Below are 69,187 nucleotides of genomic sequence, written 5' to 3'. Positions count from 1 at the left end.
TTATGTTATGTGTTTAATCCAATGTGTACACAAACTGCAACCATCAATGCTATGCAGCAAAGCTAAATCAATTGAATTTTGTTTTGATATTTCAGGGCTCATTCTTGTTGATTACGTTCTACTCTTAGATCTTTCATGTCTCTTTCATTTTAAATATTTAGTGCACTGTTACTCGCTTGTCACTTGCCGACTTAAAGACACGATTATTAGGTCAGTTAAGAGCACTCTGACCACACCCGCCCGTTAAAAATGCTGCAGAGGGTACAAATGAAGTTTTATTATTGACTTGCCATCATGGAGAACAATAAGCGGGACCAACCCTCAGGGAAAAACCTGATAGGGCCGTTTCTACCCTGTTCAGAGTAGGCCTGTTTGATGGCCAGCTAAACTGCCCCAGGCCTGCCTTGGGGAAAACTGAGATTTTTTTGAAAGCCCAGTTTTCACCACACCCAGCCTTAAAGCAAGACCAGCGATGTGATGCCCACAGGGAGACCCAGGCACTCTGTCTGAGAAGTCTGCAAAACTACAGAGATCCAACTCAAAGACTGCTGCCGTGTTGCTCCTCTGAACAATGACTCCCTCTTGGATGACCCTGCCACTATGAGAGATTTGTTTGTCAAGGAAATTGGGGCGCATATCTGGAGCACTCAGAAACATTATGCTCACAAATATCCAAGGACAAGGCACAGGCAGAACATCATGGACAAGTCCCACCCTTCCCTCCGACAGACTGCCCTCTTCTAGTGGAATCGGATCTCTGGAGGTCTTCGCTGAGGTGACTTCATCAGACGAACAAGTGGACTGTTACACCCTGGACCCAGCTCTACACCTGACACACTTTCTTATTTCATCTCGCTGTAAAACTTAAGAAAATGATGCTGAGGCCACTGCATCACTTTCAGAAATGTGTCTCCTAGAACAGATCTGTGCAGAAAGTTTTCCACAATCTCACAATCATGCTGGATGCTTGAAGATTCTCTACGATATTCGGAGAATTAATATAGCAGCAAACAACTATTTGCTATGTAAAAATATAAGTGGAGTAATGTCTACCTGAGCAGAGAAGTCCCTCTCCCTCTCCCTCTCGCCCGGTCTTGCATGCTTTTTAGTGCATGTAAGTGTGCACCACTGGCTGGCGGTTACAGCTGTACCAGCCGTCCCAACCTAGCGCACCTACCACCCTCCGGTTCCCCCTCATGTAAACGCTGTTAGCTCTGTCAGAACTGTTGCCGTTGTTTGCACTGTTAGCTGCAGGCTGCTGGCTCAGTCATCACCATGTTGAGAGCTATGTAGATATGCTCTTAATTTCATATTGAGCACCTTTTGGAGGAATATTGTGACATTTTAAGTACCATGACAATAATTGGTAGCTACAGCCTGGCCCTGTCTAAAGATCACAAAATCTGCCCACCAGCAACTGTGAAGCAAACTAATTAACATTCTGTATTTAGTTTGTTTAATCCATTCAAAAACCAAAGTGTAAAGATGACAATTTGCGGTTTCCATGGGGGTTATGTGGGGGATCATTTCCTGGCCAGATTTAGTTAATTAGTAATATATGTTGGCAGATATTATAATCTTTGTACACAACCAGGCTTATTGTTAACCCTTGTTTCCAGCCTTTATCCCAAGCTAAGATAACTTAATACCTACAGACATGAGAGTGGTATCTGATCAGAATGGTATCAAAATGTATTTAGGCTTTAAATAACCCCCTCATTGTCTAAAGTTACAATGATCAAGGTAGAACAAGCCACTGCTGAAGCGATGTTTCGAGTCTGTCAGGCAAAGCGGACCCCATGGATCCTCCCATCTTCCCGGCCTGCTGCTGACCCCATCACCACCGCCACAGTCACCCCTCCTCTACGGCTTCAGCACAGCAGCAGCTTTCAGCCAATGGGCTCCCTTGATGCCTCGCTGATCTACATCCAGGTCAAGGATTCCACAGATGGGGTCAAAAGATCCCGTTGCTATGGTGACGGAGCCGGGGCAGGACAGTGGCAATGCAGTTGGCTGTGGACCAAACAACCAGGGGAAGTAATGGTGAGAGAGAAACCTATATGATTGAGACAAAATTGCAAATAATAAAACCGTATTGTTTTTTTTTAATGAATCGATCAGTTTCAACATGTGTTTTCACTTTCTATTACCAGCAAGCGAGTAACTTGGACTCAAATATATAAAGCGGCCCTTATTTTTTTCTTTTTTACACCAGAGGACACTGAACATTTGGTGACTGTTCGGTTTATTGCCTAAAACACTTCATAGAGACATCAGAGGTGGTCTTGTGTTCCATAGTGCAGATTGTATTGGGTGCAAAAAGCTAATGTAATGCTGGGGTTGTGCGGCTACTGGACACCGGCCGTCATCTTCCTGTAGACTTTATTCCACTGTCCGCAGGTGTTCTTCGCACCTCCTTGATTGGATGGAGACTCAAGTCATCTTGTGGTAACTCAGGCCTAAATCAGTCTCCTATCGAAACGTGTCATCTAAAGCTGATAGACACTACAGCCGTCTGCCGGCCCACTGGGGCTGCCTTTATTATATGTATACCCTGCAGCATATGGTACATCTCTCTGATGGGGGAAATTCTATGGCTTTTATTGAGGAGAGAAAATTAGATTAGGTGATCTTCTCGAAAGCCTTCTTCCTTGGTTTACCTCTGCACCGTGTGGGGTTGTAAAGCTAGAAGTCAGTCGCAACAGATTACAAAAGAGTTTAAAAAGACAACACATGAGCACATTTTCAAAATATAAAAAAATGAAATGGAATTAGTCAGACCAATTGCTTAATTTTGTATTATTAAGTAAAAAAAAAAAAAGTATATGTCAGTGGATGTATTCCTTATTGAGTTCTTCAATCATAGATGATTTTCCATTGTACAAAATCTGGTGGACCTGGCTTGGTTAAGTTAAGTCAGACCCGTTGCATTGGTAGCCAATTCACCATGCAATCCAAGGTTATTAGAGAGCCACTGTTAGTTTGTGAGCAGCAGAAGGTCGGCTGGTTTCTCGGCTCACGCTGAGCAGGAAGGACTGTGTTTTCTATGGCCTGCAGGTGGCAGCATATACAGGAATCACCAATTTGAGGAGGCCTCATATTCAAAACAGCAGAGCCCCTGCTGAATATCCACCGCGTCATATCAGGAACATCTGTCGTGTCATGAAGTTACAGAACTTGACAAAAAAAAGAAATCCTCCCATGACACAGAGGTTTGTTTGTGCACACTTAATGCCATTATTATGCAAGCAATCCAGGTCACACTGGGCCCTCTAAAACATCTTGCACTTACTAAGTCGAGCAATGAGCGCCATAAATATCACACTGGCAGACTGGGGACAACATAACATGAGGTTTGCGCAGTGATATTTAATCTTTCAAATGCCTCTGATTGCTAATTACCTCAGATGTGTCATGATTCACTCCGTGCACTTCAAACGACCGTCTCGCCTCGCTCCCTCCTTCCCTGTCTCATGCACGCGCCTCTTTCTCCTCAGCAGCAGTACCACAGCCACCAGGTCGCCATGGAAACCGCGGAGAGACACGCGTCGAGGGTGAGAGATGGAGAGAGAAAGAGGGACAACGATCGAGGGACAAGTAGAGAGAGAGGGAGAGAGAGAGAGAGAAAAGGGGGACATGAAAGGTTGGGGTGTTGCCATATCCCTCCAAACTCCCCCCACCCTCACCTCTAACCCCTCAACCCCTCAGTTTAATGCTGAGCCCCCGACACCAGATCAACCGCCCCACACACTGGCCCCTCTTACACACACCTCTGCCCCCCCTCCCGTACCCTCTCCCCCATCTTTTTGCTCTCCATCCCTCTCTTGTCCAGACAGGCTGCTCGCATGGCGGGGATGGAGACGTTCACCGATGGAAGCACTGGTAAATTTCCACATCCACAAAAACAAAACAAAACAAAACAAGAAAATGATTCTAGGGGCGCGCGTGAGGGGTGGCTCAGATATGCATCCTGCAGACTTAACTTCTTTTCCTCTATGTGTCTTTTCACCATTCCTCTCCTCAGCTGTATACACTCCCCCTTTACCCTTCTCAAATCACAATCTTTCTGTTCTGTGTCAATTCAAAAGGCGAAAGATTTGAGTCCACTTGCAGGGGAGTCCGACACTCCTCATGGCAGCGTCCTGGGGAAAGGCAGTGGAGAGAGGAGTGAGGGGCGAGAGAAATATCGGTCCTAATGATTTTTGTGTGCGGGGATGGTCTTTTTCTTTTGTATTGATTAGATAGAAATTAATTCACGGGGGCAACCCTCGTGTTCTGACTCTCCCACTCTCTCTCTCTCTACCCCTGCTCTCTCTATCCTATCCTCCCTTGCGCCTTTGCTCCGTGGACGAATAGCGTTGTGTCTTCTTGCCTGCTCTGCATGTTGTATCATCGCGGGAATATTTGATTTGCAATATGCTCTGTGTTATGCATATATACGGAAGTCATGCTGCAACCGTGCACCTGCAATGCTTTCTCCTATCAGCTGCTAATGTCATGCACGTTATTTGCCTCATATAAACGACGCGAGTGAGTGTGTGGTTGCTGGATGTAGTGGTTTTTTTTTTATTATTTCGCGCGTAATGCCGCTCACATTTGAATTCATGCAATTGTGGCAGAATGGAAGTTTGGCTTCAGGAGGGAAGTAATGTTGAAATAGAGACAGCTATTTACACTCTTTAGACTCTTTGTTCCGATGACTCCTCTTCAGTTCTTCAGTCCTCTTTTTTTGTGTGTGCTTGATTCCTAATTGTGAGAGGCCACGGCTGATTTGAGAGCTCTGCATGCGCAGGTGGGCGTGCAGGCCAGTGTGTTAATGGGCAACCTGCGTCTTAATTTGAGCATAATGTAGCCTGTAACACAGTTTACGGCCAGATTAACCCGCGCCGTGAGGGTTTTAATCAGAGTGGTCGATATTTGCTCGTCGGTATCCCCGATGTCCGCAGATAGCACAATAACACCTCGACGCGGTGAGGGCTGATACGCCGCCGAAGGGAAATCGATGGACAGACTGAGTTAATTATGAGAAAATCAATTAAAAGGAGGGGATATGTGGGCTTTATAAGGCCGAGCGGGGAGCTCACACCGGCAGAGGAGAGGAGAGCGCGCAGCGGACACCTCCCTGCCGGTGCTCGCCTCTCCGCCTGCTGGCCGCTGAGCTCCCCGCTGGCTGCTGGCTGCTCGCACGGTGCGCGGTTATCATTTAACAAGCAGCTCTTCAGCGACATTGTCAAAAAAAAACGCCCGAATAAAGTCCTTGAATTCTGCCATCTAGCACACAGGATGCTAGAATATTTGAGATGTGGTGTCGTCAATGTGATGGTTTCCACTGATAAGACACACGCCTGGTCCTGTTCCAATGCTGTGGCTTTGGTTCAGATGTTCCCAAACATATTTCTGTCCATTTGTCTGCTTGACCTTTGCTCTCCATTAAAATGATGCACACTGCGTGGTCATATTTGCATGTGGGCTGTATAGGGCCTCTGATAATCTCAACAGGCACACTGAGAACATTTCGGGAGGTGGAAACGTGTTGATGGGAATCATTTTGTTTCTTTTGATAACGCTGTCACACGGCCTGCGTGTCACAGGGTTGCATCTCTGGCAGGTACACACGTCATCTACAGGTAGATTATACTGCAGGTTTTAGTACAGCATTTTTTTTGCACATCGTCACGCGAGCTTGCCTAAATTCGAGGTGAAAGCTGAACACGTGCCATTGTCAAACGTGTATTTCGTCTCGTGGTTAAGCAGATTAATTGAATTGTGCACGTGTGTGAAGAATGCGCGAAGCTGCGAAATGCGGACGGTTTAGATTCCCAATATGACACAGCAGCCCAACATGATGAGTGAAGCCCAGTGCACGTTTGACTTTGAATCCCAAGAGACGAGAGGCAGCACGTGTTGGTCAGCAGACAGCTCTAAGGAAAAGAGAGCACTTTTGTCTTTTATTTAACAGTCATATATTCGGATAATTAATTTCGCCCCAATTTGCATCTATTGCGCCACTTTTATTTAGCAAAGGACGTCTCATTAAAAGTCACTACTGTGTTTCATGGATGCTGCATTGAGAAACACGTTAGGTTTGCTCTATATCTATGTGAGAGCCCTAAACTCACCTCGACCGCGTCTTGTAGCCTCTAATAATATATCTTTATTTGTGTGTGTGTGTGTGTGTGTGTGTGTGTGTGTGTGTGTGTGTGTGTGTGTGTGTGTGTGTGTGTGTGTGTGTGTGAGAGTGTGTGTAATGTTTTCTTAAAATGGGAAAGATGACAATATTTGAGTTGATGTTCTCTCTTCGCGGCTCTTGTCCTGCACTAATATGAATCATTGTAATAAGGCTCGTCAGTAGTTGGTGTTTTGAGTTGTAGCCCCGTCTTTACCTTATATTCCTAATTATTTCTCTTAGAACCACCGGTGTAATTTTAGTGTCAAAATGCCAATATGTGTGTGTGCGTGTGTCTGAATAGGCTATTCAAAATAATCTGCGTAATTTAACAGTAAATATAATTTACATGTTATTTGCAAATGGTTTAAAATGTGCTTTAAATAAAAAACAAAACAACAAACAAAACAGAATTTAAAGAGAATTGAATTTGAATTGTGCTGCAGTTGTGGTGAGAACTTTGAACACTGTTGCTTTGCATATACAGTCTAAATCAACGTCAAAGTTACTGGTCACGTCAAACATTTTTTAAATCTGTTTTTCGCGTTTTAAATCAACAGTCTACAGCGGTCACGTACGTTTTGTCAGAAAATATGTAAATATTCATGCAGATGTTTTTTGCATATTAATATTTTAACCAACACTACGATTCCGGTTTCTGATCGTTTTCACTATTGCTGCTTATCCTGTAGATTGTGTTACTCTAAAACGTTTTTATGTATGCATGCATGTATGCATGCATAATATTAAAATAAATAGTCGATACTTATTTTTTTTTTTCTGTATTTAAATCGGTATTCTGTCAAACTGAGAGTACAATCTACTCCCTTCAGTTTAGTGGTGTTCAGAAATTCGATTTTACTGATTACTGATTTTTTAAGTTAAAATCCTTTGCAAGAAACTTCAGGAATATTTCGAAACTCTGACTTTCATATTCAAACAGCGCCCTCGTATTTCACCTGTGTGTTGGTCATTTGTATTGTTCTAATCATGTCAATGTATTAGAAATTGTCAGGCTGGTGTTTACAGGAGTAATTGTTAAAAATGTCGTCCTTGTGCAATTCTAAAACATAAGTGGAAGAGCAGACAGCATTGGCACGGTTTGAGTTGTGCGAGTTTTTCGCATTAAAAGACAACAGAAACTCGTACTGACGCGTTCATATTCAAAGCATTAGACATCAGACAATCTGTAAAATATAGCCTGGATTATTTAGACAATATTCAGGTCCACGAAAAACGTTTCTAGTTCTTTAGAGGAAAAATTTGAAAAGGTGTGTGTGTGTATATATATGTATGTGTGTGTGCGTGTGTGTTTGTATAATATATAGAATTCAATTGAATTAAATGCAAATTGAATAGCTTGTAAATGCATCCGAAGGACGATAATTGTAATTTTTATAAAGTTTCCATAATAATCTATTGAGGGAGTGAAATCCACAGGATATTAAAGGTTATTAATCAAGTGATGACAACCACACATTTCGAAAGCTGAAATCCCGATATCTTCATAAAATTGTATTTCTATAATACTGCATGGATTTTAAAAGCAGCGTGTTCAGGGAGTGATTATTGATATTTTATAGATTATCTAAATAGGATTGAGAAGCATGTTGCAATGAAACGCCTGTGTATGAGCTGGGGCTGACTGGACACTCTGTCCTGCACCTTATCAACTTGAAACAGACCACACAACCGAAACATTCAATTTTATGGTTTATGTTAAAGTCTATGCTGTCCGAGAGCTCATTTCATAAACGGTTTATTGGCTCATGGTTTGGCGTCATGAAGCGAGCTCGTTCCTGTAGGCTTTGATCTATATGCTTTTCTATACAGTTTTGTTACCGGCCACTTCCAGTCGGTATCGAGCACCACAGGCCGTACAAAATTAATCCATTTTCTGCGCACGACTCCCCTCCCAAATGGTGTTGCTGCTCTCCGCAGCCCGGCGCACAATGCGGTAATGACCCCCAGGTCAAAGGTCGCTTGGCCAGTTCCTCAATTAAGGCGGAGAGATTGCAGTTGCACGATTCATCGTTTTTGTGACAAGAAGTGGCCAGAAGTGACCGCTATATACAGAACATATTAATGCAGATTTGCCTGAATAGACAATTTTCACCTCAAAATGATATACAAATGCCTTCCAACGTGCATATGTGTGGGTTTTTAAAAATAATGTCTCAAAGAATTTGTCTACTCATTGAAAATTATTTTGGAAAAATGGTGATGAATAATATTTAAAATATATATATTTCAGATTATGGTTGGTGTGAACTTACTAAATATTTCACATAGAACACATGAATGAAGGCATTGAGAAAACAAGGATGGCCAAAAAGTCTTATTGTCACTGTGGTGCTCAATGTCATTTCCACCTGGGCTAGTTTGCTATTTAAAGAATTGAAGAAAATTGTGAAAAATCCTATATTGAGGTGTTCATTCTTTGGTCTGTGTGTGCGTGCAGGCCACCCCGTCTGTCTATCCTGTAGAAGAACGTGTTGTTCTCCCACATAATCGAGTATCAATTGTGGTTATTGAATGTAATCAATGGGCAGTTGACGATCATCGCCGCATCGATTAGCTGATAAATGGTGGTTGGATTAATCATCTGAGAAGATCCTGTTGTCGATGGCGTTGTGTTCCTTAACCTGACCACTCAACCGGTGCAGCGGCCGCACAGAGCGAGACTTCACCGGCACAGACAGGACTTCAATAAGTGCCAAAAGAGAAGTGATAAATTGATCAAAAATGACCACAATGAAACGGGCCTCTTGTGAGGCCACACATGTCCATTATGTGAGTGTGTCTGCGGGTTTGTGGTTGGAATACATCAAGGGCTCGGGGCCAAAGTTCAGCTTCATCCCAGACTGATGACCCTGCAGACAGACTGACCTTTGGGGGTCTAACAGCTGGGGGAGAATGTGGCGTACTGGACCGGCCGGGGGAGAGGAGAGAGGATTGGGAGAAGGGGAACAAGATGAAATCAGAGGAGGTGAAATTTCGGACAGAAGGGAGGAAAGTTAGAGCGAAGGGGAATCTAAAGAGGAAAACGGCAGGGGGAGAGACAAAGGTGTTACCACAGTGGACCTTGAATATATCCTTGTGGTTTTTGTCGATCTATTCCACTGCGCTCTCCCCTGTTTTGGTGCTTGGCTCTGGTTTGAAGCAGTGAATTAACACCCGACCCCGGCTTCTGACCCTACCCCCTTCTTCCAGCTACCCCCTCCAGATTAGCAAATATGTGCTATCTGGCCTGGACGCACACACACACACACACACACACACGCACACACACACACACACACACACACACACACACACACACACACACACACACACACATATATGGCAACACAGAATCAAAGTCATACATGTACACACTTGGCTACTTAATGTATAGGGAGTAAAAATGGACAAAGCAGCGCATGTCCACACAACCTTTGCACATCCCATCGTCTGTCCACCATCTAATTCCCCCGAGTGAAGCCTCATTGTGTCACTGCTTGTCACCGTAACGGTCAGTCTGTAATGACTACCTCCCCCAACACAATGACCAGGGAGGAAAACTCCCCCCCCCCCCACACACACTGACCCTCATCCATTTTACCTGCAGGACGTAGCCCAGCGGCAGCCCCACTGCTACAGCTTTGGACCCCGTACTGCTCCCATCCTGGCATCCTGCCACACACGTAACCTCTAGCTTTTGTCCATGCTTTTGATTTCTTACACCTTAAACAGAAACCATACTTCAAGTGTGTTTATGCAGAGTGATGAGGCACAACAATTAAAGAACGTTTTCTCTTTTAGGGGAGTTTGGTTTGAAGGCCTGGAATCTAGAAAATATTTGGAATTAATATTATAGGAAACAAACCAAAAATCATTGAAACCCTTCAACCCTCTTGTGAAACCATTGGTTTATAGTTGCATGGCTGCGAGCAGCAATGGTGGCAGTTTGCCTTTCATATAGGTGCACGTTATGGATGTGATCTGTGTTGATTAAAAAAGTTGAACAGGTATGATATTGCAAAATATATATATACCAGCTCCATTGGCCGAAATCTATAGTTATTATATAACCTAAAAAAAACAACAACTGAAATTTTGTTTACTAATATACCAATTGACATTAAGTCATGTAACAGAATCTGTACCAGTTTTATTTATTTTTTGTGCAGAAGCAATTTCTCTACATTATTTGCACATTTGCAGCTAATGTTTCTTTCATTGTTCTCTTGTGATTTTATGTTATAATTCAATCTAGTTATCATTTATTTTATTTTATAATGAAAAAAATAATGACCAACCACAAGTTTCCAGACTCCAAAATGATATTACAATGTAGGTTATTTATTGTGATGTATTGTAAAAATAAAAAAATCACATTCACATTCTACTAAATATGAAACAGAACTGAGGTCAAATGTGTACATTTGTGAAGATGTAACCAGCAAATGTTTGGTAATTTTTCTTGTTAACTAAAAATGATAAAAAGGTGCACTTATTTTCATAACCAAAAGATTTTATTTTGATCAGAAAATGCATTAATCCACCAAGTGTTTCAGCGCTATTGTTATAAGAGGCTCTAAAAGTGATTATTATGGCTATTCATCACTTGAGCCCTTTTGTAAAAAACAACAATATTACCGTTGTCAGTTCTTTCCCTACATTGATGGTGACGGATACCAGGCACCCACATATTTTTCTCACATGCCCAGCAGGAATTAAACTCCTAATTCTTGACAGTGTAAGTGCTGTCCGTTACCCGTTGAGCATCACAGGACCACATCCCTTTTCCTCACATCCCATCTCCCACAGCCTCCCTAAGGCTATTGTGCCGGATTGATGGCCGCTCTGGCCGAAAGGTGAGGGGGGTCTCGGTCGGGCTGGTCAGCAGAATTTGTAGTGGCCACCCTCCGCCTGTGAGTGTCAGCAGAGAGCAGCCGGTGTGTCTGGCTCGATTAGGTTTCCTACCTATCTTCCCACTGTGTCAGACAGAGGAGGAAGGCAGCAGAGAGGGGGAGAGCAGCGGGAAGTTGCCCAGAGGAGAGGGAGGACAACAGAGGAAGCAGGAAAAATACATCTTTTCATCCCTGCTCTCTCCGTCAAAAGCCCTGTACAGTTTCTCTTTCTGTGTCTCTGGCTCTCCTGTTCTCTCCGCCTCTCACTTTGTCCCTCTCTCACCCAAACCCCTAATCCTTCTCCTTTTACCCCACACTCGTTCCTTAATCCTAAATCTCTTCTACCCTCTCCACTGGCCCTTTTTCAGTTGTTCTCCCTGTACCTCTCTGTTACCCACCTCCTCCCTCTTTTCCTTTCCGTCTATCGCATCTGAACATGCCACCTCTCAGCATAACCCTTTTACACACTCCAGATGACTGCAGCACCTTATTTTCTCTCCTTCATCTCTTGAACCTTGTTTTCTGTTTTTTTTTCTCCCTTGTTTTCCTTGTTATATCATCCACACATCCTCTTTGAGCCACTAAATAGCTGCCCAGCATCTCTTTTACTCTGTCCAATAGTGCCAGATTTCAAAGTCACTAATGTCACCATCAAAGTTATTTCCAGAATACATTCATTAGTGCTTTTTCTAAAAATAATTTTCCTATGTAGGAATGGTAGCCGTGCCGTTGTCACAATGCACCTGCTAGAGATTTTTTTTCTGTCCCGAGCAAGCTCAAGCACACACCAATTTTAGTCACTGCCGCCATTTTGTTGGATGTGATCAATTTTCCGTGATTTGGCTTCAGTGATTTCCAGCCTGTCAGTCTCTCTGTTGTGTTCGGGTTCAGCAGTGTTGCCATGTACAGCTCAACGTTTTCAGCCGTACCTGAGGGCTAAAAGAGGAATGGGAAGTTGTTTGTTGTGGTTATTGGAGCATAATCATGGACTGATTTTTCCATTATCAATGATATAACAAATTGACAGAATGTAAAGATTATTTTCCCCCTTGAAAGCTGATGAAGGAAAAAGAAGAAAACAAATTGATGTTACGACAAACAAAACACAGTGAAAAACTACTTTTGCTTCCACAATTTTGACTTTTTTGTTGTGAGAGTGGGTTGTAATTTCACCTCTGAGTTTAACCACACAATGTTTCACAAATAGTGTTTCTGTGCCACCTCAGCACTGCTCATATTATTCAGATAACAAGAAAGCCTCTGTCATGTTCAACAAAATAGGATATGTTTTCTTAATCTGTCAATGGCTCCGGCCTTGAAAGACTTCATTTTGGCTGAGCAATGAAAGGCTCAAAAACATCAATATGGCTGAGCAGGATAAGAAGAAAGAGCCATATTCCAAGTCTGTATCGCACTCCCTCCATATCCTCCTATTTGTATGGTGCAGATATTGGGTCTCAAGCGAGAAATCAGGATTGCGTTCTCTCAGAATGGCAGCATCCTTCTGTTGAAGTGGAATAGGAATGTTATATGGAACCAATGCATCCGGACTTGCCTGGACATCTCAACAATACCCCTTCACACTTTCTCTCTCTCCCGCTCTCTTCCTCCATGTCTCTCTCTCTCAATAACTTTTCGCTTTCCATCTCCATCATAACCCACAACAGTGTGGAGGACGAGGTGTGGATTAGGCCGAAATGCAGAGTCGTGTCGACCAAGCCATGACTGGCTCTCATGCCCGGTCCACCATGGTAATAAAGTCTGTGAAGAAAGGAAAATGGAAAAAAAAACAAAAATCCACTCCACTTCATACGCCCCTCACTTCCATTCTCTTTGTGCGTTTAACGTGTGAAAAAGGATTGCTGAAAGGATGTCAAGAAGGAAGAGATAGGAAAAGACAGACAGTTATCCTTGCTTTGCCTCGCTTGTCACACTACAATGTGCATGGTTGATAACTAATTCAAAAAACATGCATGGGCCGGGTGTAGCTTTTCAAATAGCTTGTACGTCTGAATGCGATTTAAAGGGTGTTTTTTTATGCAGCTGCCTGTGGCTGATCAATGCTGTTCCTCTTGTCATGCTGTAAGAATATCACATTGGGGTACAGTAATTCAACACTGGGCCTAGGCAGCGTTTAGCATTGCCTATGGAGAGGGTTTGGTTTGTGGAGTGTGATGTATATGGATGTGGTTGGGGGGCTGTATTGTGGTCCGTAACTGTCAGTGCAAAAAAAGAGAGCAGTCTCAGCACCGCAGACAGTGATTTCACCAATGTACAGTGGTGGCTTTTGCCTCCTGTCTTTTCCCCCTCACTCATCCTATTTTCAGCCTTTCATTTTTTTACACAAGGGGAAAATGAGGAAGAACAAAACCAACATATGAAAAACTAAAACATGACAGAGATGGGAGGAGAGGGGGGGAGGGAAGGGAGGAGGAACAGAGGAAGGAGAGGCAATCTCAGAAAACAAGAGGGCTTTCAAAAGTAAGGGATGAAAGCTAGTCAGGCTGTTATTTTTGAAAAATGATCCTTGTGTAGTGCTCCTCTTAAGAGCCAGGTACATATTATTTTATCTTCCTGAGGAGAATCAGTGAGGTGTTTTGGCACAAAGAAAAAAACTTGGCAGTCGTTTCTTTGAAGTTGCACAGTTTATTGTCCTTAATGTGATTTTTGACAGGCATATTTTAAATCATTTTTCAGCGAAATGTTCTTCAAATCATAAGTGTGGATCATATCAAAAGGTAACTCGTGGAATCCTGAAATGTCAGCATGCATCTGCTGTTTATTACCACAATATATTGACAACCAGTTATTCAAAAAAATCTTTTTTATATGTCAAATTAATATATGGGTGCGAACCGAGTGCCACCATGTTACAAGCAAACACTCCCTCTCCCTCTCTAACACAAACTCCCTCTTTCCTTAACGGAGGCTGCTGCTGGCTGGCCGGTGGCTGAAACCTGAATTAGAGTGAAGCTGGCGTCCGCACAGAGTCATTTTGAGTCCCCCCTTTGACCCTTAAAGCCAGGGATCCCACAGAAAAGATGAGGCACGCGATTTGATGTGATGTGATGTCGGAGAAGAAAGGAGATGGAGGCAGAAAAAAATCTAAATGGCTCAGAGGACATTGTTGAAGTCGATGGTCAGCCTAATAGTGAAACACCTTATCGCTGCTGCTCGGGGTGATGCTTTCTTAATCACATCCCCGGGCAAGACAGAGGTGGCCTTTGTTGTTCTGTGAATATATATAATGTTACATGAGATATTTTGTAAGATTTACAGTGAAGGTTTCTGCTATTCAAACGTGGCTTCAAAGAGCCTTTCAGTGTGTTTGTGTGCATCCAGATCTGAAGGAATGTCGCTCGCCGTTACAGCAGATGTTTGTATTGGAATGTGCCTCTGCGCGTGTGCGTTCAACACGTGTCTCCCGTATCAATAGGTTAATAGCTGAGATGTCAGTTTCAGTGACTGGCTGATTAGTTGTGTGTTCACTAATCCACACTGGGGCGGGGAACTATTGGCTTTCCCATTGATTTTAGCGTGGTGAGCAGGCAGAAGATAGAGAGAGGGGAGATCTATTGATTGACCCCAAATTAGCCCCCCCACTACCACCCACCAACTCGTTCTGCCGTTCCCGCACTCATCCCCAGCTTCCTCATTGGGTGCCCGTGCTGACAAACATTCGGTATGATTGGACACTTCAACGGGGAGAGAAATGTCTCCTTTTTGATGTCGTTGATTTGGCAGTGTCGGCTGTCAGTTGATTTGCTGTCTGGTGAGGATGAGTGCTACACTGGGCTGTGTCTGACCATAGGGAGCAGCTGGTTTGGATGCCTTTGATGAACCAAACTGCGCCGCTTCCAGAGGGAGGGTATTACTTTAGTGTTTCTGATCACAAACCATAACCTTATTTGTAAGAACCAGCTCCGTTACATGTTTCTTTTTGAGCAAAAGCCAGAATATTCATATAAAAAGTGTGAATGACAAATCCGGCTCCGTCCTTCCGCCCACATCCTTCAACTTCTCCTTTTCTCCTCTGTTGTCCTTCATGACTGTCACACCACTGCATCATATTCTTCCTTTTTACTGTTCTTTATCTCCATTCCTGTCCCTCGCTCCCTGCCTTTCTCCGCCCCTCCCTCCAATCCTGCTTTCCTTGGGTCTAAGCTTTGAGCTTTTTCTCCTGAGCCTTTCCTTCCCATATATCACTCCATCTCATCCCTCTCTGTCTGCCTCTGATATTCCTCTTTAGGCCTCCGTCACTCTCTCTCCTCTCTCCCCTGTGTCTATGTAAGCAAGAGAGAGGAGGTTGTTAAACATTTTTCTTCCCTCTTAATTGTTTTGACTGGGCCGATTGGCATCCCGATTAGGCCCATTGATTTCTTGGCGCTAAGTGCATTGATTTTTAAATTTCTTATTGATCCCCGCTCTAAATCTCCTGCACACTCACTCACACAGGCTCACCGTTCACAGGGGCAGAGACGGAGAAAAGGTTTGAAAGGAGAGGAGAAGAAGGGGAAAAAGGAAAGGGATTGGTGTTAGGTAAATACACTGACTGGTGACAGTATAGTGAATTAACAGAGTGAGAGGAGAAGAAGAGCAGGAGGTGATGAGGGAAAACAGAGTTATGAGCTGTGAGGGGAAGTTGGCTGAAAATGCTTCACCGCACAGCGTTGGTACATGCAGAGAAGAAAGAAAAGAGCAAATAGCACTGATAGATAAACTATTTCTATATCAATGCACCAAAGCATTGTCATGGTTTAAGCCTTTTCTTCTTTAACACATCTGGCTGTGTCTCCAGAGGAAAAGCTGTAAAAATGTAAAGAGAATCCATAATTTTGTAATCATAACAAGCATGAGGAAGGACTGGCAGCGAGTTGCTGGCCTAACCGCCCGGACGGAACATGTTCACATGTGAAGAATGAGTCACTTTATGGGTGAACAGAGGTTTATGAGGGATAGACAGATATTGGAAATGTCAGAGATGGAATGGAGTGTTTTGTCTTTGCCTTGCTATTTCACATGGTCTGCAGAGCCTACTGGAGACGTGTGTGTGTGTTATTTCTGGCTTATGACTGTGTTAGGCTTTAGAGGCCCGCTGGACTCCGAATCTTACATGCCCACTGGTGTTTCTCTGAAGGTGGTGGACCTAATTGGCTGTATCCGCGTCTCTCTGTGAGTGTATGTGTGTGTGCGCATTTGGTTTTGCACGCTTGAATGTGCATGCGTGAGAGTGCATGTGAGCTAGTCTTATGTGAACTGAACTATGTCTCCTCTTGTGTGTGCGCACAAGAACATAAATGTTTTTACATCTGTTTGTATATTTGTGTGTGTGTGTGTGTGTGTGTGCGTGTGTGTGTGTGTGTGTGTCTGTTTGTGCATTTGACCTTTTCTTGGCTTAAGTGTTGAAGCTCAAATTCAGACATTACGTTGATAGCATTTTCTTTTTAAAGCCTCTGTTCTTGAACAAATTGTGCTAACCTTTCCCAAGTCATTTGCTGCTTTTCTGTCTCAGCGTGTAGTTGAGTGCCTTGGACAATACACAATATATGGACCATATGTAGCATTACTGTGTTGCAATTACAATTTACTCTCTGTAGATCCACTTAAGATAAGTGCTTTCAAATGGCAAGCAAGGAAAGGCAACTTTTGTCAGCAACAACAAAAAACTTCAATATCACTACCGTTGTCAGGGATAATGTATTGCTGCGCTGCAGTGACGTTAAATGTACGATGTTACAAAGAGTGCTCTTTAATGGCTGCATTATCATGGAGATGGTGAAGCTGGCAATGACAGTGAAGATGAGGGCGGAGGAGATTGTTTTGCTTAAGTTCTCAGTGTTTACATTTCTGCAGTTTGTAGAAAATGTAAAATAACATATTATTTCACAGCAGAGTGTGTGTTGGCTAGACAATGAGAGATAAAGTGTTTAAAATGCATACACTGGGCCGAGCTGCTGTTTGCTTTGTAGCGATGGGGCCTGTGTTTGCTCTGGTGATAGGGATGGCCTTACCGCACGCGCTGCATGCACACACACTCACACACACACACACATGCTGGTTTGAAAACGCATGGATAAATCAAGAATATGTGTCTTTACCTGTGCAGATTGCACATGTACAAACACACACTCACTTGCGCACACACGCAGACAATAAGGCTCCAACTGCCCGATGGTCACTCTTTCTGACTGCTTTTTTAGATGAGAAGTAGGAACCTGCAGACTCAGCACACACACACACTCACACACACACACACACACACACACACACACACACACACACACACACACACACACACACACACACACACACACGGCCATGTCCCTCTTAGCTCATGCAGATATACACATATGATCAAGAGACAGACACACACACTCACAACAGCACCACTAAAATTCAATCGTACCATAAACTGTCCTTGGGCTCACAGACACCTCTCACATACTCACAGACACACACACACACACACACACACACACACACACACACACACACACACACACTCCGTCCAATACACACTCAAAACATAACCTTGACCTGTCGTACTCCCAGCCTGCTGTCTCATACATACTTCATCCGTTCACTCCGAGATGTCACACACACTACGATACACTTTACAAACACAAATTCATATCAATGTTCATGTTAAGAGTTTTGTCAAGACGTGTGAGATTTTAAAAAGATAATCTCCAGCTCTAAAATGTATTACTCAGGTAAAGTAGGTGTTGTCTAAAATCAAATAAATTAAGGATGGGATCATTTGAGCTTTTGAGTAAAGATCTTATGTATTTTGAGAGTATTTGATAATGAAGAATGAATTGGCCTGCAACTAAATTATTTTCATTTTCAAGAATAATTTGTTATGGTTTGATCCATAAAATGACAGAAAATGGTGGAGAATGAAATGAAGATGTGCAAGGTGACGTCTTCAAACTTGTCCTACCAACAGTCCAAAACTCAAAGAAATTCAGTTATCAAGGACATAAAACAGAGAAAATCAGGAAATATTCACATGTGAGAAGTTGGAACCAGGAAATTTGGGGGTTTTTTTCTTAGAAAAATATTCAAAACGATATTAAAGTTATTGCGGATTAATTCAGTTGACTAATCAATTAATCCACCAATTGTTGCGGCTCTAGTGATGAATTTGAAGTATACTTTTCTTACAAAATGGAACAATGGCTCCTCGTATTCATCCAAACATGTCCGTAGAATTAGGGCAGATACAGGCCTACTCAGTGATGAATTTCACTGTCAAAGACAAATTCGAAATAAATCTCTCGCCATGGACTTCCAGCGTGTGTCGCACTCTGATAATTTCCACAATATCCTCTGCAACCCCCGGGGGCACATTTTTTTTTTTCCTGTTATTTCTCTCTCCATCTTCTCCTGTTTGTTTCTATCCCTGTAAAATGCTGGTTGCTTTGCTGAAATACTGCAGTGCTTTATCTGCCCTCTTTTTCCTCCCTTTAGTCCCCCTCCTACTCTTTTTCCTCCCCTCTCTGTGTTTCTCTCCCCTGAATGGGTTGGGTGTACACCCCCCCACCTCCTCTTTTAGTTGTTGTTGTTGTTGTTGAAGATGGTGTGGGGGGGAGCGGACGGACGGACGGGTGAAGCGGAGAGGGGAGGCGGTGGTAGCAGCCGGGACCCAATGACGTGGGTGCGACATGTAACCGTGGCGCAGGAGAGGAAATCAATACATGAAAGGATGAGGAGCACTGGGGTGGATTACCGTCTGGGGCCCTGGCTACTGGAGGGATGGAGGGGGTGTAGATGAGGCCTGGGGGGGGTTAGAGAGTGTGTGTATGTGGAGGAGGGGTGTGGGTGTGGAGGGCGAGAGGCCAGATTGTCCAGTCCCCTCTCTCCTGCATCCCCTCCCCTGACCAAGCGCTGTTTGAATCTTGACCCCTCCCATCAAGCCTTCCTTGGCTTCTAAACACTGTTCAGTGCCAGTAGGCTGCCATAGGTGAACCTTCGGCTCCACACTTACACACACACACACACACACACACACACACACACACACACACACACACACACACACACACACACACAGAGGTGCAGTGGACTCTATAATGTTGAGTGAATACTGTTATGGCCACTGTGTGCTAACACTGCTGATAACCCTCAGCTATCTGTATGGGGAATAATCGCCTGATATTACCAGTGTAAATTAAAGAGCCCCAGAGAGATTGTGTGTATGTGTGCGTTCGCGTGTGGCTGTGCGGCGAGTTTGCCGGCCTGTAAGTCTTCAGCAGGGTGCGTCCGCAGCACTGCCACAAACCCAGATAATAAATATCTATAATAAATATCATTATTATTGGGCCAATCTCCCCCAATAACGGAGCCTCTGTGAAAGATGGCACGAGGGACTGAGCTGGATATTGGCAATATATCAGCATTGATTATTGAGAGTGCTGACAGAGAGAGGGAGGCAAAGTTAATAAAAACTAATAAAAAAGACAAGGAATACAGAAATAACAAGGGCTTTAGCTGGATCCGCTGCTTGTACGGAAAAGAAAGGGAGAGAAGGGAAGGTGGAGGGATAAAGGGAGTAAAAGGAAGGAGATAGTGGTGTACAGTCATGGTGGTCTGTCTAGTTGCATTTTCTGTCTCAACACGTGTATCTGTGTGTGTAAGTGTGTATCTGAATTTAAGTTTTATCACTCTCGGTGTCTACATGTGGGACTTTTTTTGTGTGACTGCGAATTGGCATTGATATCTACACACACACGCGCACACACGCACGCACGCACGCACACACACACACACACACACACACACACACACACACACACACACACACACACACACACACACACACACACACACACACAGCTCACTTTTCCCTCTCTTGCATGTGAGTCTTTTTGGATTGATTGAATCCTGGTTGGATCTGAACACTGTGGTTGGGATCCAAAGCCTGCACAACCTTGAATTGGGCACTAACCAAGATGCACAAACAATACTTATCCACTCACCCACACACACACACACACACACACACACACACACACACACACTGGCAAAGACACCCACAAACAAACATCATAAAAGGCCATGCATCATATCCATATTATCTTGACAAATCTATACATCATGTCAGAGCATGGCTTTATGTGAATATTGCATTTTGCTGTGTTATTGGTGTGTGTGTGTGTGTGTGTGTGTGTGTGTGTGTGTGTGTGTGTGTGTGTGTGTGTGTGTGTGTGTGCAGAGAGGATATGAGAAGAGCGCGTTGGCGCTCTGTGCTGCTGGGTTGAGACGGGACGGGGCGACAGTGAGAGAGCGTTGTCCATTCTAATGGGGCCTTGTTAGGCCGCTGACAGAGCCAGTAACGCAACTGTTGGCTGCTATTGATTCCCGACCAACGCCGTTATTGATGAGTGAGAATTTAATTCAACCAGCTCGTTTGTCAACATGACATCACCATTTAACTACAGCCATGACATGGATGCGAACACCCGCGGATGAGCTGGGTCACACACACATTAAAACACAGACACACCAGAGAAAGGTTCACAAGAAAAAAACTGCACACACAAACATTTTTCACACACACACATATGCAGTCTGACAGATTTGCACCGTTTCATGGAGGCAAACGAATCATTTCTCAGTTAGAACCTGCTGCTTCTTTTGCATCATTTACAATAAAAATAGTTTTGTTCAATATTCAAACACTGTGTTTTTAACCATTCAAATAAATCATTCAAAATGAATTACAGGCAATTACCAAGAGTGCAATAAAGTATATGACTAATGCATGGCCCATGCTATGACTAATGTATAGCCTAAGGATACTTCTGGCTCTTTCTGATTGGATAAATATTTCATGCCACATTCTGACCTACAGCACATGACATGGAAAACATGTTGTGGTGAGGAATTGAACAAATTGCTTTCTATGAATAAATTTGTAACTAGTGTAGGACAGGAAAAAAAAACAGTTAACCAAACCATCATTTGCAAATATTGTACTTTATAACAAACATGCTAACATGACTTTTGTTTTTAAATTAAAGCATTACATTAATATTGCATCTGATCATCACTGAATAACAATTGTCGGCATAGAATAAATATAAAGAATAATGAATAGTTTTTAATCACTGTGTCTGTTTGCCAACAATTCAAAGAAAAGCAAAGAAATGCTGTAACATTTTAACTTTTTTGTTTAATAGTTACATTCTACATATTATTTATCGGGTGGAAGAATTTGAATAAAATTCCTAAATAAACCGGGTTTCCATATATTAAATGGCCCATCGACGAAAAGGACATTTGCCATTATAAGCAAATTTGTATAGTTCCTACTCTGACAGTAGTTTAGCATTTTTCCAGCAGATAAATATAAAAATTGTGACATTATGAAAAATATAAAAATGCAAATGATTTTTAGTAAAAGTAGTAAATTGCAAAAGCACAATATAGACACAATGTAATGCAATGCTGTATATTCTAAGTACAACCGGTAATAATTTTGTAATTGATAGAAAAACAGTACCATCATTCTTGCTGGAGAGAAAATACAGATGGCGCTCCTGTAGAAATATTATATTTATTTATATTATATTTCTGTGATGATATACAGTATATATTTTACACCCAATATACAATAATCATCCATAATCACTGGACTTAACTGCCAGTATCCAGCATTCAATATTACATCCATTACAGTGTTTCTCTATCTGAAAAAATAGAGGTAAAGAGATAGAGAGAGAGACAATTTTGGAAGAGCATTTTTCAATACAGCAGGGGGAAGATACAGCAGAAAACAATGGAACCAGCTATATATCTCTCTGTATGGATTGGGAGGCTTGATAGGGAGGGAGGTGGGCAATCAGGACCCTGTGGGCCCCGATGAGAGCGGTCCAGCAGGGGTTATTGGCTGGAGCGGCCCCCCAGGGGAGCTCTCTCTCTCTCTCTCTCTCTCTCTCTCTCTCTCTCTCTCTCGCTCTCTCTCTTTGGGCCCATGGGTCTCTCTGGGTCCCCGGGGAGTAAAACTGTAGAGACCGAATCGCTGCAGGGTTCCTATAGGCACCAAGCATGAAACGCACACAGTCAGCTGAATTTAGGTGGTCGGTCGTAGACGCAGACAGACAGATGGACAGAATCAAAGATAAACGAGATAGAGGTCATCACCAGGTATCTTTGTGTGTTTGAATGTGTGTATTTTACTTGTCAACGTTTCTGCTTGTATGAGAGAGTGGGGGGGGGGGGGGGGGGGATGAAAAGCAAGTTTTTTTCTCCCTTAAAAGTTTTTAGATCTTCCATCTACTGCAGGTTGAGTCCGTGAGTTCATCCTGAATTCACGTGCAGGTGCTTCGTGGTGTCTTTTTACACGTGTGAATAGTTGATCGTTTTTCTGTTATATTGTCTTTGCGGTCGTGTCAGAAGGAAGAAAAAGAAGAGTTTGGTCTGAATAGTGCGTGGAGGACGAAGGGGTGGATGCTGTAGGTGTTAGCATCCCTCCTCCTCCTCCTCACCTCCCCATCCTCTTCTACCCCTCCAACACCATCTTATTTTCCCCTCTTTCAATCTCACACACCCTCCCTCCATCCCTCTCTTCCACAGACGCGCACAACCACACTACATTCTACAAGAAATAATTGCTTTTGTCTGGAAGGAGTGTAGGGAGGAGGGAAAGGGGGCGCGCATGGCTCCCTCTGTGGAGAGAAGGGGGTCTTTGAAGGACAACTAGTCACTTCTCCCTTCCCTCCTTCTTTCTCCTCTCTCCTCTTCTTGCCTCACCTCCCTTCCTCTCATTCTTTCTTATTTGCCTGGCCTTGCTCCTTTCTATCAGTTTTCCTCCTCTCCTTCCCCCCTTCCTTACTCTCCATCTCTCTCCTCCATCTCCCTTCCTTCTCTCCCCTCTTCCTCTCTCCTCTGTCCTCTTGCTCCATTCCCTTCCTCTCCCTCATTGGACCTGCGGATGTCATCTGTCATACGTGAAGCAGAGGGAGAAGGACAATAAAACCTGGTTGTCTGATACAGAGGATGACACATTTTTCATAATTAAGAATATGCCAGTTTAGTGTGCAGCGCACATTTCTTGACAACGTGGCTGTCTGTTGATGACAGAGACCATGACAAGTGTGGTGATGACAGAAAAATTATTTATTTTACGTGCAATGATCATTAAAACAGACCTAATCACCCGCAGCATTAAGTGAGCAGGTATAAACAGTCCTGTGGGATGGGGCTTTCAGGAGCAAGAGCTCGCTCTTTCTATTGATTTGCCCGTATTGACTGCGATGTTTAAAGTATAGATTTTTCTATTTAAAAATCTATATCGACAATAATCTGGTGTGTAAGCGCCCGGCGTTGACTGGTGCTGGCCTGTAATTGACAGCGTGTAACATGTCGGTGCCGGGGAGGGAGAGGGCAGGAGGCGAGGAGAGGCATGCTGGGGAGGCCGGCATGCGTAGCCGGGACGGGGGAAACAAGATCCGGGAGCAGGAGGGAGGAGAGGGAGGTGGTGATCACCTCAATCATGGAGGAGGTTATCCCCTGACATCTAGTTACTCTGATCTATTTTTTATTCTTGAAGTGTGTGCTTTTTAAATTAAAAAAACATTCCATGCATATGGTGCATTTATCTCACTTAGTTTACGCTGGTTAAAAATCCCCCAAAATGCATTTTCAGGCTGCAAACTATATATTATCCATGCTCGGAGCAGTAGAGGTCGTCCTTGTCTTCCTTTATCTGAATAATAATGATACATCGTCCGCTGAGGAGGGCTTATTAAAAGCAGCAGTGATGAGATAACTTAATTGTGTGCATGCTGGGTATCCTGGTAGGGATTAGCGTTAAGTACCTATAGGTATCCATGGATTCTCTTATCTGGTCCTCATCCCTTCCCGAGCAGGCCGGTAGTAATGCACTGATCACCACTGGCATCATTATAGCCGGTATTATTAAGAGGGGGGAAAAAAATCCAGAAATCAATACAGGATACCTTTTGCAGCGGTAGTGAAAACGAGGGAGATGGGGGTGGGTGGGAGGAGGGAGGGGATGGAGGGAGGGAGGTGCGGGGGTGGGGTGCTGATGTGTGAGTAGTAGCGGGTCCTCTCTCGCCTCAATGTTGCGGCCAGCCTAGTGGCAGATCGCTACAATCCTGGAGGGAGCCGGGTCGAATGAGCTATTGGGGTTCCCATATAATAACGGGGACAAACAGACAGACAAAAAAGACACACAGACGGACGGACGGAGATAGGCAAGTGTTCCGATAAAACGCGAGACCATAGCTGGAATCTATACGCTGTCTTATTGCCGTTTTTTGTGTTTTGGTAGTTTTAATTATTTATTTATTCGCTTTATTTATTTATTTATTTATCGATTGATTGCGTTTTAATTACTGCCTTGTGACAGAGAGCGAGGGAGGAGGAGCGTCAGGGCCAAGCGCGCGCGTAGTGTTTGAGTGTGCGTGCGTGTGTGTGTGTGTGTGTGCGTGCGTGCGTGTGTGTGTGTGTGTGTGTGTCCGTGCAGCCTCTGCCCCCACTTGTTTATTTATTTGTTGATGATAGCCTTTAATGAAGCTGTTTTAAATGTGCTCGCGACGCGATCCGCTGCTTGGCCCGAGCGGATGAATGTAGCCTTCATGCGAAGGAGAGAGGAGAAGGAGCGCGTGCAGCTAGAGACCAAATACAATAGATCAAACCAAATACTACAGAAATCCAAATAAGACTTTCTAACTCTGCTGGCCTTTTACACGGTCTTGTCCGTTTCTATGTATCATCATTTATCGTGCTGTTTTAAATTGCAAAGCGAATACCAAAGCTAAGCCCGGTCGGGGATGCTACAGGAGGAGGCTAGCGACTGTTCTCATGCCTTTTTCACACCTACAGGAAACATTACTGGTGAGGAGTGAGAGGATAAAATAAGCTCCCGGGCCTCTATGTTTACTCAAGGAGAACGCTTTAGCTGTGCAAAGGTAACAGAGAGACGCAGGTGCATCAACGACAGGCAGGTGACACACAGCCTTTGATTACAAAGCCACTACAATAGGCCTGTAATTGTATCACAACTTTTTCCCGTAGCCTGTAAGAAGTGAGGTCGGATCTCCCCTCTGTCCGTCTGTGTGTTAGTCTGGACTGTAAGATAACTGCTGCACTCGAGGGACCATCCTACATATATATATATATATATATATATATATATATATATATATGTATATATATATACATATATATATATATGTTCTATGCACATTTACACCAAAACTAATGCCGGCCACCAGTCGACATCCACAAATGTAAATAAAAAAGGCGCAGCTGGGCTACATGTGTACACACCCAACGGCGAATGTTGTGAGCCCTCCATACCAAATATTTTCCCAAAGCCGTCTACCAGAGAAACGGACGAAGACACGGAAGCTTCACAAGAGGACAGAGCTTATTACAGCACTTCTGTAAGATTATTTGCATCAAAACAAGAAGCCGGAGGAAGACCATGTTTGTTCCCTTGCCGGTGCCGTTCGTGTTTCAGAGAACTGCCCCTGACCTCAACGCCTGGCGTCTCAAGTCCCCTCTGGCTCTCCGCTCCAACTCCGGTAAGACATTTTTACTCTTCTCCCTGCTTGCTACACATCCTCCATGTCGGTCAGACTCCGCCGCGCAGACCCGCCCCGCCTTGTTCGGTGCCGATGCACTTACAGCGGGGAGACCTGTCGGCGTACACACCCACTTACACGGGCGCGCACACGCTCCTCCGGCTCCGTTTGAAGGCTTAAACACAGTCCTTTACACCTGCAGGGTGGTTGTTCAGATCAAAGAAGCGTTTCCGAGCGCGCTGGAGAGTCCGTGCGGATTGAAAATGAATTGCGTAAAATGTCCGTTTTTGCTGTCCATTCTGTGGAACGATGCGCCACTGTTCCACCCGTGTGTTGCTTAATTTCCACGCCGACTATGCCCGTTTCTCGGAGTGTATTTCTCTCATGTCTCCGTCCCCATCCTTTCCCTCTCCTCCACTGCCTGCGCCTGAGCCTGAACCTCCGTCTCTCCCCTACTAGACTCTCGGCAGGCAGGGAATATTCATGCCAACTTATCGATCCTGCGGAGATCGATTCCTGGGCCGGTGGAAGCAGGGAGAGGGGGAGATAGAGAGTAGGTGCACGGAGGAGTACGAACGTACGAGAGGAGAGATACAAAACACAGTTATTCATTCGTTTTATTCCATACTGTTTTGACATTGTGTTTTATTCAGGGGGATAATATATTTGTGACTTGGCTCTGAGCTTGCCGAACATCTCTGATTCCCCGCGGTGACTGCTTTTGTTCTGACTTGTGTTTGCTGGGTAAGGGACAAGGCTCGCATCTTTGTAAACACCACTGGAAATAGACTTCTTTAGTGACTACATCTCTCTGTCCTATCGCTGCTCAGCTGCACGGTTGAAAGCAAAGGGAGTGTGGAGTCAGGGAGGGGGAGGGTGCCGGCTGGGGCGCCGTCTGCGTTTCATCTGCGCTGAAGCGGAATAAAAGGACGCATGGTGGGAGCAGCCAGGCTGGCTTCAGTGTGTCACTGGCTGTCGTTGTGAGAGAGCTCCAGCTCAGTCCAGCTTCCACTGTTTTTCAGACATGCAACAGCTGCTTGGCCCTTTACCCTACTACCTCTTTGGAGAAGGGATGATATGCTGGCTCTAGTGTGTTTCTGTGCACTCTGAAGGACTGCAGAGCAGACCTACAGGGGGAAAATTCATTCACCAATGCATATACATACAGTAACTTGCGTATCAGTGCGTAATGGTGCGTAAATGTGGCTGGTGTGCACCTTATCCGATGGATAGGCTCTTAAAGGGCCAGGCATCCCCCCAGTGCTCAGCTCCCCCTCTCATTTCCAGATCAGTTCAACCCCATATGATTTCAGAGATGCCAGGCTTCACCCTTACTCCACATACTCAGTCAGGAGTGCACAGCATGTGACAATGAAGGGATAGGTGATAGAAGGGGAGAGGAAAAGAGCAAAGAGAGATGAGAGGGACCTGTAACCTACCGTATCTCCAGAGATATACACACAGAAAATGAGGGGAGAGGGGTTGGAGGGAGGACGAGGGGAAGGAGCGGGGACTGGGGAGGAGGAGTTTTCGCGCTTTCGCACGTTGAAAAATGGCGAATGTCAGAATGAGATAAAAAAAAATGGGGAAAGAGAGAGGGAGAAGCGGGTGAAAGTAAGAGTAGATGACAGAGTGAAAAACGAGGAGGGAGAGGAAAACCCAGTTTGAGCTTGAGAGGTGAGAGTAAACCACAGATGAGCCATTATGTTGCAGTGTCCCGGGCCAGGGCCTGCATCTGAATAAGCAGGCAAACTGATGGGATGTGTGCCGCTGGATTCCTCAGATGGTCGGATAATAGTGATTCACAATGCTATGCTGATTTTATTCCATTCTGATAACACAGTACAAGGTGCTGTCCTTTTCAAACTCAGAGGGTTTGTCGCTAAAGAGGGTGCACGGTCAGTTCAACAACTAAGGACTGAAACAGGACTGTGCGGTTGTTTCCTCTAGAATTGTGCATTGGCAATCGACAATGGGACGGCATCACATGGACGTTTTTACTCACAGAAATCCTAAGACGGAGTCGACACACCACAGAAGTGTCTTTAGTGACTTGTTGTTTAGTGCCCTTGAGCTCTAATCTGTGCTTCCAAACCTCCACTGATAGCTCACACAGGAAATGTTAATGCCCCCCCACACACACACTTACACACACACACACAATGGTTTGGGGTTTTAGAGCTTTTGATTCAAGCTCTCAGTTAACTTGTTTCTTTGACTGGTAGCAGCTCCTTGACTCCTTTTGAGTTGAAGCTTTGTACGAGGTCAGAGGTCACAGCAAGAAGGTTTGATTTAGCCCCACCTGACCCTTCTCTGCCTCCTGTGTTTTCCTTCTCTTTCATGTTACAACAGGCCTCGAGCATTCATGCACAACCCCTGTGGGGGCTCACACACACAGACACATCGTCATGAAACAGATGAACCATCATATAGCATAAAGTGAGGATGTTAGACCGTTTTCCACCTGGATGGCGAGCTGCTCTAACTGATCCAGGTTTTGTTCTATTTTTAATGGCATTGTGTCTGTGTGGGTGCAGGTCAGGGCCACTGCTATAGTGAACTCTGTGTGTGTACGTGTAGTAAAGTGGTTTGTGAAGCCATCAGCATTAACTGGTGTATGAAAGTTTAATGGGACATAGAGGAGGAACTGCAGGTCTCCCACACAGCGCAGGGTTTGATATGATATGATATCATGGGGCATCGAGGTGACTGCTTTTTTTTCTCTCTCTCGCTCACATACACTTACACAAACACCTAGATTCAGTTCATCTCAGCTATGCACCTTCTGTCACACATCATTAACCACCATCTCCAACAACATACCGTCTAACTCTCTCTCACACACACCCTATCAGATTTTAGACTCGCTTCATTTCTGTCTGACAGAGTAACATTAAGCGTACAGTTATTGATATTTGTATTCCTCATAACTTTCCTGATCATCTAGGAATCTGATGTTTTTATTTCACACAGCGTGTTGCAATAAAATGTTCAGTCTTAATCCATTAATCGCGACATCTCCAGTTCTGTCTCTGTGCTTTCCCGGCTACTTTGGAGACATTTCTACATGTTTATGGGGGTCTGGCACATGTCTTCGATGTTGACGTGGAACCATGCATGTGCAAACCCATTTGCTCTATGTCTGTCTGAGAAAGAGAGAGTGCGTATGTGTGTGTGTGTGTGTGTGTGTGTGTTTGTGTGCACAAGCACGAGCACACGTGCAAACTAGTGTGTGTAGGTATAGATCGGTTTGTGGAGGGGAGCGTGCAAGTCGCAGTGTTAACATGATTGCAAATGACAAAATGTCAACCTGGGTTTGTTAGCAACATAATGGGGAATCAATAGACACGAGAAAGATGTCAATACTACATGCTTTATTGCATTAAGCTACCTCTCTCCTTCTCTGTAGCCCTCTCTCTCCTCTTCTTCTCCCATTCCCTCCCACTCCCCCTTGCTCTCCGTCACAATACGATTCTCTCTCCCTCCTCTCGTCTCCCCATGGTAGTAGAATTAGATTGCAGTATATGAGCCAGCCACGGGCTCCTAAATGCAGCAGGCTGATGGCAGAATGCTTCAGGAGCTAATGGGCTATCGGTTTGGCTATTTACCTACATTAGGCTCACGTACATGTCCCCGACGCAGTTTGACATTGTGACAGGGCCAAAGCAGCTGCAGCAATGACATCTTATGTTTATCTGTTGCGTTAATGCAATGCGACTTAACAGCATTTGAAATCCTGCTCCAAGAAATGTATTAAAAGTAATCATAGGATATTACTAAAAAATCATCTGGCAACAGAAAAAGGATTGTTTATGACTGTATGGCATAATTTCTGAGCATGTAATCACCTTCTCATTTAGCGATGTACTCAAGGTGATAATACTCTGTTTAAATTGATACATTTGGGAATTAAACCTGTTATATGGTTCTGGAATTATCCTACACAAATCCAAGTGTCTCGTAATAGACAGCTATGTTAAAAATTCCTTTTAATCCTATTAACTGTTTACCTTTTCTATGGATTTGCACAGGTGTGCATATGTGCCAGTAGGTTGTATTTATATATGGTGTGTGTGTATGTGTGGGTTGGTTGAGACTAATGTAGTATTAATGCTGATGAGGTCCCAAAGCTCATTAGCAACAGTGAGTGGTATTGAGTTTCTCCCGGGGAACGCAGACCTGGACACACACACGCACACACACACACACATATACAGTACATCCTCACCAGCCATTAGCGTATTAATAACCATTACCACACACACACATACACACACACACACATATAAACACGCTAACGCAACCGCACTCTCACCAATCTGTGACCTTTACACATATGCTTTTAAATATGCGTTCTTCGACACAGACACTCAGAGCATACACAGCAGGACACAGCCATAAAATCATGCAAACATATTCATCTAAAGAGCTTGATGAGCAGCATTTACAGACCATCCATTATTCTTGAATATGTTCGCTACACACTATATCATTTGATTCACACACACACACACACACACACACACACACACGGACTCACACTCAGAGGAATCATTTTTTGCACTTGGTCACTGTGTCCAGTGAAATACAGCCCAGCATTAGTCCTAATCAGAGGCCGGGTGAGCAGGCCACTTAATCAGACCTATCACCTGGAGAACACACACACAGAGGGATAGATGTAGTGTGAGTGTGTGCATGTGCGGGTGTGTGCGAGTGCAATTAATCAACACATCAGCGGGAATAAACACATACAAACCACCTGACTTCATTCTCGGTATTGATTTATCCCTCTTTCTGTGTTTCTCGTTGCTTCTCCCTCTCTCTCTTTCAATAGCATACAGATGATGTATATACGGAGAATTCAAGCATTCTTGACCTCTACACGGGGGACGCCCTGAGTGTGTGTGTGGACGCTCGGTCAGTGGTGGCCTGGCTGTGATCAGGGTTGGAGTGGGCTTCGCCACATGCCGCCAATCACCCACGTCAGACTAGGCAGTCAAAACAAGCCTGTGAGCTCCCGCTGACCATATTGAACTCTTGATTATCTGATTTCACAACCAAGATTGACTGAGTTATTCAAACGTCAGTGCAAAGGCTCAGCGGCAGACTCCCTGCATTTCTCTGGTCAGAGAGAGCGAAGCTTTATGCGTTTCTTTGTAAGAGAACATGCAAGGTTTGGACAGTCTATTTGCTGAGATGACTGTGTTCTCGTAAACACACCAACAATGAGTTTTCGCCCGCCGCTGTCTTTTTTGTTGTTGATTGCCACAGGCTGTAACCTTTGCCACCCCGCTCATGTGTCGGTACATTTAGATAATAAAAAAGACCAATAAAATCCAAGGGTTTGATTGGGTGTCTCCCCTTAGCCCAGCAGAGCGAACGACTAAATCAGAGGTCTTTCTCTCCATTTCATTTAGCTGATAAGATTTATGGTAATGAAGGGGTCCTATTAACCTTTGGGGTTCCACTGCTGTCCTTCAGAGTAAGGGTGGACGAGAGTGCTTACCGATCGGGTTTTGAGGCGGAGGCAGCGAACATGTCTGCTATAAGCAATGTCACATCGTAGCAAATGCTCCCTCTGGAGTGCACACATGCTCAGCTCACACACACATGCACAACGGAGACTCTACAAAACGAGCGCTTTGAGAGACATGAATGCATGTTTAATCTTCCTTCTCTCTTCTCTTGTCTGCATTTTCCCTTTTCTTTAACCCCTCTATCCTTCCCACTCGCTATCCTTCTCTCGGCAGTAGCGTTCTGTTGTGAAATTAATCTGTTGTACTCCACCACCTTTTCTCCCTCTCATTCCCTTGTGCAATCTCTTTTACTTTGCCTTTCTTTTACAACAGCATGGTCCTGCTCATTTTCTCATTGCATGTGAAAACAAGTGCCCTGGTGTATTCAAAAATTCTCCAGAGTTAAAAAAAACATTCTTGCGATGGATTCTAAACTTTCAAAAAACATATCCCAATCGATAGTTTTTCATTAAAAATTAACATTTTAGATTTTGAAACACCTCCAGTATGTTTCTATCTACTCCCTTTCTTCCTGCGTCTATCCATACCATTACCAACAATAGTAACTGGACTATAAATATTAGGGGGCAAAAAGAAAGGGGGGGACAGGGGGCGGCGTAAACCCCTCCTTCTCCTGTACAAGGGCTGCACCCCTCTGTCCCTTTGTCTGCTTGTAAAGGGGACGAAAGAGGAGGCGCAGAGTGGGGGGTGCCGAAGGAGTGACTAAGTGACCTCTCTCTCCCGTTTCTTTTGACGCTCCCATGTTCTGTCCATTTTGTCGTGCACGTCCCTCTCCCTCCCTCCTCTTTCATCCTCTTTCGTTCCCCCTTTTTTCAGCCTGGTTAAGTCGCCATGGCTGTTGGCCTCATACGTCCTCTCCTCTCTCTCCCCCCCTCTCTCTCTACCCGCATCTTCGACAGCAGCAGCCCGGTTGCCAAAGTGTCTGTAGGACACATTAAGGCCCATAAAAGCCTAGTCTGCGGTCGCACTCTTAACCACCAGTCAGAGGTAGTGTACAAAAGTGACTTTAAATGAGGCTGTGATTACCCTGGAACATGGAGAGATACTGAAGTGGCCAAGAGAGTGTGAGACAAGGCCGAAGCTTCAGGAAGAGGAGAAGAAAGAGCTGCTCTTGGACATTTCTTGACTCTCTTAAGGAAAATGTAACAGAAGCAAATATTTGTTTCTCCCACAGCTAACAGCTAAAAAGGCTACCTGAGTGGAACAAGCAATGAAAAGTTGTAACCCAAATTTCCTGCCGCCTACCCCCATCATCGCAAAGTCCCCTCGCCTTGCCCCTCCCCTCCTCGTCACCCCTCTTCCTAATTGGCCACATGCTGCCTTGAGTGACAAGTGTAATCATCAGTCAAATTATGATGGGGGAGAGAGGTGGAGGCCAGGGGAGGTGGAGGAGGAAGAGAGGAACAGCAGAAGGTGGTGGTGGTGGGTTGGTGGGGGGGTTGAAAGGAAGTGCTTTGATCAGAGGTAGAGAGGGGGTGAGCGGGCAAACAGACAGAGCTACATGGAAACCTGCTGTCCACACACCTGCTGCTTCATAGATGGGCAACATTAACACCCCCAGACCTCAGTGTATTATAGAACATCACAGAAGAGCTTTGCAACAGCCCTCTGTAACCACACTTAATTGGACAAATGTGTATTGATTGGCGTTACAGTCTAAACTTTGTTTTGAACTTGGACTTGTATCTCTTTCTCTGCTTTCTCATTTCAACCTGAATAGCAACAATCCTCCTCTGCTGTCATTACAATTGCAACACAGACTAGAACAATGAAATCACAGGGTGTGGTAGCAGCGCGCTCTTTGATTCTCACTTGGACGCACCAGGCCAGGCCCGCGTTATATATTTGGATGTACTTTGTTAGCGAGAGCAGATGTTGCTCTCCAGCCAGCTAATGAGGTTTACAGTAATTAGGAGTGCTGATGAAGCGCTTTGATTCTCCGGCTGTGGCGGCTCTCTCATTAGCGGCTAGCTAGCTAGCGCTGCAGCAGGCGCTCCAGTCACATCCTATTAGGCGGCTCAATGTACACTCTGAATTAGGAGCGGGAGATTAAGTGGAGATGAAAACTGTCTGCGTACACACACAGAAAAGTGCACACACACACACACACACACACACACACACACACACACACACACACACACACATAAATTCAGACTATTTGAAAAAGACCAGCACAGTTCACATACACTCACTGTTATAATGAGGTTAATAGAAGAAAATTCCTCCTTTGGAACCAAAAATTCAAGAAGGTACTAATTGGAGGCGGTGTTGCACTGAACATGACGCATACCTCAAACTTATGCATGTGTCAAGGTCAAGTTTTTATAAATTAAGGGTGCTCATCAGAGAAAAGAACAAATGCAACAGGAAGAGGAACAGAACCACGATTTTTAAGACATAAGACATAAGTTTCTTCATGTGTGTATGCATGAACCCTCCAGTGTCTAATCCAGTCGGTGGAATATTTCCCTGTGTTTCCTACAATTTAAGGGAAACAAAAAGACAACCTTGAAAATACATCAATTTTTTCCCCTTCTGTTCTTCTCCCCGCTAGTCGTCAATACTCTCTACATGCTCCTCTCCACTCACTCCTCTCCCTCTCTCTCGTCGTCTTTTGTGTGATGGAGTGATTATTGAGGACGTGGCTCCTGTGTTTAACGCTGGTTGATGAAGTCTGCCTTTGTCTGTCTGCGCTAACCTGTCGCAACCGGGACACCGCTTATAGCAAAATCAATACACAGAGTAGAAGAGGGAGAGAGAGGCCAGGCAAGGGAGGTAGAGAAAAGAAAAGAGAGGGAGGGGTGTTCAAAGGTAGATGAAGGCAACGAGACAGAGGGGCGAGAGCGATGATAGAATGGGTAGTCATTGGAAGGAAAAAGGATTGAAATGGAAAGAAATTTGAATACTTAACTCCAACGTTGCAGAAATGTAGTGACATTGAATGGCTTGGGTCGCTCATAGTGCCTGTGTGTGTGTGTTTATGTGTGTTTAAATCAGTGCAGTTATATATGTGTGTGTTTGTCTTGCCTGCGTGTGGTTTTGACCGAGGAGCGGTTGTATGTCTTGAGGCGCCTGAGCATGTGATTGTTTAAGTGCTTCGTACGCCCGCAGAATGGGACGGACCCTATCTGTGCGAGAGCTTCGTTTGCTTCCACTCCCCAGAGTCGAAGTCGGTGTGAAGAGGAGAGGGGAGCGACAGAGGGACGAGGAGAAGAACAGAGGAGAGAAGGACAGGATGGGGAGAAGGAGAAGTGTATGGGGTGAGGAGGAGGTGGAGGAGAGGGGGGAGCAGTTGTGTGAGAGAAGCACAGCTGGGAAATGAGAAATGCAACCCCCCCTCCCCGTATACCACCACCTTACACTCACACATACGGCGCACACACACATATATGATCCCCATCTCTTTATCCTCCCCTCAGGAAAGAAGGGGCTGAGGTGGAGGGGGTGAAGGGAAGGGAGAGGCAGGGGGGGATAGGAAGAGATGGAGAAGGGGACAGATAGGGGCATTAAAATTCATGGCCTTTTTTTTTTTATTTTCCCTGCTGAAAATCAATAGTGTTTACTATGAATGAGTGGAACAGTGGACAACAGTGGTGCCGGAGGGACAGAGAGAGACAGAGAGGAAGAGGACGAAAAGAGAGAGAGGGAGAGAGAGGGAGAGGGAGGGAGAGGTGAAGGGGAGGAGGGATGACTTTATTGCGTTAGGCAGAAGCACCAGAGGCCAAGGTTAAAGACCAGTAGGGTTAGAGAGACACAGAGATAGAAGCACCAAGTAAATTCAGTTGTCTTCTAAAACAGACACACTACCCTAAAAATGCATATTTACTGCTGGCTATCATAAGAAGGTAATGTAAAGTAAGACATTATCTGCCCAGCTGTAATGCTCCCTGCTGTAATATCAACTGTTCCACCATCTTTACTTTTCTAACTTTCCGTTCCTCATTCCTTGCTTCAGCTTCCACTACCTTTCAAAAACTGTGTGTGTGTTAATTGGCAGCCAGCAAACACCACTAACATGGTCTTTCACAAACAAACAGCAGACCCACACACATGCACACACAAACGCACACAAACTCCAGACCAGTTCACACTGAGTTGTTCTGCAACCCTGACCCTGTTTCCTGCTGCTGAACGCCTAGAAGTTCAGGATGGCTTACCAGTGTTTTGATTAAGCACTGCCTGTGTGTCTCACACCACTTGATCAAAGACGAAAAACTGTGTTTTTATCTGTTTTTACTGGATGCTACATGTTCCATAGCAATCAAAGCTTTTTAAAACATGTATGTTGTTCTTATGTCTGCAAAATTCTGTCAGTAAATAGAGAATAGATTTAAGGGTGCCAAACAATACTTTAAATTTCCAGTAACGTTTTTTTTTCTCCTTTGTTTTTTTTTTTCTGAGACCAAATAGGCATTTATTTAGCTTTTGCTGTATTTCATGTCTTTTCTGCATGTATGGTATCAGATTCTCACCATGGAGTCTGCATCTTCAGGTTGTCTTGTATGCAGCTATGGTGGACTGTGTGTGTGTGTGTGTGTGTGTGTGTGTGTGTGTGTGTGTGTGTGTGTGTGTGTGTGTGTGTGTGTGCCAGCATGTAGGTGTGCATGGCTATGTCGTGCATGTACTGTAAGCCCCTGTCATTGTGCACACACTGGTGTGTCCCTGCATTGTTGTGCATGTAGACGTGTGTGTGTGTGCGAGAGAGAGAGAGAGAGAGAGCTGTGCAGGGGGTGATATATATTCAGGCAGCTCATGCATTATGGAGAGTGCAGGTTAGAGCGTCTAAATGTGAACTTCTGGTATGAGGAGGGTTCAGGGCCAATCTCACCGAAGCCTTTGGTATTAGCATAGCATCTCCATTTCAAATCGGCCTGTCAAAAGCCAGCAGCATGTTTTATTCAGCAGTAGATATTGATCACTAGTATTATGCATACATACCAGATCTATATTACATACCAAATCTGAGCCTTTGATATGTATATGGTACTGCTTTGCGAATATGCTGCATGCTGGATGTAGGTGTTTGCTATGTGCATAAACTCTGCAACTCTTTGGTGATGCAAAATATGTTTTTTGTTTTTTTTGTGGCTGGAGTTATTTGATAGTATGCAGAAATGTTGATCGGGCGGTAAAGTTGAGAGCTGACTTGTTTACTGGTCAAAGGAGAGGACAGAGGCAGTCAAAGTGCATCCGTTCAGCTCATGAGAGTGTGGACACGGCATCGTCTGCGGGGATGTGGAGAGTTTGCTGAGGTCAGAATGGCACAAAGGTTCTTTCCTGTGGGCTCGTTCTTGTGTGTTCATTACTCCGACGCCGCAAAAGACCAAAATGGGTGTTGTGTGCTAACTACAATTTCTCAATCCACTTACTGAGCTTCTAGCTTCTTGGTTGAAATGACCTCCAAGCACCCATATACATTAACAGCCAACATTTCACTGTACCAGCGTCTCTTTGTTTATCAACATGTCTTTCCATCAATAGTTCTCCATGTGTTAAACCGGAGACCAGAGGCCATCTCTGCCTCTCTATCATGTGCCGGGTCTGACCATCACGCTGCATCGGTGCTGCACTAAATCTCCCCTCTCTAAATGACTGGAGTGGATGAAAGGTCACAGTATATGGGGGAGGAGGACAATGCAGGCTTTAGTTGTGATGGAGCTTGTTTTTCACCCTATATGAGCAGAGGTGGCCCATTTGCTGAATGGGACATTAGGAAGGTTTGTGAGGGAATTCACTTTTTTTTTCCTGACCACATGACTTTGCTCTTACTGAGGTAGAATTCAGTGTTACATTAGATTTTTTGTCTTTTACCGCTTGTTTTTTCCCCAACCATCTTGTACACCCCTTCCTCTCTCTCTCTCTCTCTCTCTCTCTCTCTCTCTCTCTCTCTCTCTCTCTCTCAGTACTCTGTTCCCTTAGCGACTGTTTCCAAGGTGCCCATTCCCAAGGGCTGGAGGAGGGGTCCAGTGATGTCATGCATGCATAACTCCACACCTGTAATTCATGTCCTGTTCTCCCTTCCTCTCTGTCTCTGTCACATTTTTTCTTTCCTTACTTTCTGTCTTTTTTTCTTTTGCTGTCTCCTTTACTCCCCCATCTCAAATGCTTTTGTACACTGTCCCCCTCTCTTTTTGTTGCTTCCTCCATGGCTTTATTTCACATTCAAACTGCTTTTTCCACCTTGTTCCCTCTCAAATAAAATTCACTTTTGATTTAGGAATCACTTCGGTTTGTTCCAGATTTTTGATTTAAACTTCTAGCAGTGCATTTTATTTTAACAGTGATGCTCATCTTTTCACTTGCTGTTAAAAGACAGACAGTTGTGCTGCCCTCTTTCCACAGTGTACATGACTCTCTACATCTGCTCCATGTTTAAAAGGTCATTTGTCAAACCTGACATTTTCTGCCCTTACGAAAGGTTTCCTCAATATCCAGCCCGGCTACCCCATTCAGAGTTTATGTTTTTTCATCTATTTGTTTGCTTTTGTATAAACCTTTTCTGACAATACATTCCTCTTCAGTGTCAATAAATATGAAGAGAGTAGGAGGCTGAATTCTATCATCTTGTAATGTTCAATAAATTAAGGCATGACAGGTGCAGTCCCCTGTGTTGGTGTGTGTGTGTGTGTGTGTGTGTGTGTGTGTGTGTGTGTGTGTGTGTGTGTGTGTGTGTGTGTTGTCTGGGTAATGGGGCCAAGGATACCATGAAATGTAACTTGCAACCGGAAGTGTAGTGAGTGGGTACTTGCCCATGCACACGCTCAATGGGGTCTGATTAGGGATTAATGTGTGTGTGTGTGTGTGTGTGTGTGTGTGTGTGTGTGTGTGTGTGTGTGTGTGTGTGTGTGTGTGTGTGTGTGTGTGTGTGTGCCAGCAGGATGTTTTTACTCAGCACAGGTTGTCACTCTCCTGTTTCCCTTCATGTACCTTTTGTTCCACCCCTATTCCACCATTTTGGTTTTTGTTCCGGACAAAAAGAGGCCCCACATCAAGGCCCCCCTACCTGAGCACCGCCTCCCTTCTGATATTTACCAAAGCTCCCCCTCCGACACACATTCTCCCCCCACCTCTCATCCCAAAGCCGTTCTCTCTTCACCTCTCTCTCTCAAATTCAATATTCAAATGTACAAGTTTTACAATGCAAGTATAATAAATCCAGAAAAAAAACAAAAGGTGTGAACATGAGTACACAAAAAACTCAGTAACAGTAAAATATATATATATATATATATATATATATATATATATATATATGTATATATATATATATATATATATATGTATATGTATATATATATATACTGTACATATATATATAACAATAGGAGCACAGAATTTTCATGTGTTTCTTCGCTGACTTGCGCTCAGTTTGATGCATCATTGGCATTGTCAGGTTCTGTTTCCCAAGAAAAGAAAGAAAATATTGACATTTTTTGGGTCTGAACGCTTGGTATTTTGGAAACCGTTGAAGTTGTATTTTGGTAAAGAACTTGGTCCTTATGTCTGCATACAGGCTGCTGCAGGTTGCAGGATGAGCTATGGCCACACTCTGTATTGGAGGTCACATGACACAAACTGGAACCCAAAAGACTTTTGCTCATTCACGATTGGATACACATAGTCAATATTTTCATGCCATTCATGTCTGCTGGGAGCTGGTAAAGGACTACTATGCACAAGCCTCTGTGGGGCCTGAAAGACGTTTTCAGCATCTGCGCCCACAGCAACTTAAATTGTATAAGTTGGTCACCAGTTTGGACATCCAGTTCTCTTAATGCAGACAAGGTCTCTACCTTTTATTGCTGGCAGAACCGACACAGTCAGTTTCCTCTGGTTTGCTGGGTTTGTCTGTGTCAACCAGTTTCAATGGTCAGACTGTGCTCACTGAGGGGAGAAATCCACAAAAGGATCATGCCGTTTTTGCGGACGCTTCACCTGAACAAATGAGACAAAAAGAAAGTGTATAACTCTCAAAACACCTGTGAAGGATAAAATAGCTTCTTGGTGCTCCTGTGCTATTTGCATGTATTTAAATGAGGTAATAAGCATACTTACTATGCAATTGAGCTTTATTGCAAAATCCCAAGTCCAATTCACAGAAATAAGCGCTAAAAGCCACATGCAGTTACAGTAAAGGTATTAACGTCTTGGTTGGTGGTGTCACCCATACTTTCCAGTGATCATGGCAGCATTCAATTATATTTTTTCTTTTTTCCTCTAATTGCAAAAAAAAACAAAAAACATGGGCACTCAGCTGTAAAACGTTATGGGCTTGTTTGCGCTGTAATATCATTGGCACAATATCTTTTGTGAATCGTACCTTATGGGCAAATAGCCGTTTCAAGTGATGTGTAATTCAGGGTGCTGTCCGCGGCCGCAGTCCATTCTTTGTGAATTCGCCCATCAGCGTGTGTTTAGTTAATGTCTTTTTCAGTCTCCCTCCCTCTCTCTTTCTGCTTAGCTGTGTGCTGTGGTGATGGGAGGGCTCTGGTGGGCTTGTTGAATGAACTTTGTGGTCGTGCTGACAAATCAATGATAAAGAGTAATGACATCAACAATGTAATGTATCTCCTTGTGCTTTCATTGACTCTCCCTGTCTCCCCCCAACCCCCCTCCTATTATGCCACCTTGGGTCTTTGACTTCGCTTTGCACCATAAACTATGTTTCTGTCTCTTAATGTTTGGCATTATATGTATCTTTTATCTCTGTCGTTTGTTTCTCTCTATTGGTCTGTCTATCTGCTAACTCCCTCTCTCTCTCCCTCTCTCCCCCTCTCTCTCTCTATTGATCCAGTCATAGTTTTCTCAGTCTTCACAGTACTGGGCCGCTCTAATCAATACAGATAATTGTCTGCTCTCTCTCGATGCCAAACATAGTCTCCCCTTCTCCCCTCTCCCTCCCTCTCTCGCTTTTTATCAATGAACCCCGGTCTTCCCTCACCCCTCCTCACCCGCCCCGCCCTCCTCCACCTCCAGACGGGGATTCCCCCTCCCCTAATCACGGGAGATAACCTGCTTTCTTTACCGATTTTCTCCCACCCGCCCTCCCTCACACACATCCCCGCCTCGCCCGCTACCTCCCTTTCCTCCCCCGTTCATCGATTACCGTGAGAGCCGGGGCCCGGCCCGCCCGCCCTACAGATGTAAACACACACAGTGCTCAGGTTGTGGTTTAGTTGCCATTCGACTGCTCCTTGTGTGTGGGCCTTTTGGTTAATCAGTGGGATCCAGTGTTTTTTACCGGGTCACGGCGGCTTTCTATGATGACTCGGACCCATGATTGTCAGGAGGATGCCGTTACACATTCACCATCTAGCCTGTGACCTGTCATCTCCAAAATATGATCTCTCATTTGTGATGTCAAAGCAGACATCCTTGATTAGTAGAAAGCTCCAATCTATATTTTAATTGATCCATTTCCTTATCCGAGTTATACGGTGAAAGCAGGACAAGTCACATCGAGTCCATTTTATTTATATTGCCTAAAATCAGAAATTAGTCTAAGAGAGCTTTAAAATCAACACCCTCGCAATAACATTCGACACCTTCTGTCCTTAGACCCTTGATTCGGATAAAGAAAATCTCTACTAAGCAATCCTTTAAAGCTGCGGTAGGCAGTTTTCTGGAAAAGGCAAAGAAAATGCCAGAATTTGGAAATTCAACCCTCCTCCTGCCGCTGTCCACTCACTTTCCTAAGCCCCTCCCATCAGACGAGTATTTGTCATTTATTTCAAACATTATCCCGATAGTGACTGTGATCTTGATGCTGACAGTGGCAATTAATATTGAGATTTACCATCTTGTTTTCTTTACTTGTGGGCCTATAAAGCTATTTGAGATGACATACTAGGATTAGAGGCTTTGATTAGCAGAAGGTTAAACTATCAGCAACATTTTCTCTCCATCTCTGATACGCTTTAGCGATATTGACATATCAGACTCCTGTTAAGACTCTTTTTGATAAGTCAGTATTCCTTTTTTGCGATGCTTTGCCGTTGTTGCCAATGCTGGAATAGCCACTTTTTCTGCAGGCTATTTTACCATTAAATTGGGCTTTGTGCGCATCTGCATTTGTAGAACATCCAATAGTCTCCTGTCATGAGAGGAGGTGCAGAAGTCTAGCTTTCTCTCAGTCCAGTTGAATTACAATATGCTGAAAGGTTATTATGGAATTTGTGCCCAATGATGTCCCAAAAAACTACCTGCCTTAGCCTTTACAGAAAAAAGGGAGAAACCTCAGGGAAAGCAAAAGAAGAAGGATCTCTCTTTCAGCATGGACAGAGGTGCAAAAAGTGTTAGCATAATACATGCAATAAGAATTACCCTATGGAGAAACAGAATGAGGATGTTAAGTCAATATTAAGTGTAATAAGTTAAAGAGTTTCAAGAAAAAGAGTGAAGACTGGAGCAAATGTCCACAGTTGGACCCAGTGCAGCATTCATATTCTGTTTCTACATATGAAATCCTGCGTGTTTAATAATGCATCAACCCATCCAGCCAACAAGACAGGTTACAGGCCTGCAGGTTATTGTGCTGTGTGTGCAAGTGCGTGTGCACAGATGTGTGCGTGTTTGTGCGTGTGCAAGTGCGTGCATGCTTTGCGCACATGCATGTGTGTATGTGTGTGTGGGTATTCTTCTATGAATCAGACGTGTATTATCCAGCAGAAGTCTCTGATGTATACTTTATCACTGAACTCAATCTGGTGCTGCACGTAAACCACACAAGCAATATCAATGACAATATATAAACAGTATATGTATCCAATGTTAACACAAATATCTCATATCCACTCACATCTGCTGCTACTGATAGCTGCGGCAGTGCCGTGCTTCTGTTTGGTCTTTACCACAAGAGGAGTAAGTGAGATGGAGTTTGGAAAGGAAATAATCCGTTTCAATCATGATGTAGGTCAAAAATAAAATGAGTTGCTGTTATATGGGGAAACAGAAGATAGCGAGAGCATTTGTATTTGAATAGTAAGTGTGCATTGGAGTTTTATGAATATGTTTGTGCATCGGTGAGTTATCTGTATGATTGAATGTGTGTGTTTGTTTGTTAGCAGGCCCGCACGTGCGCGTGCATGTGCACATCTGAGACAAATGGAGAGAGTCTGGAGGCTAGGCTCAGGTTTACACGTGTGTGATCAGACTAAGCAGGGCTTAAAAGGGCCAGCAGCGTGATGGAGAGGAGAAAAGGAGGGAGGTGAAGCAGTGGGGTTATATTGTCCTGGAGGAGGTTTAGGGGGGAGGGTTGGGGTCGGACGGGAGACAGCAGGGATCCTCCTCGCCCCTTGGGAGTTGAACCTACAACCCCCTAACCTTCCTCTAGCCCTCTGGTCATGGACTTGAACCCTGTAACCCCCTGATGGACAATCTGTTCTTCTCCCTAGTCTCGCTGCAGCACTGTGCATGCCATTAACGGATAAATAGGCTGTCTCTGTGTGTGTGTGTGTGTGTGGGTGTGTGTGTGTGTGTGTGCGCGTATACACAAGGACACTTCCATGTATGAGTCAAGTGTTTGGTCAGTTGGCTGTGGCTTTGACGTTGGGTCTTGCCCCCTTTTTATTTAATGCTTGTCAAACAGAAGAGGTGAAAAAGGAAGCCTGAAGCGCGGTGATTTGTTATTTTGATTCTTGACTCTGCTTTGTTGAGATTTCTGTTTTGCAAGCCAGTGTGAGAGGTGATTTTTTTATTGTATTTTGCACTCATTGAAATAGATAAATAGAGCATTATGTGTGATCCACAAGAGCTCTTTCTGCCTCCCGTGGATCCCAGCTCTCCTAGTGTCCCTCTAACGAGGACAGTAGCGGAGGGGTTTATGCACGCCCGGACCCGACCCATTCTTCACCTGTCAACAAAATCATTCACACCTCGGGAAAAAAATGGAGATACAGTAGAGAGGAGGACAGGACGGGGGGCAGTTAGTGAGAGGGGAAAGGCTACGAGGAAGTAAAGCAGGTGGCTGATGTATTCCTCTTGGCAATTTTATTTTCTCTTTCCTTTATTTTTCTATTTCTTCCGTTGTTTGTGTTTGTGGGCTCTTCTTATCAGATCCCGGCTCCATTCAGGGCCTCAGTCAGGGGAAGAAGCCAGACGCCTCCATCTCTCTTTCATTCAATCTCTCTGACTCTCTTGCTTTCTGGTGCTCTTCCTCTCCTAACCTTTGAGAATAAGAGCCTTGAATTTGAATTTCAGAGCGAGCTAGTGAGCAAGAGAAGGGTTTGGAAGGAGGAGGAGGCGGATGGGCAGGAAAAGAGGGGAGGTCTGGGCAGCTCGAGGGGGGGGGGGGGGGGGGGGGGCAGGTTGTTGGAGCCGCGGTCGTTGAGAAAGGGCCTGCTCAGCGCGTCCCCCGGCCTCCCCCCTTTGAGGGGCCCCGATCGATACAAACTCGGAGCAATAAAGCTTTCCCCCTGTCATCTCTGCAGAATACAAAGCAGAATAGAGAGAGGGAGAGAGAAAGAGAGGGAGAGAGAAAAAGAGAGGGAGAGAGAGAGGTGAAAAGCTGTTCCGCTAGCCAGACCAATTTCCTAACCCCCCCTCCTCCTCGCTCGCTTCACCACCACCTCCCCAACACACCATCACCATCACCACCACCTCTATCACCCCCTTTTCTTACCACCGTCTTTTTATCTATTGCTCTTTCACCTTCTTTTTCCCAAATGCACAATATATCCCCCCGACTGTATAGCTGAACAGCTATCTCTCCATAATAAATACAGCATGAATAAAGTATACAATAGATTCCCTGCTTCCCCAACTATCTGAGAGAAAGGTAGAAAGAGGGAGATGAGGGAGGAAAAGTGGCAAGAACTGTGGCGTGATGGGGGGGGAAGTAAAACAGTCAGGGTGCAGGACGGACGGAAAACAGGAAGGAAGGCTAGTTATATCTGGGGATAAAGTGTGTGAGTGTGTGCATAGGGGGGAGAATAGGGATAAGGTAGAGAAAAAGGAGAGAGGGAAAGGGGGAGAGAGATTGCACTCAGAGAAAGATGGAAGTAGCGATACAGGTACAGAGGAGGCGGAGGAATATTGATGAGGAGGAGGAGGAGGGTAGAGGAAGAGGTAAAATGTGTAGGGATGGTTGAGGGAGTGAGTGAGCGAGCAAGAGAGAGAGAGAAAGAGAGAGGTGAGGTGAAGGGGTCAAACAGCAATCCCTTGAATTGAGAGCCAATTACTGTAATTGTAATCTGGATTCAAAGCATAGAGACACAGCAGTGACAGGCTCATGCAGGCAAACGCACACATGCACGCACAAAACAGACAAAAGAGAGTGTGTGTGTGTGTGTGTGTATATGTCTCTACATGCTGTGTTGATTGTTCTGTGAAACTGCAGATGTGCATGCATTGTGTGTGTGTGTGTGTGTGTGTGTGTGTGTGTGTGTGTGTGTGTGTGTGTGTGTGTGTGTGTGTGTATATATATATATGTGTGTGTGTGTGTGTGTGTGTGTGTGTGTGTGTGTGTGAGAGAGTCCCTGTCCTCATTCTTCTTCACTGAATGGCAGTGCAGGAGTCAGCCTGCCAATCAACTATTGTACTCTTGTCAATTTAATAATATTTCTGAGCGTTGACCTGCACAGCGCTACAGCCATGGCTCTATATTTGTGTGTGTGTGTGTTCCTATATAATTCTCTGTCTTTCTCCCTCTTTCACCTCAGTCTAACCCTCACCACTCCCTCCCCCTCTATCTCCCTCCCCCGGTCCCTGTCTCTCATTCTCTCCTTTATTAGAAGAAGATAGTGCGAATCCTTCATCTCTCCTCCACTAATTCTCTCCGTTATTGTCCCTCCGCTTGGCCCTCTGTGTCTTTGCACTCCTTCGCTTGTGTCCTCCTTTCTTTCCTCGCCGTGATCTATATTGCTCGCTTTTTCTTTGGGTTTTTTCTTTTTTGCTCCGGCCATCCTTTCCTGTTATACTTTAGCTTTTCTCTCATTCTTTTTTTCTCTCTCTGTCGCCTCACACAGATGTCACATCCCTTTCTTTCTTGTTCTCTTTTCTCCCTCAGACCTCATCCCTCCATCAACATACCTCAACTTCCCCGCTCTCACCCTCTTCTCCTTTCTAACCCGCTGATGTCCCTTTTCCAGGCCACCTCATATTCGACATTGTCCCTTTTTGCTTTTTCATCATCATAGGCTCATTTTGTCAACTCTATGTCCTCCTCTCATTCCTCACCGTCCCACCCTCCCTCCATCCTTCCTTCCTTCCTTCCTCATCCCTCTCTCCCTCCCTCCGCCCTGTTCGTTCCCTGGGGAGGTCAGTAATAATGGTAGTGATGGAGTGAGAGAGGGAGGTGCGATTATTGTCTTGTCGGGAGTCAGAGGAATCGATCGGCCCAGAAATATGAGGCGCGAGAAAGAGCCGCTGTGTCAGATACAATAACCACCCGCTCCCGGGGGCTTACACACATACATACACACACATTTAGACACACACACACAAAATACAGACACATACCCGTATTCGACACGAACATACACATTTATTTGGTTCGACGCAAGTGCAGACACTGACACGCCCGCACACTCGTACCATCTTTCTTTTTCATTAACGCAATGCACACACATCCTTCTTCTTCTGTGGTGGATGAGAGTGGCGAGGCAGCCCAATCATCTACATGCTTTGATCTGAGATAAAGCATAGAAGTAGATCTGTTCTGATCATTCTTCATGCACAGATAAAGGGCAAGGCGAGGAAAATCGCTCACACACCTTTCACTCACGTAGCTATAAACAGACATAAACACACGCATACACGCGCACGCCGCACACACACGCTCACACTGAGACCTTTCACTGCTGTTGCCTGGCAACGTGGCCGAGTGTCCAATCCGAGTCGAGAACAGTGGCCAGTGATGTCACAGCTGCTGCTGACCAGCAGGTCTGAGAGAGAGAAAGAGAGGCGGAAGAAGAGAAGAGAAAGTTTGAATTGGAGACAGAAAAGGGGGGAGGTCGCAAGAAAAGAGTGGGATGATGATGATGAGAGGGTTTGAAGGAAAGGAGGCAAAGCAGTTGAAGAACAAGCCGAGGTGAAAGAGGGGTGGGTCGAACGAGCACACATAGACAATGGTTGCCATAACTAAAGTACACCCATTTTTTGTATTTTAATTGGGGGAATATCAAGGCCTATTCTACACAACAGCGTGCTTTGTCAGTGTAAGTGAACAGTTCGGTGTAAAGTGGCCTAAATGCTCCTTGAAGGCTACAAGTCTCACTCTTGTGCCAGAAGAAAAAGAAAAAGAAGAAGAAGAAGAAGAAGAGGGGGTGAGACAAGCAAAAGAAAAAGATTTGAGCATCAACCTTGGTAGCGCCGTGGGAGAGAGCGGTGTCTGTCTAGACAAGCCCGGCTCCCTATGGGCTGCGGAGATGATACAGAGAGGAGGGGAATGGTGTGAGAGAAGGATTGAGGGGCCGGAGGAAAAGGAGCGATTGAGAGGTATTAGGACAGGAGAGGAATAGGTGTTGTAAAGGTGTAGGCAGTGTGTATGTGTGTGTGAGATGGCGCATGTCCCATGGCAGCCAACAGTGTGAGTGTGTTTTAGCCCCTGCTGCTTCTCATACAAAACCTCAACCTCTGTAGTCTCCACACTGCTAGACCTACTGTTTATAATCCTGCAACTCCTCATGGGGCTACACCTGCACACACACACACACACACACACACACACACACACACACACACACACACACACACTCTCACACCTACACCAGACTAGATTTTAAATCTCTCACCTTGTAGAATGGAGTCTTGCGGTCGGACTGTGAATAGGACTTGGTGGGTCCATCACTGAGCTGGGCTCTGTCCCCTCTTCAAGAAGAGGAATATGATGGATTATATGAATTAGAGGCAGTGTGTGCACCAGGCCTGAGGCTGCAGTAGATATAGGAGGGCCGAGCCGTAGAGGGATACTGAACTGGTTTGGAGACCTCTGAATTGTCCCTGCAATGACCCATTATACACACACAGCGTCCTCACCCCCAGCTAACATCCTTTCTACAATCTTTTGATTCCTGTCTCTCCATCCCTCACCTTCATTCCCATCACTCTTTCTCTTCTCCTTCATCTCTTTCCTTTCTTTTTCTTTACTATTCCTATTTTCCCCCCTCTCAGTAACCCCCAACCCTCCCTACCTGCCTCTCCCTCTGCCTCTCCCTCTCCCTCTCTGACAGTGGAGTGATTGATGGCGCTCTAGAGGCCTCAGCTTCCCCCCATCCTCCTCCCTGGGGTCCCACTATCAGATTGTGTGTGTGTGTATGTGTGTGTGTTTATTATCTTAGGACACTAACTTCTAGTGGTGACCAAAACACACTCTGCGTTAACATAACTCATATTCCCTGATAAAAAAATCATCAAAATACATACTCATTTATAATTATATATTTATGTATTTACTATATTTTCCAAGTTAACAATATCCACAATTTCTTATAGCGAAGTGTTAATATGTTGTCTTCAATTGAGACCATTTGCAGTCACCCCAATATCATGTAAGTGGAGTGTTGCTAGGTCTGGTCTCCATGGTAACCAAGGCTCAGACCTCCTTGGGGCAGGAAGGCCCCCCATGGCCATGAACTAACATACACACACACACACGCACACACACACACACACACACACACACACACACACACACACACACACACACAGAGCACACTTAGATTTACCAGCCACCTATTGGAGCCACTCAAACAAAAATGTGCACACACACACACACACACACACACACACACACACACACACACACACTCTGTTAGGTGGGTAGATTGGAGTTTGAACAAAGGTCACGGCCAAAGCTAGGCTGCCCAGACGAACTCTGACCCAGAGAAACGCCCCCTCCCCAACGTGCAGTCTGTCACAGTTGTTGGACAGGCCTGGCAGTCTGTTCGTTCACGTCCTAATAAAGGCCCCAAACATTATCACAAAAACAAGGCGTCCAAATAGATTAGTGAAACTGAAGATTAGTCTCAGGGCCTAAAGTCTGCTTGGTATCCAACCTGCATCTTAAGGTGAATGGATGCCACAAAAGCACCACAAAACAGAAAGCAGATTATTTTCTAGATTAATAAATAAATAATTTGTCTAAAAGCGTCCAAGGTGGCAATCTCAAATTCCATGTTTTGTCCGATCATTGGGCCAAATAAAAGCAGCAGATCCTCAAATTTCTGAAGTTAGGGCAATTTTTTGCCTGAAATGTGACAGAAATGATTAATCAAACAAAGTAACCGGCGGTTACTTTTCTGTTGGTCGACCGATCATTAATAGAATAAGCGTCTCAGCTGTAAATCCAGCTATTTGTGAGTTTTTTTATGAAGGCAATGTACCCAAGTTTATGTCCTGATATTGTCTGCATAGTAAATATAAACGTATCTCAGAACATCAGTATTTGTATGTATTTTAGCACAGATCTAAAAAGATGTGTCTGTATATCAGAGAGCATCTCCAGCGCCATATGCACTTGTGAGTGTCTATCCAGCAGTACATTGGGCGGTTGTAAATCACCACATAAAGTATTTATAAGGTTAAACTTGGGAACTCTGCTGCCGTTAGCTTTTGAATTAGTGAACTCGGACCAAGGGAGAAGGAAGGGCAGGGAAGGGGGTGATCAGTGGTCTGCCTTGTCCCTTCCTCTGATGGGAGCTTATTTCTTCATCAGGATTAGAGAATCAAGAGTGCCACCTTGTGGTTGGTTCGTCCTGCTGTCAGAACAGCACTTTTGGCTCTCTCAGATTTAAAAATCTGGGCAATATTTCTGCTGAAACATGCTAGTCTGCTTCCTTGAGATCATTCCCCGATGACAGATTTTCACTAATTTAGCATCTTCTTGGTCGGTTGATCCTTGTGGGCGGCACTTCGAGTGGCTCATATCTAGTTAATCTGCAATGTTCCACTTTCATGTCACATCTATTCGTCACATGAAAAGATTTTGCGGCGTGGCTTTTCTGTGGTACATCACTGTGTGCAGCCTATACAGTGTGGGTTGGTCAGTGGTACAGTGAGTGTTGTGACAGAGTTTTTCCTTCCGCTCGGGGTTAGAGTGGAGCTGTGGCTGGCAAACTTAGCCGAGGATGTCTCACATCTTCTCTTGTTGGTGTCGACCTCCCTCGACAGACCACCTTAACTCCCACTCATGTGCTCGCTCGCAACAACCCCACAGTCTCACACGGACGACCAAGGAGAGATGGTCATGACTCATGGTAGACAAAACAGACTACGAGAGCTTGTTAGAACAGCTTGGAGTTGAGGAAAAACACTGCTCAGTTGAGTTATCGTTAAGGTTTTGAAGCAACACTGGGTCACATATCGTGCAAACGTATCATACACTCTTCGGTCACAATGTCAAGCCTGCTGTTTTTCTCTTGCGTGTGTGAGTGAGCGTGTGTGTGTGAGTGGCTGTTTCCAGCCGCGCCATCACTTTCCGTCGGCACCCGTCATCCCCCTCTTTTTCACCTCGTCTATCTCTTCGATCTCCTCGCTCACTCACTCTCCCACTCTCTAACCTCTTTCGTGTCCCCCCTCTCTTTCTTTTTTTTCTTTTGTCTTGTGTGTTTCTCTCTTCTGTGCCGAGTTCCTACTCTTTTGAGGCTTACTTCCTGTTGTGTTGCAGGATGTGGGGAGGAGGTGGGGCTTGGGGGGTGTGGACTAGAGAGAGAGAGAGAGAGAATAATTCTCTCAACCATATGATTTAATACACTCCTCCTTTTTGGTTTGAGAGAGAGGGGTAGAGTGAGAGTTTTTCTTTACGTAGCGTGCACACACGCTCTCACACAGACACAGATATGACCAAGACAGCAGCAATAGCAGCAAAGGACGTCTTCAGTATGTGGTTGCCAGGTGAGTGACTGTCTGTGCAGCCTTCTCTCTCTGCTGGCCTCCATTTACCAATTAAGCTTTGCGTGAGTGAGAAGGCACTGTGTGTGTCTGTGTGTGTGTCTGTGTGTGTGTGTGTGTGTGTGTGTGTGTGTGTGTGTGTGTGTGTGTGTGTGTGCGTGTGTGTGTGTGTGTGTGTGTGTGTGTGTGTGTGTGTGCGTGCGTGCGTGCGTGTGTGCGTGTGTGTGTGAGGCAGAAAGAGAACTGTGTCTACGCTGTTGATTAATGCCACTGGGTCTAACAAGCTCTGCTAATTGGAGAACATCAAAGAGCAAGAGGTGGTAGAAATGGATGGATGGATGGATGGATGGATGGATGGATGGACGCCTGTCGGCAGAGGGAAAGGTCAGACACCTCGCCAGTCCATAGCATGCCTCTGTGTGTGTTAGAATGTGTGTTTATACTATGAATGGTAAAAACTAAATTAAAAATAACTCAGTAGAAAAATACAGAAAAAAAGTTTTTCAAAATGTCTTATGAAAAGTAAATCAGGGTTGCAGCCGGTATTTTTTAATATTGGTATTATTTTTCATTTGTCATCATAAAACACTTTTTCTTTTTATTGTCTAGCACTGCAGCAGCGTTGCATTTAGGTTATAGATTTCTAGCAACCTTGACACCGGTGTTAACTTTCTGTGTGTGTGTGTGTGTGTGTGTGTGTGTGTGTGTGTGTGTGTGTGTGTGTGTGTGTGTTGCACTTATTATTGTTTTGTCCCTTTTAAAGTTTAAATTTATCTCAATTACTTTTAAAGGACTCAGATACGATTTTTTTTCTTCTTTTTTTTAAAAAAGAACGATAATCAAAAGAGGAAATGCCTTAAATAACTGTCCTTCTCAGTATTTGAAAAATTATAAAAAAAAAAAAAAAACAGAAGGATGGGACTCTTCTTGCCCCTCGGCCTTGTTTTGGTGGTCTGCTCAGGCTGATAGACATACCAGAGTCTCAGTTGACCGACAGCGAGTCTCAGCGAAAAGCGCAGCAGGCAGTTAGCTTACTCGCATATTACCAGAAATGCATTTTTAAATGTCAATTAGGTCATATTTTTCAGTCTTTGATGTCCTGATATGATTCTTGAAAATTACAAGTGTCTTTGATGCCATACGTGGTTTATTAAGGAGTGATTCATGGGTTAAAAATCACAGAGTCACATCTCAACCTGATGTGGTCACAGCTGTGACCTTCGGTGCATTGCTCTGACCCGAGTGAAACATCCTGAGCACCAAACTGCGACAAACAAGAACATATCACAATGCAAATAACACAGAGTTAGTGTAAATAGTACAAAAGGTTCATGCAAAACAAACTAGTTATTATTTTTTGCTTTTCATTTGGATTAGTTAAAAATGATGGGGCATTTTCTACAATTATTTAGGTTGATTAAACTGTTATGTAGTTGTGCACATTTTCCCCAGGATTATATGTGGATAAATAAGTAATTTCCCCAATTTAAAATGTTTCAATATAGTCTTCTTGCCACCTGCATTTACAACCTCACTCATCTGCTCAAAGTGCATCAATGCAAGGAGAACATATTTCACTGTAAATGAGCATAAGTCTGCAAACTGGTGAACTTAGGTTCTCATTGATAAAGGCCCTCCACAGTGACATCTGTCTATATTTCAAGGTGTTTTACCAGTTCATATTTTGCATTTTTAGTCATTAGTCATTTCTCTGTGTTATTGATACAAACACCTTAGCAACCAATAATGTCACATCTCAGGTTTTCCTTTAGCTTCTTACTTTATTGTTAGAGTTTTCCTCTTCACTTCCTTCTTTCATTCTTGAATTCTGTCGTCATCCATTTACTTAATCTTATTTTTTTTTCTTCAGCACCTTATTTCATTCTCAAATTGTGACGTCAACTTACGTCTTCATCTTCATGTACAAAAGCTGTTGAGCTGGATGGCCAACTCTTTGATGCTCAGTTTTAAATGGAAAATATCTATTTTTCAATCAGAATCGTTACCTCTCAGCGCTTCTTGGTTTTTTAAATCCGTAGTTAATAGGTGTGATGACTTTAGTTCCCAGACAGCCTTCTAGTACGGTTGATTGTAGAGGGGGGGGGGTGGTCAGAGTTTCATCTCAGCCAAAATACCCAGAGGAGAATAACAGAAACAGTCCTGCCTGAGCAAAGACACTGTTGTTCCTTGTTCATTTTCTATTGCATCATTTATTTATGACACAGGATTATACCGCATTTAATTTGCTCTGTTTAAGATACAGAGAGTATGCTGCAGTTCTGGTCTCAATGGGTCAAAGTTAAACCCTGAGCTTTGCTGTAAGATTAGTACAACATCTTAATGAGGGATGAAATAGACATAGTAATCTAACCTTGTTCTTTGTAAAATGCTTCTTAACACTTCTAGAAATTAAGTTTTTACCACATATACATAGAAAAAACAAGGAGCTGCTGCCTCTTATTCTCAAACTTATTTAAACAAATTCACTAAAATTGTAAAAACATTGCCAACTTGCCATTGTAACTCTGCTCTGTGACAAGCTAAATTAGTAGTGTGTGTGCAGCAATGTGTTGTAAAAGATAGAGTGAAAGAGAGGGAGAGAGCAGGCTAATATTAATAGCCTCGCTGACAGTAAGTGTTGGGTTTAGCACTCTGCGTTCAACCCGGTACAAGGGGAAGTCGGGAGGGGAAGTGAGAAAAAGACACAGCATCTTGATATACTGTCCCACTACTGTATTACTGACCACATTATCCACCATGCTACTGTCTGTAGGCCATTTTAAACCATGAATCAATACACACCTTGCTCGGGTGTCCTGCGAGCGAGCAGTACAGGACAAGAGGCAGCACTTTGGTAACTTCACATTACAGCTGTTTTATGAGCTGGACAATCATTTTATATGGTGGATTTGGAATATTGTACACTGCATGTGTTGAGGATTGGAGCACAAGATAGTCCACTGTAATGACACAAAATACATAGTTTCACATTACAATTTGTAATTAAGCTCAAGACTTAATTTTGTGCATCTTGAGAGGATTATATTTTCACCAGAAATTTAGCAACATTGGACAGTTTTTTTGGTTTCACCAATAGCCATGATGGCAAATATTGCCAAAACAGCAGCCATATGTAATGTTGGAATAACCACAAATTGACCCTAATATTAGATTAACCAGATGTTTGCATCCATATGACCAAATTAGCTTTTTTTTTGCAGAAGTCTATTTATTTGAGGGAAACCCTGTTGTCCGTGTGTGTGTGTGTGTGTGTGTGTGTGTGTGTGTGTGTGTGTGTGTGTGTGTGTGTGTGTGTGTGTGTGTCCTGACCCCAAGTTATAACCAATGTGGCGGCAGAGTGGAGATTTTCTAGTTCACAGCCACTTCCTCCTTCCCCTAAAAACACCGCCTGTATCAAAGTCCACTTATTTTTGATCAGGAAGTGGCTCATTTTATAAGTTCTTGTCTTCATAAAGAATGTACTGGACTGATGATTCGGCCTTTTAAAAGTGGCATCAGGTCAGTGGAGCAGTCATCCTGTCCATGTGTCACTGCTGCCCCCCGATGGTGAAAACCGTGCCTGACCACTTGCTTGTTGGAATTGCACTATTGGTCGAATACAAGTCGTTAGTGTGTTGTAATGATAAAAGCTCAGCAATACGTATATGAGGAAATTAAAATGTGCTATAGTGTCAGTGAGCGCCTTCTTATCTGCAATGTGAGAAACAACAGGACAAAGAGAGGAGAGATAAAGAGGAGAGGAAGGGGTGAAAGGGAGAGAGAAAAAGGAGGAGGGAGACTGAGAGTTTATTATGCAGGTGGCAGATATAATTAGTTGGTCGTTGGGCAGATTTGCATGTTTTCACAAAAGGGAAGTAGCTGTGTATGTGTGTGTGTGTGTGTGTGTGTGTGTGTGTGTGTGTGTGTGTGTGTGTGTGTGTGAGTGTGAGAACTTGTCAAGGAAGGGGAGGAACAAGAGAGAGAAAAAAAAGGTTTCAAATGGCCACAACAAAAAGTAGTCTTTCAGTTTGTGGTTTCAGAGAAATAAAAGGTTCTGTAGTGAGATGATGCCATTGGGTGATTAATAAAACAAAACTACTACACACACTATACAGACATTTAAATCACAAACTCACACATACACACACACACACACACACACACACACACACACACACACACACACACACACACACACACACACACATTCAAAACTGTTCTTGGATCATCCTCATCCCCATCTTTTCAAAACTCTGTGCCAAAATACTCCACTCCCTTTTGTGATAGATACATTTAAAGACTTAAACTTCTTGCCTCCTTCCCTTCACTCCTGTTGCCAAAGGGACTGTCCCAATACAGTATCAGAAGTGATGTGACAACACACACAAAGGGATGACACACAAAGTGTTGAGTTGCTCCCACGTAAACACCTCAAGCTAAATTTAGAACAAGCTAACACCTCAGGTCAACCTACTCTTTTGTTAAACCGCTAATTGGAAAGAATGAATGAATGTGGGCTGGATTCAGCTTGTGAATGATTCAGCCACATTGTTTGTTGTACAGTGTGTAGGCCTGGTCTGTGACCTGAAAACACTCTAACCTATCTAAACTCGACGCCCTGGACATCCTCTTTCCCATTTCGTCATCAAGATTGTGATCATCTGCTTCGTAAATGTGTTCTGCTTCCGTCTGCATTTATTTCTCTGACACATATTTAAGAATGAGCCTCGCTGAGGTATTTATCGGTGTGTCTTCCTGTTACAGATATCAGGATGTCAAAGGCAGTAGAGGTCGATAAAATAGGGGCTGACTCACCGTTGGAGGGAACAGGTAAGATGTGCTGCTGTTAGTGGCAGCAAATATTCAAAGCATATACATATACTTTATATAAAAAATAATACATACATGATGTCGTATGCCATTGTTGTCTGTACGTTAGAGCTCAACACGTAATTAATTTCTCACTTTTTCCTTTCCCTCCCACACAGATTCAGAGCGGAATGGACCTGAATCAAATCACCAGGTACGTCTGACTCCTGTGCTCACAATCAACCATTATCTCCCACCTCTTTCACCCACATAATTAATGCAAAAAAAGATAACTCTGCCAGTCAGACAGTTTGTACTGCTGGCTTTTTACACTGTTGATTAATTTGTCTTTTTAATTTAATCCTTTAGTCTATATGAAAAAATGCAGTTTGTCAGTGGCTAAGATGTCATCTTGAAAAGCTTGTTTTGTTCGATTTATAGTACAAAATCCTAACACATTCAATTGGCAATGAAATAAAACAGAAGTTAGCAAAAAAATCCTCACATTTAAGCAGCTGGATGCAGCTTGATAAATCAATACAACTAGTTAAAAAATATCAAAATGAATAAAAAATATATTTTCTGTTAATAAATCCACTATTTCTTTTAGATTAATAGATTAAATAAAATATGATGCATTTTGGCAGTCATTTTTGATATGAGCTCCGTTTTGTCTCCTCTAGGCTCAGTCAATGAAAGTCAATCCCTTTCCCCTTTCACCGACCCTGAGCAGCAGCAAGGTGAGTGAGTGTGTGTGTGTGTGTGTGTGTGTGTGTGTGTGTGTGTGTGTGTGTGTGTGTGTGTGTGTGTGTGTCCATGTTACTGAACTGCCTGTGCATATGTCTGGACTTATGTTTGTGCATCTTTTGTGTTTTAACCTCCAACAATGGGTTTATAGACAGTATTGCTGCCTCAGCTTTGTATTCATTGCTTCGCAATTGTTGTTTTGTCGCGTTTGACGTTGAGGTTCATAATGTGTTGACTCTCCACCCAGTCGTAAATCCAAACAAATTCACTGAGAGTATGATGGCACTCTCCCTACACAAAGTGCCTTGAGAATCAAAATATATCTATAATACTACGACTTTCACTGAAAGGGTAAATTGACCTGATTTGCATATGCAAATTAGTAAGCTGGAAGAGTGCCCCTCTGCCAGTTCAAACATGCCTGATCCTGGGAGGAAAGATGATCCCTTTGTGCAAGAAAGAAACAAACTGGTGGACTCTCATTGCCTGAGACAGACTAGACATGCACTTCTCATCAGTTTACTTGTGACTGATTATGAGCGATCATCTGAAATTACTCAGAATTTAAACAGAGCCGTCTATCATGATCTTGAATAGCCAGGTAAGCTTATGTAGTTGTACGTTTCTAATTAACCTTTTTGACCAATTCTAAGTTCTGGGACATGGTGGTTTCCTGCCTTGTGTTTTTTATATATTTGCTCTGTCTTTTTAGTGCAGGCATGCTTTTAACAGTTGCCATTTATGCTGGAAAGGAGAGGCGTAATTGCTGTTTTCAGCAATGGGATAATGGGAATGTTCTGGGGGCATAAAGCGCATTTTATGATTTATGTTTTGGATACATGTTGTTTTTGTTTTTGTTTTAAATACATTTGTCGCTCTGTTTTCTGTCTTCCACACAGAATAAGATGGAGTGTGAGATGTCCCCAGCTCTTCCTCTCTCTCACGGCCCGACCCCCTCACAGACGGCCCTGCAACATACACAGCTCATGCTGACTGGCTCCCAACTAGCAGGGGTAAGACAGACAGACTTATATTACATGCTCACAGACACACACTGTGCTTTGCTTTTACCCTGCTTGCTTCTCTTGTGCTGCTTTTTGAACACTTTGTTTCCTTCTTTGTCTCCCTCTGTCCATTTCCTCTCCTCTCCTCTCCTCTCCTCTCCTCTCCTCTGTTCTCCTCTCCTCTCCTCTCCTCTCCTCTCCTCTCCTCTCCTCTCCTCTCCTCTCCTTCCCTTCTTCTCCCTCTTCGCCAGTTGACAGCTCTGTTGCCAGCACAGCAGCAGCTGTTGCTGCAGCAGGCTCAGGCGCAACTCCTGGCTGCAGCTGTGCAGCAGTCCAGTGCAGCCCACGCCGCTCATGCTGCCCATGCGGCCGCCCAAGCCAATCAGCAAGCTCAGGCAGCCGCAGCAGCAAATCAGCAAGCCCATCAGCAGCAGGCGGGACAAACAGGGCAGCAGGCCCAGTCGCACTCCCAGGGACAGGGACAGAGCACACAGGAACAGACAGCCCAGAGTGTCCCTGTCCAGCCTCCTCCACCCCAGCTCACCCTCTCCCAGCCAATCCAACTCACCGCCCAGGTACTGACTGCCAATCTAAGCCTCATCCTGGTGATCGGCTTGATTGAGGAACCAGTATCAAGCAACGGAACAATTCTTCTTACATGTCAATCGCTTATTTCATGAGTCACAGTTTCCATCTTGCACGAATGCACACATTTTCCATTTCTAAGTTTCTCCTCCTACTTCTGTGTTTTTTGTACGTCCAAATCTGCTGCAAACAACACATTTTTGTGTGACTGCACGTTCTGTCTGTCTCTCGTAAAGTCACGCATTCTTGTTCTCTCGCTAATCTGTCAGTCACTCTCTCTTGATTGAACAGGACATCCAGCAGCTGCTGCAGCTTCAGCAGTTGGTGTTGGTGCCCGGCCACTCGCTCTCGTCCCCTGCCCAGTTCCTCCTCCCACAGGCACAGCAGGGCCAGCAAGGTGGGAAGGCCTCTTACTGGGATAGCGTTTTGTGTTATTGGCAGAAATAAGTTGTGAACATAAATTCTGATTTGTTTGTTTTTGGTCATAATTAAAAGTGATTATTTGTGTTTTTTTTCCGCCTCAGGACTCTTATCGACACCAAATCTAATTTCGCTACCTCAGCAAAACCAAGGGAGCCTGCTGTCTGCTTCAAATAGAATGGGACTCCAAGCACATGTATGAGGGAACTCTCAAGCTTTAGTCAGTGGAAAAGGAAACCCAGCCTCTGCACCAGCAATAAACTAACACCTTTGTCTCTATCTCCCTTCCTTCTCCTTCTCACTTTCGTTCCTCTGACGTCGTACCCGCCACAGCGAGATAAGAGTGTGGAGGTGAGCGGTGTGACCACGGTGCCCTCAGTGACCTCTCACACCGAGGAGCCAAGTGACCTGGAGGAGCTGGAACAGTTCGCCCGCACTTTCAAACAGAGACGCATCAAACTGGGCTTCACACAGGTGGGGGAGAGACATCTACTGTGCATGTGTGCATTGGCAGGTTACATGAGCAGTTTCTTAGTCTTTGATGTATTTTGACTGTACTTCTTTTATCCCTCCAACAGGGAGATGTTGGTTTGGCCATGGGGAAGCTGTATGGCAACGACTTCAGTCAGACCACAATCTCTCGCTTTGAAGCCCTCAACCTGAGCTTTAAGAACATGTGCAAGCTGAAGCCACTGCTGGAGAAGTGGCTCAATGATGCAGGTGAGCTCTCATCAAACAGTACTTTACATATAGATTAGCATATGTTTAAAGAAAATGTGCTTTTAAAGTCAGACACTCATCTGTTTTTGTGTTTGCTCTCCTTCATCAGAGACCATGTCCATAGACTGTACCTTGCCCAGCCCCAGCTCCCTGTCCTCTTCCTCTATGGGCTTTGACGGGCTTCCTGGTCGCCGCAGAAAGAAGAGAACCAGCATCGAGACAAATGTACGCGTGGCCCTGGAACGCGCTTTCATGACGGTAAGACGATTAATTATTTAACTTTAAAAAAAGAAGAAATTGAAATTCATAGATTTTCTTCTTCTTCTGTTGATTGTGTAACAGAAGAACATTGTTTTATGAGTTCAATTTGTTAAGTTATTATTTTTCCGCTGAGCTCTTAAATGTCAGATTGTGCTCTTTGTGTTAATATAAACATCATGTGGTGGAAATATAGCACTGCTGAAATGATCTGAATTCCTGTCTCTCCCTTCCCGCAGAACCAGAAGCCTACCTCAGAGGAGATCCTAATGATCGCAGAGCAGCTCAACATGGAGAAGGAGGTGATCCGGGTCTGGTTCTGCAACCGCCGGCAGAAAGAGAAACGCATCAATCCCTCCAGTGCAACCCCTCCCCTGCCCAGCCAGCCCCCCACTGCCCCACCAGCACACAAACCGTCCTGCTACAGTCCTCACATGGTAGATATCCAACCTCAACATCATTGTTGTGTATTTTTGAGGAATATTTAGTGATGAACATGTCCCTGTTTTTTAGCTATCTGAAGTTTCAGAACTCTGAATCTGCCTTTTTCTTTCCCTCTACCAGATGTCCAGCCAGCTGTCGCAGGCCGTGACCAGTCTCAGCACAGCAGTGGCCACCATGTCCCCTGTCTGCTCCCTGACTTCTAGCCTCACCTCCACCCACCCCTCTCTCAGCTCCGCACCCTCCCCGGTGACTCCTCCTCCTCCTGCCCGCAGCCCAGCCACTCCCAGCCACAGCACACTCAACCTTAACACAGGGTAAGAGACCATGACCCGTTCACAATGCACCACCTGGGATTCCCCCATCAGTCGCTTGACAGCAGTTATTGTCTTGGCAACTTTGGGTTTTCCATTTACCTTTAGGGATATGTGTTTTCCAAAGTGATTCACAAGGCAGAATCTGGAAAAGCATGTTTCACTGCTGTGAGGCTTCCAGTTGCCTCGTCTCTAGTTTTTTATGGGTTTTTGATTAGATATCTGAGATAATGTCTGTGACACACAAGCTTAAGATATGTTTTGTTCTATAACATAAAATATGCTTTTACGTGTCTTACAAAAGGCAGCCGCTAAACGTAATCTTGCCAAACACTAGTCCGCCTTTAGCTTAGTGGTGGTGATGCTGAAGTCATGACCGTGTTGTAGTTAATTTACAGCCTTACGTTAGCTTCCTGGTGCTCATTTGTAAAGCTTATCTTGCTGATGGAATGGAAATATCCCATTGGTTTTTTGAAGAGGAAACCAGTGCGATGGTAGCTTCCGGGTTGGCCTCCAAAAATACGTCATCTCTGCAACACTGCATATATTGGGTCGGCAGCAAAAATGTCAACATGATGGCTATTGAGAGAAGGACATTGCAAAACCTGATTAAGTCAAATAAAGCCTACTACCTGTCAATATACCACTAAAGGTGAGGAAGTAGCTTTTTTGTCATTTGTGGGGACTGATCCTTAAAGTATTAGGTCTCTGTTTGGTGAACTAATCTAAATTATAATATTTTTGTATAGTTTTCACAACTGAATACATTTAGGCAAATTGTTGAAGTGCCACTACATGCAACCACACATTTCCATAAACGCGCTCACCATGAATACTGTACCGTGCCATCCTCGGTTCACCTGCAGTTTGTAGTTAGTAATAGTTGATACTCACAGGGATTGTTGCACACACACACACACACACACACACACTGATATCCCAACATGCCATTGGGCACCACTGCTTCCGCTGTGCTGCAGTGCACCCTAACCCTGTGTGTGTTTGTGTGTGTGGTTCTTGTGTTCACAGCTTATGGCGTATGGGTAAAAAGAACGGTGACGTGTCTAACTACATCACCGATTTTGCTGCAAACTTGAGGTGAATGTGACCGAGACACACAAATGCCGATGACGCAGCACAACACACTTTTGTTTGGTGCAGAATGCTGTGTTCTTATATTGAATCACTTCTAAGATAAATGCATAGTTAATGAGAGTTTTGGTGTTTTATAACATGTTCCAAGATGTTCCGTTCCTTCTGCGTTTCTAACCTCTTGTTTATTGGCTGTACAGCCAACTGTCAGCACACTACTGCTCTTTATATGTGCAGGGCTGCATTTGCCCTCAGCTTGTCCTTGCTTCTAAACCTGCTTTTTTCTCATCTTTTCTCCTCTGTCTGTCTGGGTTCGTATATATGCTTGCACATGTATGTTGCTGCGTGCGTGTGTGTGTGTGTGTGTGTGTGTGTGTGTGTGTGTGTGTGTGTGTGTGTGTGTGTGTGTGTGTGTGTGTGTGTGTGTGTGTGTGCGTGACACAACAGGAACACTGTGATGGGAGTTAACACAGGGATGAACCAAGCCCTCCTCGGTAACAATCCCCTGGCCACTATCCAAGGTGTGTGTGTGTGAGAGAAAGAAATGGGTTTATTTCAGGAGAGTGAAAAAAGAGAAAGCTTAGCATCAGCAGCACTGATGAACAGAATATAGTTTAGAGGTCAAGGCTCAGGTGGTGTATTTTATTATTTAATTTCTGGGAAGATCTTAGGGTCACAGAATACATAAAGAATACGCAGAGAAGAGTGTTTATTTTCTGGCAGTACATTTCCCTCCTCTCCTCTCTCACTTATACACTCCCACACACACACAAATGCTCAAAGTCAGACGCATACTGTGCACGACACATCTCATCTCACACACCTTCCTACACTTGAGAACAACACAAGAATAGCACAAGAAAAAATAAGCGTAAAATCCTGCAGAACTGACCACCAAACAATCCAGACCACTGTCAGCAGAGCTAATTTTCAATCATACTTTGTGGTGTGGCGATGAGAAAGGGGGCGAGAGACGTATTAAAAACAGAAGTGTGATGATGAGTCATACAGTCATGCATGGTAGGTGAATCAAATCGTGCCGGTAGACTGCAGACGCAGATGAATAGGCAGCCAAGGGTGTTTGCTCATCCACAGTACAAAGCAGCTGAGGCAAAGATAGTTGTCAAGAGGAAGAATGACTTATTTCTCATATGTTGCCATCAACATCCATGACTCCATCCCGTCAAGTGTCTGAGTGTGTGTGGCAATTATCCCGCTAATGCGTGGGCTAAGTTTTTGTGTGTGCGTCTGTTGCTGTCTCACTCATCTTTGGCGTTTCATCTCTTCATTTAATCATCGGTGAAATGTTTTGATGTGTTGAAATTCACCATAAAATGTTTTAATGCAGATTTTAAAAACGCTTTTGTTGGGGCTGTTTATAGCGTTTATTTAAGGTTTTCAGTTTTAACCATCAACTTTGAATATCAGCCCATCAGGGTCACAAAGCAAGAGCTACATTTTGGACTCACTATTTCACACCGTTGTTGATGCTAAACACTCACACACTGAGAGATCGATCACTGAGGAGACAGAAATAACTGTTTCTTCACCAAAAGTAGACCACAATGCAGTTCAGGCACAAGACATTTTATAGTATAGATGCTTTTTCTTCAATGGAAGAAAAAAAAATTGGTTTTGCTGTTGCTGTGCAATCACGAACATTACTCGGCTGCGTTTACGTGTAGCATTTTGTGTATGAAAGAAGCGCTGCATGAAGCACTGTTCACAGCCAATCATCGACCTTGTTTCCATAACAACAGGCCGCTCATGTCAGCTTACCTGTTGCTGTGGTTTATCTGATCCCACAAGATTATCTTGCTTCAGATATTAAACAATATTCAAGTATTCTCTTTTGGCACAGTGCTGGAATTGAATATAAATATTGTTTGGGGTTTTTTTATTCCCCAAAAACCAGACAGGTGCCCTTTTTACAGAGAAACCGCACTCTGAGCACCTTGAGGCCGCGCCCTGAGCTTTCCATTTAAAATGGGTGGTGACAGTTATCTCCACCTACTTGTGCTGAATTCAACAAGTTCAGGCACTTTCTCTTGCTTGGCTGTGTACTGTTGGACATTATTAACTTAAGTAAAGGTAGATGAAGAATGCTGACAAGAGTGTTGAAAGACCGAAAATATAAATTAAAACACTTTACAGCAAACAACAATGACTGAATAATAATAGATAAATTAACATTTTAACATAACAACGTAACAACCGTAACTAGCATAAATACATAACAAAAGCCCTTAGAAGACTGTTTTATGTAAAGTCACAAAACAAGCCTAACAGCGTTACTTACCATATGTAAAGTCAGTGTTTCGTACTACTCTTTTGATCTTTTTCTCTTCTTTCTCCCTCTGTCAGCCCTAGCAGCCAGTGGTGGCCAGCTGCCTCTTTCCAGTCTTGAGGGGGCCGCTAAGATGATGTTTGGGGCCTCTGGGGGCCAGGGAGGGTGCCTCCCCTCCTCCCTCTTCCTCAACCACCCCGCCCTCCTCCACATGGCCCAGAACCCCAGCGCTGGACTGATCAGCGCCGCCCTAGCTAAAGCCTCCCAGGCCTCCCCCTTCCCCTCTGCCAGCAGCATAAGCCCCACCCCCTGCTCCCCCTCCCCCTGCTCCAGCCCCGCCTCTTCCTGCTCCTCCAGCGAAATGGCACACAGCCCAACCTCTCTGGGCGGAGCCAAGATTGAGTGACCGTGCCAAGGGCCAATCAGAGAGGAGGAGGAAGGAGGAAACGAGAACCTCGCCTTTCACACCAAAGCTATCTCTTTCTCTCTCTTGCGCTCTTCTTCCGTTATTTTTTTCGCAATGGCTCTTTCTCTCTTTCTCTCCCAGTCTTTCGATGCCAAAAATACACAGAATGAAAGAGGAGAGAGGGAGGGAAAGAAGTGAAAGAGGGGAGAAGGGGGGGAAAGGGGAAGATTGAAACCAAAAATCTTTATCTATCCAAATAGATGGAGAAGAGGCAACGTGGGACCTTTTTGTCAATAACCCGTGATATCGACATGAAATCTCTCCACTCTGTCTCTCTAAAGGAAAACATACCAATGACTCTTTAGCAAAGAGATGGAAGAGATGGCAGACAAGCATGTCGAAGTGCATAAACCAAAAATGACAAAAGATAACTTTACTATGTGACAAACGAATGGCGGCAAGGACAAAAAAAAATGGAGAGGAGAACTGTGCTTACGTTTTCCCTTTTTTAATTATTTCGAAAAAGCTGCGGGTCTGAAGGAAGAGGAGTAGGGAGGATGAGTTTAAACCAAAAATTTACCCAAGGAGGAGGATGTGGAGGAGGAATACACAATGACAAAAAAAAACAAAAAAAAAAAACGGCAACCATACCAAAATCCCAAATACCAAAAACCAAAAATACGGAGAGAAAAGCTTTATTCAAAGGACGTGTAAATACTGAAGCTATCCAGGACCAGGACTCTACTGCTACTGCTACTCTCACACACACACACACACACACACACACACATCAAGAGCCAATCCATCCTGTCATCGACTCATCCTGTCTGTGTCAGCCCATGTGTCTCTTATAGGTTTTCATGCTAGATATACTGAATCATTTTGTAAAAGATTGTTACTGAACCAGTCAGGAGCTCATGTATGAATGATTGCCTCTGTATCTCCATGTCTCTTTACCTACCTCTGGTTTTAAGAGCATAGGATAGCTTTCCTCTCCCCTTTGTTAGTTCACAAGTCATTATCAGAGGCTTGTTATTCAATATCTGTTTTTTACTCTTTGAAAAGTACAGTTTGGATTTGTTTTTTTAATTATTTATTAGTATCATTTTATACTCCAACTCCTATTTATTGTTGCAGCTTTTTTTTTTAGCGCTATAGCTTCTGGGGTTCAAATCATCATCAGTGTCATCATCATTGTTTTCATGTATTTTTGTCATCAACATGCATTTTCTTTTTGTTTTTACCGTGACTATTCTGCAGGAGCAGAGATGACGCAGGTGAAAAGATGCTCACCAAGTGCCACATATCCCAAATAGAGTTGGCACGCTGATTTCAAGGTGTGAATGAATTTATTAAGACCTGAACAGGTGACATATTGTGCTCTTAATCAGACCACTCTTTCCTCACTCTTATAGATAACCCATTATCAGTGACTCCATGGCTAAATGAACATGCCCTGGAAAACTTCACATACTGAAAATGGCACTTGTTAAGAGTGGCGACTATTTTGAAAGTATGAAATAGGGTTCTGATTGGAGATTTAAAGTAATAACCGTTGAGACTGAAGGCTAAATAAGTCAATAAAGCCAAGTTTAGTCACAGCCGGCTCTCATTCCTGCCTCGTCAATCAGCATAGGCGCCCCTACACCTGTCTGTCTAGACATGTTTACTGATATTTGTCTGTTTCCATCATCACTCCATCGATCACATTTCACTGTCATTTTACACCTCAGACTGCCATTAATTCTCAAATGGAAACCAAAGCATTCTCAAGGCTGGGCTGTTCTTGAAGAACCTCAGCCAAGACATATGAACACAATAAAGACCCAGAGGGGCTGACGACAGGACGTAAGCCCCCTGGTATAATACCCTCCACCTGGCCCGTCCAAAAACCCACGGGGGAAGCTTTATTTAGGGAACTGATCCTTTACTCCGAACCCCCAGAAAGAAGGGTACACTGGGACAGGGCGAGAGAGGGACACACTGTAGTGAGGGGAGCAGGCGTCACACTTTTTTTGTAAGAGGATACCAAAAATAAACCCAAACCAAAAAAAAAACACAACCCAAGGAATGACAGAAGCAAACCAAAAAGAACCCTAACCAAATGTGGCTGGAGGGAGGAGGGGAGGAGGACAAAATGCAGGTGTTTCAAAAGACGTGAAGCCGTCTGTCTATCTGTTAGCTTTAGGGCTGCAGCATACGCCCCACTCTGAAACTGTGTAGCATGGAAGGAGGGATGGATAGACAGGCGGACAGAAGAAGGACAGACAATTCCTCCCCTCCTCTGCCTCTCACTCTCTCCAGCTCAGCCCTCTGGTCCTGGATGGAGCTAAACGCAAATGACCTCACTGAACTGAAATCTTCTAAAAAAAAAATCTGTTTTTATTTTTCTGTTGGTTGGTTCTGATTGTTTTATCTCTGCTGTGTCTCTTGATGCCGTTTTATGTACTGTACTTTAGTGCTTATTACTCATTTGGAATAACGTACTCGCTTACTTACTACAAGAGCTCCTTATTTTTTTCGTAGTCGTGCTAGAGATTTTTATCAGGTGGTTGGAAAAAATACTGTGAAAATTTAGCTTCCAGATTTTTATTAGATAAAGAAACAGACTGTCTTGGCAGAAGAAAAAAGACACACAAAAAGCCAAAAACAAAGAGTTGAATAGCAAACTGAACCAAATACTGAACCAAACCAAACACAGTAGAGAGGAACAGGAACGGCCTCCTCTGCATGAGGGCACAGAAATGGGTCAATTTGTCTGAAGTGTGAGTGGGAGGCCAAATGGTTTTTAAAAAGAAAAAGGAAAAGGGTCTGCAGTGATGTCTTGTCATTAACTTTGACCCCAGAGACGGCAGAATACACACTTCAGACACAGAATAACACACACAGCAGCGGCCTCAGTCAGGTTGACCGTTGGACGTAAACGTATCCAAAGAATATTTGGTTTGATCCACACCAGAAAACAGTCGACACGCGAGAATCGTTTCATGAACCAAACTTTAGATGTGGGGTTTGCACCTTAAAGGTGAAACCTTTTCTCCACATTGACTCTTAGACGGAATGTATCTGTTAGTGCTTCTATAGATTTTGTAGAAAAAAAGATCTATGTTCTACTGCTTACTTATCGCTAATGTATTAAAAAGAAAAAAAACGTACAAAAAAGACTTTGAGAAAAAAAAAAGATCCTAAAAACATTGATGATGATAACTTGATTTTAGACCAAAAATTTTAACTATCTCTCTTTGGACTTTTTTATTTTTCCTTATTAATGATGATTTAGACTTTTGATTGTACTATTTATTCAGGGTAGGGTTGATTTAATTGCTTGTTATCTTTTTTTTGCCTTGCTATTTATTTCCTAATTTATTTCTAGCGGTGCTTTTTTTTTTTTTGTTCTGGGTTGTATTTGTGATGTATTTGTTTTTGCCCCTTGCTGAAGTTCTTTCTTACTTCTTTAAACCAAATAATACCATAAATGCAACCACGGGTCCTGTAGGGACTTAATAAGGGAATATGGCTGATTAGATGGTCAGCCATTAAGATATTCTCCTCCTCACTGAGACGACTCTCCTCTTAAAGCGGAGGGGAAGCTCACAGTATTGAGAGGCAGCACTGTGTTGATAAACACCTCATGTTTGCAGGACTTTTCAAGGGAAAACAATGAATTTGGCAGAGTCATTCTGGACACATGCCTTTGTTTCTTCTGATAATAACACAAAAAAAAGGCAAGTTGAAATTCTGTTTCAATGGAGAACGCGTAAATATAGTTTATGTGTGAAAAACTGCCTGAGTTACAGCATGAGGTGTTCTTTGAGACGCGGTGCTGCTTCAGTTCTCGATATTTTCTCCACAGGGAGAACACAATGAAAGCTTTACAGCTACACAACCAAAAACACAAAAGAAGAAGATCAACTGGGGCAAAGGTTTTTTTTACACGATAGGGAGGAAAGAAGGAGGCAAGAGAGAAGAGGGCGATTTTGGATTTCCAGTCGTAAATTGCCTGCTTACCTCTCACACTGTCTCAGTCTCTTTTTTCAGTTTTTGTTTCCACTTTTCTAGAAGTTGGTTTCAACTTTTTTCTTCATCCACTGTAGGATGTAAAAGAGAGATAGTTCATCATATACCTCATATTCTTTGATGATAAACCAAATAGATGAATGCTTTAAAAATGCAGGGGGTTCCAGTGGGTATCGGGATGGTACGCGTGTGGACGGTTTGTGTTTGGAGCAGACACAGTACGGCTGGGTCACAGGTTAAAGGTTGTTGTCCTAATGGAGGTAAATGCAGAGGTTTAGAATTGATCTGGGAAGTAACAGATCATCAAGTTTTTCTCCATGGGATTCAGAAGGTGCCAGTTAAGGTCAAAGGGCCACACTGGTCCATGCTCCGGTCCACACACACCTGGTCCCCCTGGAAAACACCCCCCGCCGTCTGTGTTGAGCTTTGAACACCGCCATCTCCTCATATCTGACCCTCACTGCTTCCTCCCTGTCAAAAACGGACTGTGGGCTTAAAGCTGCTCTTTGGCACAGATCAAGAATCAAATCTGGATCCAATTTTTGGGCTGAAAAAAGCTTAAAGATTTCTGCCTCAGAGCAACTTTATCACCAAGGTCGCCGAGCCCTCTCTCGCCTTTAGGTGTTCGTTGCCTGATGAGGGGCCTTATTGACCGTTTGATGTCCACGTGTATCGGGGAGCGCCGTAGGGCAGCTAACCGGGGAACGGCTGAGACCAGGGTTGCTAGGTGACACATCCACATCCAGACACTTCTCACGACTCGGGTGTGTTTTGAGACATTGGAAGATTGAAGGAGAGGTGTGCCTGTGATCAAACTCTAAGGGTCCATTTTGTTGTTTAGCTCTCTCCGTGCATTCAGAGGAAATGGAAGCAGTGCTCTGCTGCGTTTCTGACCAGGCGCTTTTTTTTGTGAACCTCAGGATTTCAGGGACCGGGTGTAAAGTGTAGATCCCTCCGGTGGGGATACCCCCTTAGTGAATGATACCAAAGTCAATGCCCCGCCATGGGATCCAGCACGATTTACACACTCCCTAAAATCCTGATGTCCACCTGAGTGTTCAGAAACTGCACTTTCCTACATAAGGCTTAAACGGCAGCAGATTCTTTAATATTTCTCTCGCCACACAATCACATCAGCTCTACAGGCTCAGAGATGTACATTTATGGATCTATAAAAGAAGCTTTAAAGGAATAGCTTAATATTTGGGGAAATACGGTTACTAATTGTCATGCCAAGAGCTAGATGAGAGCCGGTGGGGACGACAGAACTCCAGGAAGTCAGTGCAGCAGACCAATAAATAGTTCCAGCACCTAACTCCCTCAACCATAAATTGGCATATTTACACTTGGGCTTTTGTACAGTGTAAACAAACTATTTAACATTTCTGAGCTTTAGAGGTGCTGGTAGGCAGATTTTGTTACCTGTGGTGTTCCGTACACGAGAATGAATCTTTAACAACATATTCAAACTAATCTGTATCTACTGAATTGGTAGCTTTCTGCAGTTGAGCTCCCTTCACTGGTAACAGAGAGCGCTGTTTTAAGCTCAGCATTGACTCACAGTACATTACTGCTTGGTTTAAATGCATAGCAAAAGACACTGATAGCCACATAAATAATTAAGCAGGTAACGCTGCTGCGAATAAGTGTCTGCTGAGCTATTGATCTTAAAAACAGAGCTTGTATAGGCGTAGTTTTGTACTAAAAGTAACAACTTGCCACGCTAGCTGTTTCCCCGTTTTTATGCTAAGCTAACCATTTCTCAGCTGTAGCTTCATATTTACCATACAGATAATTTTCTAATCGGCAAGAAAGCCCCAAAATGTCAAACTATTCCTTTAAAATGCAAGAATCAACGCTTGAACTCGATTGAAATCATGTCAAGACAAGGAAAAAAAAGGAGACACGGTGAGCAGAGCAAAGAGAACAACAAACACAAGCTGCTTCTTCCTCCTCCACCCACTCTCATCCACACCACTCATGCTCTTCTTCTCTTCCATCCTTCTATCTCTTTCTCTTCTACAATACAGCTTTAGTCCAAAGGTTTCTCCAGCAACACAGCAAAGCGAGTCAGACGTTACAGAATAAAACCAAAGAGCT

The 69,187-nt window shown here is 44.1% G+C and overlaps 1 protein-coding gene across 3 annotated transcripts; it reads left to right on the top strand.

Moving 5' to 3' along the window:
• The first annotated feature begins 25,209 nt into the window (after positions 1 to 25,209).
• Positions 25,210 to 64,671, top strand: pou2f2b (POU class 2 homeobox 2b). Of its 3 annotated transcripts, XM_068735706.1 has the most exons (16): positions 25,210 to 25,619; positions 54,752 to 54,817; positions 54,976 to 55,010; positions 55,480 to 55,536; positions 56,443 to 56,556; positions 56,799 to 57,122; positions 57,424 to 57,529; positions 57,657 to 57,748; positions 57,886 to 58,026; positions 58,131 to 58,272; positions 58,382 to 58,530; positions 58,770 to 58,967; positions 59,095 to 59,288; positions 60,315 to 60,383; positions 60,825 to 60,898; positions 62,742 to 64,671. In XM_068735706.1, exons 1-16 carry the CDS (start codon positions 25,520 to 25,522, stop codon positions 63,068 to 63,070), a joined length of 2,190 nt encoding a protein of 729 aa, XP_068591807.1. In that variant the 5' UTR covers positions 25,210 to 25,519; the 3' UTR covers positions 63,071 to 64,671. The 3 variants fall into 3 exon arrangements, with proteins under 3 accessions (XP_068591807.1, XP_068591805.1, XP_068591806.1); XM_068735704.1 differs by lacking the exon at positions 56,799 to 57,122; XM_068735705.1 differs by lacking the exons at positions 25,210 to 25,619; positions 56,799 to 57,122 and adding an exon at positions 49,915 to 49,990.
• The last annotated feature ends 4,516 nt before the right edge of the window (positions 64,672 to 69,187 follow it).

The sequence above is a fragment of the Cebidichthys violaceus genome, unplaced genomic scaffold (genome assembly GCF_023349555.1).
Source record: "Cebidichthys violaceus isolate CVI_PGR_0920_01 unplaced genomic scaffold, fCebVio1.0.p SCAF_7, whole genome shotgun sequence".
Classification (NCBI taxonomy): Eukaryota; Metazoa; Chordata; class Actinopteri; order Perciformes; family Stichaeidae; genus Cebidichthys; species Cebidichthys violaceus.
The sequence above is the reverse complement of the archived record's forward strand: the minus strand, read 5'-3'. Positions and strand labels throughout refer to the sequence as shown.

Excerpts from the sequence above, each read along its gene's own strand:
- pou2f2b (XM_068735706.1), top strand. The coding sequence starts at position 25,520 with ATGTTTGTTCCCTTGCCGGTGCCGTTCGTGTTTCAGAGAACTGCCCCT. Across the intron at positions 54,818-54,975 it reads CTCACCGTTGGAGGGAACAG|ATTCAGAGCGGAATGGACCT; the intron begins GTAAGATGTGCT and ends CCTCCCACACAG. Across the intron at positions 57,530-57,656 it reads GGCACAGCAGGGCCAGCAAG|GACTCTTATCGACACCAAAT; the intron begins GTGGGAAGGCCT and ends TTTCCGCCTCAG.